We start from the raw sequence: 56,275 nt of genomic DNA on the forward strand, positions 1-56,275 counted from the left end.
CAGCCAGGCATCCCTTCCCGTCCACACAGAGCCCTGTCCTCACACACTCTTACCTTGAAGCTTTATGAGGAAAGACAAGTCATTCTCATTCCAAGGGTGCTTTTATAGAATCAAATATGGAAAACACGTAACCTCCTCCTCTTTCTTAAAACATATTTGGCAAAACTTGTTTTTGGCAATGAAGATCTCCAAGCCTAATTCCCCTCATATTAAAGATGTTTGGATATAATTAGAAATATTCCCTCTCACATTGGGTTAAGTATATGAACCAATCTCCTATAAATAATTTTGAGTTGTTGGTGATAGGAAAACGATCCGCCCTTGGAATAATGTAAGGTGTTGTTTTAAAGACTGCTGAGTTCTGGAATCCCTGGACTTTGTTGCCTGGAGCTCTTGTGTTTCACTGAGTGCCCCGTGTGAAGGCTCTTCAGCTGCCCGCACAATTGCAATATTATACCACGGAGGAAACTTACTACTGCTTACCGACTGTCACTAAAACATTGCTGCTTCTTCCCAAGACGACAGGATTTTTTTTTTTCCAATTCATTGTCCTTTTTGAAGGATGCTTCAAAGCTTAACTTTAAAATCTGGTTGATGAAGAACAGCCAAAGACAGACAGCTGCTTTTGTTTCCTGCAGTCACCTCTGACTCACTGTCAAATCATCCCCTTCCCACTTGAGACCTATCCCCAAACTGTTGCCAGCCACACACACACACATTCTCTTATTAAGAAAAAAAATATCAAGTTGCCTGTGAAACCCTATTTCCTCTATGAAGTAGATGTGAGGAAATATTAAAACCTGGGGATTTTTGTCTATATATGTACACCAGGGAGTTCGACTTCTCCAGCAACCACTTTAGTATATATTTAAAATTTTACTTACAAACAACACTTGAACATTGTTTCCTGTTTTAATGTGTGTTTGCTTGGCTGTCCAAATAGCCTTGCATCTGTCTCATAGCTACAGTTGCATGGCTGAAACTGAGCCCCCCAGGCTCTTGTTTTACACCCAGCTCTGTTCCACTGATGAGGTGAGACAAGTTGCCATGTGAAAGTAGATATCTAGAGATGCAGGTTGTGATGGTCATATGATTTTATTACTGCAAGGGACTATGCCATCCACATTTCTCATTTTCTAACAAAGCAACTAAGCTCAAAGAATAGAGGAGAGTCCCACAAGTCACACAGCAGTGTAGCCCTTGGGCAACTGATCTGACCTCAGCACATGGACTGGTGACACTCCTCTGTGGAGAGTGGATTAAAGGCACCAGGAAGAGTCTCGAAACGCTGTGCATCCACCAGGAGCTTTCCTAGCCAACTATTAGCTGCTTTGCTCCATCAGGTACATCAGTTTGCTTCTTTACGTATGTGTTTCATTTTTGGGTGCCTGGAAAATGTGGCTAACAGTTCTCAGAGTGAACACTGACATAATTCTCTGACTAGGGTTTGATGGAAATTTTAAGATGCACTTTAGTTCTACTCTGAGAAAAGTTCCCAGGGAGCAGAAAGTAAGGCCTGGTTTTGTTGTTGTTGTTACCACCAAGTTATAAGATGCTTAAGCATTGATGGAAGAAGTGGGGGGGGTGTGAAAGGTGGGCCAATACAGAGAGAAGAACAATCCTGAACTCTTCCTAAGACCACTGCAAACTGGCTTGCATGATGAATTGCCTCCACGTGTCTGATTGAACCAATCTCAGACTTGCCACCTAAGCCAAGACACTTGATTACAGCTCACATGGGAAGTTAGCATTTAGGTTTTACTGGGTGTTGTCTAGGAAGGCTGTTTTTTGGCATGCATCATGCATCAAAGCTATCTCCAGTTCTAAAATGTTAATCTTCTAGGGAAATGTCTCAGTAATCTAGATAGCTACTATGTCTGTTTCTATATGCATTTCAGTGGACTGCTTGGAGATTCCTGATCTGGTCCCTTAGCCATTGCTGTTAGACTATTCCTACAATTATAGAGGAGGCTACAAAGAATGTGAAAAATAGGCACATAGCTTACCAATACCTATTATAACATATGGGATAGTGTTTTCTATGTGTCCATATCTGATAGGTACCCTACAGCTTTCATAAGAGTTATTTATAACTGATGATAAAGAAGACCCAATGCAAACACTGTGGTATTAATTATATATCCATGGTATTAATGATGGAGTTTTTGGGAGCTACTGAAGAATATTTGGTGTTTGTTTTCTTTATGCATTTATTAAACTAGGAGATTTAATGAGATGGCTAGTGTGAATTATCTCTGTAGAAATATACTTAGCACCATTCTTTGTCTAGATCTGCAAAGTAGGGTTTCTGTTATGGGATGTAGAAGCTACCTGGGATTTGACAAGACCAAGATAGCAGGGACAATGAAGAAGAAATAGAAATGACTTCCAGGGTTCTGTTCATTGGAACAGACTTTCTTGTTAGGTGACACCTTTACCAACTTAAAGTGTCTCAAGGAACCAAAGGTACATGTGAATATGTGAGCATTTCTTAGTAGCATATTGGATGTGACTGTTAAACAGCCTGAGGTTTTTCAGACTTTGACATTACTTTAGGAAGGTGACAAAAGACAGGACCAGCCTAAGGATATCGCTTGCAAAAGAACTTGGGTTCTTTATTTCCTTGCAATAGGATGGAATAGAATCCCATAGGGACATGACCAAAGGCTTCACATTTTGTGCCTCCCTTCAGTCAAGCCACAACCTCAGGGATTGCTCACTCTTCACTTATGATTTTCGTGTGAACTTCGCGGCTCTTCACCCGCAGCTTGTTGACCTGGGACTCGGCGATGTCAGCCCGTTCCTCAGCCTCCTCCAGCTCATGCTGGATCTTTCGGAATTTGGATAGATTTGTGTTGGACTGTTCCTCCTGAGAACAAAAACAGAATATGATAAACCCATGTTGTGATCGTTCTAAGCTCTGTAGGCTGGCAGAAACAGGACTTGGCATCAACAGAAGACTACAATCTTACCCTTTCTGAGATCTTGCTTACCATTGAAATTAACTTTAAGACTTGAGATTGGTGTCTCAAAATTATCATTCTAATTTTTTGACAAAAATAACTTTCTGAAAGGATCGTGTGTGTGTGTGTGTGTGTGTGTGTGTGTGTGTATCTGTCTGTCTGTCTGTCCGTCCATCCATCTGTCTGTCTGTTTTCATGTGTGTACGCAGACACTTCATGACCAGAAGAGGGCGGTGGATCTCCTGAAGCTGGAGCTACAAGTTGCTGCTAACTGCCTGGTATGGGTGCTGGGAACCAAACTCAGATCCTCTGGTTGACCTCTCCTGCCCCACCAACTAAAATATCTGAATGGACATATGCCATGAATAAGGCAAGGAAAAAAAGAAGGTCAGGGAAGTCGAAAACATACAAGTCAGCTGGTTAATGCTAGCTGTTAGGTGATAAATTGTTAACTAAACTTAGTTATTCCTTATCATATTAAGGATGTCTTAACAGTCATTTAAAATGCTGAAATGTCCATTAAAATTTACTATGGATTATTTTGGCACAAAGTAGCTGTTTCCTCCTGATTTAACTGTTGTATTGCCAGAGTTCCAAAAAGAGACCACTTTACATTGTAGGATTTAAGCCTATTTATCCACTGATAGGCAATTCCTTCAGCTAAGTATGGGCTTTAGTGTTGAGTGGGTTTTAGGATTTAATAATGTGTTCGTGCTGTGATTGCAGTCAGGAATAAGGCTGCCTTCATTTCTTCCCCTGTCCTCCCTTGGACAGGTTTTGGTATGAGGGTTATGCGAGCTTTGTAATGTGAATTGGAAAGCTTTGCCTCTTTTTTTCATTGCTCTTGAACAGCTTACATAGCTGGGGATTATCTGTCCCTTGAAATTTTGAAAGACCTTTCCGGACCTGGGTCCTTTTCAACAGTAATTCTGAAGTAACTTCTTCACCCAACTTGGTAACTCATGTTCTCTAGAAAAAAATTGATCAGTTTCCTTGTGATCTGAGCTCTTTGAATGGGTTTCTATAAAACACTAAAAAACACTCCTCTATGCACAAGGCATGTCTCTCTTTTTATTAGTGGTGTGCTATTTGCATTTCCTCTAATTTTCTTCATTAAGCTAGCTATAAATGTATTTGCTTTATTAATTCTCCAGAAGTGAAAAGGAATTATTAAAATGTCAAATTAGAAAATAGCATACTAAAGTCAGTTAATTTTTACCTTTAACAGAATTTCTTGCTTCCATTGGATATTAATGTATTGTTTTTAGTTTTGATTAATGCTAAAAGCTCAGAAAGCAGTGAATTAACTGTCTAAGCAGCTTTAACTGTATTCCATATATTTGTAAACGTCACATCTTCCTTGTAATTTCATTTATAATGAATAATTAACTGGTAATCATGCTTTTTTAATGTTTGTTTTAGCTCTAGTTATCTTTACTTTTATTTTGCATTTTATGTTTACAGATATTTTGCCTATATGTAGGTCTGTGAACCACTTGTTTGCATGGTGCCTATGGAGGCCAGAAGAGGGTGTCAGATCCCCTGGAACTGGAGTTACAGGTCGTTAGGGGTGCTGGGAATTGAACACAGGTCTGCCGGAAGAGTAGCCAGTCCTCTTAACTGCTGAGCCATCTCTCCAGCCCCCAAGAATTACTGTTAAGTTTGCTTGTTAATGGCTAGGTGCCTGGGGATTTCTGCTTATCTTTCTTATCTCTGTATTTCTTTGTCCCCACCAGAGCCATGGAGAACAGTTTGTATTATATCTACTTTTAGGGTTTTTTTTTGGGGGGGGGGCATTCCTTTGGAAGCTGGAGTTTTCCCTTAAAATCAAGTTATTGACACTAGAAGCAATAAGCAAAAAGTACAAAGATGTACAAAGCCCTAAAGTACAGAGTCTGTATACAGCAAACGGCTTATTTAATAAGTAAGGTAGTAAATCGAGTTAATTTAGTAGCTTTTCTAAACCAAGGACTCACTATTCTCTGTGCTAAGGATACTCACAGCCTCCTCGGCTTGTCTCTTGTAAGATTTCACTTTTGCCTGGAGTTTATCCACCAAATCCTGAAGCCTGAGAATATTTTTTCTGTCTTCTTCTGTCTGCAAGATTGTTAAGAACCACAAGGCATTACTCCCAAACACTTGCTATTACTGTGAGTTTCACACACACACATGGAGGGGAAATAGTTAAGGACCACTGCCTACCTGGTAAGTGAGCTCCTTCACTCGCCTCTCGTGTTTTCGCAAACCTTTGACAGCCTCCACATTCCGCTTCTGTTCACTCTCAACCTCGCCCTCCAGTTCACGCACCTACAAAAGAGAAGGCTCTAAAGAATTGTGTTCCATCCAGGCATTGGAAACAGGCAGAAATGGACAAACACCAGGACCCACCCTGGCCTCCAGTTTCTGGATCTGCTTCTTGCCGCCCTTCAGCGCCAGCTGCTCAGCCTCGTCTAGACGCAGCTGCAGGTCCTTCACAGTCTGCTCCATGTTCTTCTTCATGCGCTCCAGGTGGGCACTGGTGTCCTGCTCCTTCTTCAGCTCCTCCGCCATCATGGCGGCCTGGTGAGTGAATAAACAGAGTTGGTTAATGGCTGACAAGGCCCAGCAGGATTCAGATTTGCCACCTCCATCTTGTCCTCTGCTCACATCAGTGATGGCTTTCTTGGCCTTCTCCTCTGCATTTCGGGCTTCCTGTACGATGTCCTCCATCTCTCCCTGGATTTGGGAAATGTCTGTCTCTAGCTTCTTCTTGGTGTTGATGAGGCTGGTGTTCTGGTTAAAAATAAATGTTACACTTTCTTACGTTATCAAAGTACTTAGTGTTGCTTATTTCTTGAAAACATCAGATAAAAATTTCTAAGTAAAAGAAATGCTCTTCAGCATTAAAGAAATATGTTACATAGCACAGTTATACATAAAAAAAAGATAGGAATGTTGCAGAATAGTAAGCATCTTCATGTGCATTAGAAGTAGATGAAACAGCTTTATGATTTTATAATTATCATCTACCAATCAGATTATCCATGCACATAAGTAACATTACAACAGATGTTTGTAACATGCCATTTCTTCACAATAAAAATGTCAATGTTGATAGGAAGGGTGAAGAGATATGAGGATACTGTAGAGCACAGATACCCTTAAAATGTTCTAGAGAGAGAATCAATAACAACTGCTAACATAAAACAGTGAGAGATTTCTCAGTAACAGTGAAATTTGGCAGAATTTAAAACCTGGCTGTTATATAAAAAGTTCAGGCATTTATGTTTGAGATGCTTAAGCCTTTACTGCTGGGAGCTCTTTGTACAAAACCCTACCTGGGTGTGGAGGAGCTGCACGCGCTCACTGGCATCCAGCAGCTCCTGCTCTGCAATCTTCCTGCTCCTCTCTGTCTGCTCCAGTGTGGCCCGCAGCTCCTCAATCTCAGCCTGCAGCAGGTTGGCTCTGCGCTCAACCATGGCCAGCTGCTCCTTCAGGTCCTCCTGGCCCCGGAGAGCATCATCCAGGTGCAGCTGGGTGTCCTGTGCAAAACACAATCAATGAGACACCATGTCCTCAGGTCAATTCACCCCCTCATCTGGGACCATCTCTTGGTGCCACCTACCTTGAGGATACCTTGTGTGTTCCTGTAGTTTCTCAGGGCCTCAGCAGCCATGCGGTTGGAGTGATTCAGCTGGATTTCCATCTCATTGAGGTCTCCCTCCATCTTCTTCTTGATCCTGATGGCGTCATTCCTGCTCCTGATCTCTGCGTCCAGCGTGCTCTGCATGGATTCCACGACTCTGATGTGGTTTCTCTTCAGCTGGTCGATCTCCTCATCCTTCTCAGCAATCTTCCTGTCGATCTCAGACTTGACTTGGTTCAGCTCCAGCTGGATGCGCAGGATCTTTCCTTCTTCATGCTCCAGAGATGCCTTAAGGACAGCAAGGGGGGACATGAGCAAACATCAAAGAAGCTTGCTGGAGTGTTGCCTCTGTTTACACACCCCATAAGGTGTGTCCCCCATAGGGGGACTCAATTCTTCCAGAATATGTTGCTTAAACAATACCTCTGCTTCTTCTAGAGCAGCCTGAAGTTCACATTTCTCTTGTTCTACTTGTTTCTTTATTTTCTCCAGTTCATGGATACGCTTCCCTCCTTCTGCAATCTGCTCCGTGAGGTCAGAAATCTCCTCTGTTAATGGGGTGGAAAACAGGTAAGGGTGTGGTCAAAGCATGACATAGAGGAGAGATTCCTCTGAGTCATGGGTACTGGTGAGAGACAAAGGGCCTCACGCTGTAAGTTCTTATTCTCTCGCTTCAGGGTTTCTAGCTGATCCAAAGACTCCTCGTAGGCATTCTTCATCTTGAAGAGCTCAGTGCCTAGGGAGCGGGCCTCCTTCTGGGATGCCTCCAGTTCAGCATGTGTTTCCTCATATTTCTGCTTCCACTCTGCCAGGATCTGGAAAACCAAGAGCAGTGAGCTACTACGAAGGAGAGGAAAGGGTATGCAGAGCAAGGAGAAGATGCTGCAGGAATACCTTGTCGAAGTTTCTCTGCTTCTTGTCCAGGGCGGCGCAGGCCGCGTTGGTCCTTTCCACATCCAGCATGAGATCCTCCACCTCATTCTGCAGCCTCTGCTTCGTCTTCTCCAGGGAAGCACACTTGGCGTTCACAGCTTCCACGTGCTCCTCAGCTGCCTGCAGACGCTGAGCCAGCTTCTTCCTTGAAGATTACATGAAGTTTTAGGGAGAATAAACAACATTAACAAACAAAGCATCGCCACACTGAAGAATACTGAAAATTTCATATCAATTCTATTCACTCATTTAACAAAAATCGCTGGGGTCCTCTTAGTGGACAAAACAAATGCCACCTGCTTTGTGACGCTCACAAACAAGTGAAGGAAATCAATAGCAGTCGAGTCCAAAGTTTCTTAATAACACCTTTAGGATGTAAGTGCAGTCAAGAGAAATAAAACATGCTGATCACTGGACAATACCCCTAGCGATTTAGGGAAGGTCTTCCTGAGAATGCAAAATGAACTAGTGAGAGGCCTATGAAGACTGTTGCATATGGAGAGACCAGTTAGTATAGCAGCAGCAATGAATTTGGGGTACTTGGCAAAGAGCAGCAAGCTCTGCAGTTAGCAATTATCTATTATTCTTTGTTACCTTAATTGGATTTTAAGTCAGTGGGGCACGGATGTGTTCATTCTATTCAGGTATTATTACGATAGTCGGGCAAACAGAAGCTACTCTGCAATGTTGTGGCATGAATGTATAAAGTTCCTTATACATTCTCTCCCAAATGTGCACATACTTGGCCTCCTCTAGTTCCTCCGTGCGCTGGATGGCGTCAGTCTCATATTTTGTTCTCCACTGGGCCACCTCACTGTTGGCCTTGGACAGTGCCCTCTGCAGCTCTGCCTTGGATTCCTGCTCCTCCTCATACTGTTCCCGCAGCAGGTCACAGTCATGGCGGGAGGACTGCAGGGCATGGGCCAGCGCGTTCTTGGCCTACACAGAGATGGTTACACGTTCATTATGCTAGATACTTAAGTACTCAGTTCCCTTAAAGCTGATTGAACTGGGCCTTTTAGGGTCAATGCTTGGAACAAAATGCAGCCATAGTCTTAGATCAAGAATCACCTTTACTTCCTCTTCAAGCTGCCTCTTTAACTCCTCAATCTGTTGGGTAAATGCTTGCTTCCCCCTTGATAACTGAGACACCATCGCTTCCTTCTCATCAAGCTGCCGTGAAAATTCACCTGGGAGACAGAAGAAACAGCACTGCTGTCCTCTAAGTGAAGAAAGAACCCTGAAGCCCAGGTTGAGAGTTTGGATAATCAAATTACCTACTGACACTTTCAGGCTCTGTGCAAAATCTCTAGGTTTTCTAGTGGAACTTGTGTAGCAATCCAGATGACTAAATGCAGTTTAAGTTCCTTTTCCCTCTCCATAGTGAAATCTTCCTTATACAATATTATGCACAATTTGGTACTGACTGTCCAAACAAGGTCTAAAATATCTACTTCTAGAGACTCACACATGCTCCACATGTTCTCGTGTGTGTGTGTGTGTGTGTGTGTGTGTGTGTGTGTGTGTGTGTGTGTGATCCACAGTATATGTGTGAAAGGGGACAACTTGGTAGAGTCAGTTCTTTCCTCCCATCTTCACGAGGGTTCAAGAGATTGAACTCAGCTCTCCAAGCTTGGGAGGTATCACCCACTGAGCCATCCTGAGGACATCCAGAGATGATTGAGAGATGGACATGTGCATTGCTCCATTCAGAGATTTAATTCATGCTGACATAAACCAAAGGACACATAGGGCTGGGGACATAACTCATGGTAGACTACTTGCTTAGCATGTGTGAGGCCGTGGGTTTGATCCCCTGAATTGCAAAATAGGAATAGCAACAAGGAAAATTATGGGCTGAGACAGAAGCCCTGGGCTCCTGCTAGAGTGGCTTCTGATCTTAGCAACTGCTCTGTAGATAAATACTCATGGCCTCTCTGGATCAAAGCTTGAACTAGTCATGACCTTGATGCAGGATGAGCCTGAGCCTTCCGGTGAATCACCCATATTCTCATTTGCTTATATCAGGTGCTCACATTACCAAGTCATTTATTCTTAACTACCTCATCTTTATGCTCAGATACCATCGAAGATGGAGAATTAATTACCAGATTCTGTCTGCAAGCGTCCCCTCTGGGTCGTCAGATCATTGATCAGCCGCTGCTGCTCCTCCTCCTTGGATTTGAGTTCACTCACCTGGTCCTCCAGAGTGCGGCACATCTTTTCTAGGTTTCCCTAAAAGAGAGACAGAGACAGAGAGAATGAGAGAGAGAGAGAGAGAGAGGAATCAGGATGCTCTAGGACAGTAACCACTGTTATAACTAACTTTTCTGCAAAGGAAAATATATTGGTTTAAACAACTAGTCAAATTATCTTATAAATTATATAACGTAGACAATGTCTTTCCTTTTATTGAAGTAAAATTATAACACTATGTGTAATAGTAATATAAAATTTGAAGATTAGGTTCTGATTTTATGATTCTATAAGAATTATATGGCCTGTTCTATAAGAGGATATAAAAACTACTTCACTGTTTTTACCTATACTGGACCATTGTTATATAATAAAAACATATAAGAGACCTGTTCTATCCAGCTGGAAAACCTGGAAAACACAGGTGACTTGTGCTCAAGTCACCTATTACCACTGTGATACTCTGATATGCTTGCCTTCTTTAAATCCCATGTCTTGATATGTAAAAAGTTGTGTCATTTCTCACATTTTTGTATTACTGCAAATAACAAGTGGCTTAATATATATGAAGTGTCCTGTGCAAACTGATGTATCCATATGGATTAGCATCATTAATATCAATTCCCAACCATATACCTTGGCCTTAGATACTGTCTCTACATTGCTGGCGAGGTCATCGATCTCCATCTTCATCTCGCTCTTCTCCTTCTCCAGCTTCTGCTTGACCCTCTGCAGGTTGTCAATCTGTTCCCCAAGCTCTGCCACACTGTCTGCATGCTTCTTCCTCAGGGTGGCTGCTGTGGCTTCATGCTGCAGGGTGGCCTCCTCCAGGTCCCTGCGCATCTTCTGGAACTCAGCCTCTCTCTTCTTGTTCATCTCGATCTGGGCAGATGTGGCCCCACCGGCTTCTTCCAGTCTCTCGCTGATCTCCTCCAGTTCCCGGGAGAGGTCAGAGCGCTGCTTCTCTGCTTTGGCCCTGGAGGCCCGCTCTGCCTCGATTTCCTCCTCCAGTTCCTCAATGCGGGCCTGGGGGTGGCAGAAAGTACAGACTCAGCTTCTTGGGTCAATCACATTTTTCTTGATGAGTTAGATTGATGGAAGCCATTTACTTACTTGCAACTCCTTGATCTTCTTCTGCAGTTGAATGCCAACCGCCTGCTCATCTTCAATCTTGCTCTGCAGATTGCTCATCTCAAACTCTTTCCTTAAAGAAGAAACACAAGATAGAAATCCTGTTCATCACCAACACTGGAAGTAAAACCCTAAGCAGTTCTTTTGTGCTTACTTTTTGAGTCTTTCATCAAGCTGCTGTTTCTCATTTTCAATATCCATTATGGACTCCTGGGCTAACTTCAAGTCACCCTCAAGTTTCCTCTTGGCTCTTTCCAGGTCCATGCGAAGTTTCTTTTCTTGTTCCAAGGATCCCTCAAGCTAAGTGAATATAGTGTTTTGTCAGAAGGAATACATAGTTTCCTTTAGAAGGAAATCGTTCCCTTGATAATACACAGCTTACATCATCTACTTGCTGCTCAAGCTTGATTTTGGCCTTGGTCAGGGTGTTGACTTTGTCCTCCTCTGCCTGCAGGTCATCCAGGGTCTGCTGGTGGGCCTCTTGGAGGGCCTTCTTCTCCTTGGTCAGCTTGGCGATGGTTTCGTCCAGGCCTGCCATCTCCTCCGTGAGGTTTTTCACCTTAGGAAGCAAACATGCTTTGCATTACATGTAATGTTTCAATAGGTTTGCTCTTATATTTTACTTCATAATTTTAAAGATTCATAAACTTTCCGTGTATATATCTCATACCTTATTCTCAGTGGCATGCTTCTCCTTCTCAACCTTGGCCAGTGTCAGCTCAAGGTCGTCGATGTCTTTCTTCAGCTCTGAGCACTCGTCCTCCAGCTTCCTCTTCTTGGCCGTCAGCTCAGCGTTGATTTCCTCTTCATCCTCAGCTCTCTCTGTCACCTCTTTGATTTTGGCCTCCAGCTGGATTTTGGTTTTGATCAGCTGGTCACATCTTTCCTCTGCATCAGCCAAGCCTTCAGCTTCCTGGAATTGGCAATACAATCAAAATTAGGAAGAAAAAATCAACTCTATTTCTATGCTAACACTTTAACTTCCTTGACTTGGCCTATTGGGTTTCTTATGTTCACTTATTTATGTTTTCAAGGACTTTTGCTTCATAAACCACTTACTGTGTGCAATGCATTTTACATTTTTGGAAAAACAAACTATGTTGTTTTCCTTTATGACAGTGTGTTTTACAATAGATGAGAACACCTATCTCTCAAAGGCCACATTAATTTAAAACATAATTCATAATAATAGACATCAAACACATTTGCTCCTTGATGCTTTCATGAAATTAGTTTTCAAGTTGGCCCTTGAGAGATCGATAGGTATGGAGTGTGTAGAAATCAGGTTATAGCAGAAACAGCAGGAGACAGGTGGGGAAACATTTGTGCAGGGAAAGTGCAAGTTGCTAGAGATGCTGATTTTTTTTTTCTTTGTGGTACTGGAGAATGGTCCCATTGAAGATGCCCTGAATCCAAGCTGCAATGTAAAGTATTAAAATTTCTCACAAGGAAATTAAGGAGAATTGGAATTAATGAGAAACATGGATTATATATAATATATATATGTGTGTATATATATATATTCACATGTATGTATATATATTCATTTATATGCTAATGATCCTCTGCCATCATCCTTTGATTGCCTAAGAGACTGTGATGTGCTCCATGTCATAAACTTAGCTGTGTAGACAGGATCTGAGAAACTATCTGGGGAGAATAAGAAGGAGTTGGATGCAGATTTGAAGTAAGCAGAGAGAAGGCCCCTTCTGTAAGCCTGCAGAAGTTATTACACTGCCCCAACTTAACAGAAGAGACCAATCTTAACAGAAAGCATGTATTCCCTGTGATGAGTAAAGTTTAACCCAAACAGTTTCATACATTACATTTTCAGTTCAATGGAGGTATTTCTAAAAATGGCTGACCCAGAAGTGAGTAGTTAGTAAATTTGGTGGAATAAAGGTTGGAAGAAGACACACCAGATTAGATGCTAAGATTGAATTGTAGGTGTGGTATAATAGGCCTCTGCCCATGGAGATGGAAATAATAACATGATGAGGGTTGTACTTCCATTCAACAATAACATGCATGAATTTTTCTTATATCAACAATAAACACTAATTCAGTATAGTCTGGTGTAGAACACTGTCACCCATCAGCTGATCAAATGGTAATGTGAGGCCAGTGGATGTCAAGATGTTGTTTATAGAAGATTTAAAGGAAAAAAATTTTTCTCCCTGTTATCTTCCCATTAATGTATTATTTGGGATTGGTTTATGTTAATCACTTTTGAGGACTGTTACAAGCTGAAAAGAAGCCACAATTTCTGTAGATTGATGAAATGGTGTAGACTGGTCATTGTCACAGCACTGGTTTGGCTGTGTTTATTGGCCTGTGAGAGAAATGTGGTCATTGGACTCTAACCATCTCTCTACAATGCGTGTCTCCCTGTCATTTATACATCTCATTTATCATAGCCAGCGCGCCAACACTTTATCCTGATTAGTGATACTAAGGCTAGAGCTCCAACTTACAGCCTGAACTTGGAGTTGCAAGTCATTTTTTTCTTTCAACAGTGACACCATCTTTTCTTCCAGTTCTTTCCTCTTTGCCTCCGACTTGGCAAGTTCATCTTTGGTTTTCTGGAACTCTTCCTTCATGGTGGCCATCTCCTTCTCAGTCTCTGCGCTCTTCAACAGGGGCTTGATCTTGAAGAAGAGCTTCATCCAGGGCCAGTGTTTAACATTCATGAAGGCACGAATGTTGTACTGGATGCAGAAGATAGACTCCCTGAAATGCAGTGGTAACTAATTAGATATTGTGTGGATGATGAAGTAAGTGAGAGTAAATCTCTGGAGTGATGGTTAAAGGTTTTATCCCCCTCCATCCCACCTCATTCTTCACTTGCATACAACCTTGCAGATTAGAAAAGTTATATTTTATGGTGATGGTCAAGAACTCATAGCTGTCTATTTCTCTACATGATTGCATCTCAAACTTGGACATGGTTAAGAATCACCAGCAGAGATTATTAAATATATTGACTCTTGAATTTGACTTCAAGAAATTCAGCCAGCCACCTTGAGTGTATTTTTGAAGACACAAGATGTAAATCAACTGTGCATTTTTATACCTTCTCTCCACCATCTTCTGGTACTCCACTCTTGCCAAGAACCCTCTGCACATGGCCTGGGTTCGTGTAATCAGCTGGGCCAACTTGTCATCTCTCATCTCCTCTAGGAGCCCCAGAAGACCAGCTTTGAAGAAGACCTTGGTGTGACCAAACTTATACTGAGTGTGGTCAATGTCGATGGAGCCAAGGAGCTTCTCAGAAGCCTTCTTGCTATCGATGAATTGTCCCTCAGGGATGGCACTTGCGTTTAACACCTTGTATCTGTTAATATAGTTGTAGCTTGTAAAGATTTGTTTCGCAAACAGTAGTCAAATTCCAGATGATTTATTTAAAAATCAAAGTTTTTAAAATTATTATTCTTTGTCCACAGACAGATGTTATTTGCATAGTTTTTCAACCTATTGACTATATATTTTTAATCCCTTGTGCCCCTGCCACCTCTCTATTCTAGCCAGAGTTTCTCTGCATATAGCCATGGCTGCCCTGGAACTCACTCTGTAGACTACATTGGTTCCAAAGACACAGAGATGCACACACCTCTGCCTCCTGGGTGCAGGGATTAAAGGTGTACACTGCCATACCTGTCAGTTCCTTCTTTTTTGTCTTTTTATTAGACTATATCCTCAAGGATCATATAATTTTGTTTACATTTAAAAGTAGGTGACCTATGCAATATAATGTGTTATCTTTGATAGATTTGCTTTAATGAAAGATCACAATTCCAAGAAGTCTGCTTTTTAATTAATAAATGTAGCAACACTATTAAGTAAAAAAAAATCCATGAATTTGAGAATGAAAAGGGAGGAGGAACATGGGAGGAGTTGGAGGGAGGAAAGGGGGGAAATGTAATTATATTTTAATAATAAAAAATAATGAGGAATATAGCAGATGATGTTTTAGGTTTCAGAAGTGATCCCATTGGCCTAAAGATCAAACCTTGGATACCCTTTGATCGTGAGCAATGCTAGTCTTTGTCAACCTGCTCTAGACTCAGAGGAGGCCCGTGCCTCCTTGCAGTTGCTACCCAGAACTCTGTATTGATTCTCAAGATCAGCTTATCAGGGAGGAGAAAAGAGATCCAGCTAAGGAGTTGTCACCATGACATGCCCCCTCTTATTCTGGTGGATACTGGGGAAGCTCATCTGTGAGAAAACTGAACTCAAACAAATCAAGAAGGTGACCTACTTGTAGCTAGCTCTCCATGTGACATCCCAACCCAGTGACTTTTAGCTTTGACTTCAAGTGAGTATTTTGATCTCTCTGAACCCTACTTCATTTGGCGATCATAGTAGTTCTTATTTCAACTGTGTGGTGGGGAGGGCTAAATGGGATTAAGTAATGAAAAGGGTAACTCTCCTAATTACTGAAGCCAGGGTACATTATCCATGAGCCTTAGTAAATCTAGTGAACATTTTACACAGTGCTTAACAATAGTATCTTTTTTTTCTTTTGGTTTTTCAAGATAAGCTTTCCTTGAGTAGCTCTGGCTATCCTGGAACTAGCTCTGTAGAGCTGGCCTGGAACTCAGAGATCTGTCTACCCATGCCTCCCAAGTGCTGGGATTAAAGGCATGTGCCAGCACTGCCAGGCTCACATAGTATCTTTGTAAAGTGTTGTAAAGTGGGTTGTTTTGTGGCAAATTAAAACAAAACAAACAAACAAAAAGCATTAAATAGAGGCACACTTTCACTAAATTGCTTTGCTTACATCAAACTTGTTTATACTAAACATCAAAGACACATCATAATGAGGAGAGCCTGACCTCTGCTTGAAGTCTGCATAGAGGATTCTGCTGGGGAACCCCTTCCGGCAGATGCGGATGCCTTCTAGTACACCGTTACACCTCAGCTGGTGCAGGACCAGTTCATGCTCCATGGCACCTGGAAATACATGCTTATTTCACACAGAACACAACAAAGGAGAGATTGCAGCCATGCTTTTTGCTTTCACTCTGGAGTTTCTTACCAGGAGTCTTGGTTTCATTGGGGATGATACACCTCACGAAATGGGGGTGGGTGCTCCTGAGGTTTGTCATCAACTTGTTCAAATTCTCCTGTAGGATCAGGAAACCATTGTCAGGCTATCAGCAAAGGGATGAGCAGTCGGTGATGTCTGTAAAATCAACCTGTGCCTTGGGTTGACTGACTACATAACATATTTAATATGTGATTGTTTTATATGTGTGTGTACATGCATGTATAGCACATTTTTGGAGCTTTAGGCCAACCTTGGATGTCACTTCATAGGTGCCTATGGGTGAGACAGGGTCTCTCGTTGGACTAGATCTTTGGTAGGATAGCAGGTGTACACCACCATACGGTTTTTTGTTGTTGTTTTGTTTTATTTTTTAAGGTGGGTTTTGGCAATCTGAACTCAGACCACCACACCTGCAAGACAAGTACTTCACTGACTAAGCTCCCTGCCATTGGCACAGGAAGACCAGGCTCCAATCAAAGAAGACTTTTATTGCTTCTGCTGAGATGTAATCTCGTCCTCAGTATTCTTGTTGGCAGAAGCCTGGCATGTGCTCTTTTTCACATCAGCATTATCCTGATTTCCTCCCTGATCTTCGGCCACTCAAACATGTATTTACCTATTAGACGGTACCTCTATCTTTTACTAAACTATGGTTCTTCAATAAGGAACGCAGTCCTGCACCATATTTGGACCTTGCACAATGTTTGCAGCTCCATAGACAAGGAAATAGCTTTATATAACTTGGTGTTGACAAGTGATTGGATCAATGGCAACAATATCATATTAGCTTCTTTGTAGATTAGCTGTTAAGTTGCATTAATCTTATTTGTTTTGATGTTGGTTTAGTTTGGTTTACTTTTGGGTTTGCTGTCTTTATTCTCACAATGTATCCTAGACTGTTTTCAAATTGTTAGTCTTCCTGATTCTGCCTCTCAAGTCCAGGATTACAGGAGCACAACACCACAATGGACAGTTTCCTTAGTCTTACTGATGTTTTCTCACTTTCCTTAGATGGCTTTGGTCCTTGTTACCCAACTAGATTATGAATGACGGATCATTAAGTTCTGTAATAAAATATCCTAAGAGATACCCTTCATTCTGTGATGGCTTGGCATGAAAGGGGAGATAAGATAATGTCTAAATGACTTAAATCTCTCCCATTTCATATTAACGGAAGCTGTACATGTCAGCCCTTTTCTAGTGTCTCCTGGAAAATGTGGTCTCATTTTCTGAAGCTAAATTCCTAAGGTAATTGGAAGTGTTAGAGTCAATTCTTACTCTGAACAGGGCAGACACAGTCTGGAAAGAAGATCCCTTCTTCTTAGCACCTTTCTTGGCAGCCCCACCGCCACTGGCCTCTGAAGAAGGAAAAGATAGCATCATTCAAATACAGGGGGCTCCATTCTGCTGATTTCTGTGCTTTCAGTGCTCAAGCGGACTTCCCCCAGCCTAAGAGCTTCTTCCCACTGCATAGACCCTCTTGGAACCTTGATTTTTCAACTAAGTTCACACCCACTTTTCTGAGATCCATTATCTATGTGGCAGTGATATGAACAGCAGCCACCTAACCATGAAGAGTTGGAACTTTTGATATTGATGCTGGGCACACAGTGACTTCAAAAATCATCAGTAGAAGCTAGCACTGAAAGGCAGAAGTTGGTCACTTTAATGTCCTCCATAGCCCCAGATGCTTCACATTCAATAGAGTAAGAAACGAGGAAAGAATTGCAGAAAACCAGGCTTTTCATTGCTTGAGAGCCTGGTAATTCTTTTCTGGCCATTGTGATAAGTTCCCTGTCATTAGGAATGGAAGCCACCAGTGTAGCCTACAACTCAAGGAACAAGGGTTTGGCATGCCACCCTTCTGCTGAGGCTTTCTTCGGCCTCAGGATAATAGTTCAGCTGTAATATTCACAGAAAGTTGAGGCTTGGATTCCTTCCTCACCTGCTTCAGCAGTTTGAGCTCCAGAGAAGAGGTAAGCTAGAGTTTTCACTGAAGACTTCTGGTACAGCCCCACTACTGTCTCATTCAGGGGGTCCTTGTTCTTGTCCAGCCAGCCGGTGATGTTGTAGTCCACAGTGCCCGCATAGTGAATGAGGGAGAAGTGGGCTTCAGCCTTGCCTTTGACCACCTTAGGCTTCTGGAAGTTGGCTGACTTCCCAAGATGCTGTTCATACAGCTTGTTCTTGAAGGAGGTGTCTGTTGCCTTGGGGAACATGCACTCCTCTTCCAGGATGGAGAAGATGCCCATTGGCTGGATTGAAGGTGAGGCAAAGGCATCTGGGTAAATAGAAACAGCAGAGCATATGGGAAGGGGGCTCAGAGCAGACGGAATAGGATACCTTCTCAATGAGCTCGATGCAGGCAGCCAGGTCCATCCCGAAGTCGATGAAGGTCCACTCGATGCCCTCCTTCTTGTACTCCTCCTGCTCTAGCACGAACATGTGGTGGTTGAAAAACTGTTGCAGTTTCTCATTGGTGAAGTTGATGCACAGCTGCTCCAGGCTGTTGAACTAAATAAGTAGATAAGCTTATTTCTCTCTGAAATTAACTGGGCATTTTTTTTTTTGCAATAATTTTTAGATAGTGTAATACAAAACAAAGAAGTATGGAAGGTTTGAGGCAAGTGGAAGTCACTATGTTACTATTATATACAAAGTCTTAAATCGGCATTAATACTCTTTTCTTGAATTTGCTTAAATTTATACATCTTTTCCTGAGTTTCTACTTAATCTCCCTGTGTTTATTCCAGTTACCCCCCTGTGTCTTCCAGAGGCCTCATATGAAAGCAGATTCTAAATCTATAAGAAGCTGGTTCAGAGCCTGATTTGCAGGAACGCCATAATGGTCACAATTTCAAGTGACTAACAATTGTTGTTTAGTGTGAAATAAAAACAACAAACAAGACACAAAGGATCACATATTGCATAATGGCATACTTTTATATCTTTCAAAACTCTACCAAATGTCAAATGAACTAGATATACTTAGTAGAATTGAATGCTTTTCCACATTTTCTGTTAAAGCCAAGTTTTATTGTAATAATCAGAAAAAGATAAACTTTTAAAAAGCTATGAGCAGGGAAATGTATTTCATGATCAAATAGAATTTTTTATTTCATGATATTATATTAACAAGCATTAACTTTTAATTGCATTTAATTAATGATGATTCTAAATTATTAAGCCTTTATCAGCCTTTATTATCTCCCTGAGTATTTCTCAGTGTTTTCTGCACTGTATACTCAGAGCGTATTATGGGTTACTAACTTTCACTGTGCTAGTTAATGTCAGATTTCTTTATATCTAGGGGTTCCTAGAGCCCCTCCCTATCGACATTCAAACTCCTTCCATCCTGCTATGAATTGATGCATCCTCATTAAATTCATTGTTTTTCATTTGCTACAGAAAATGACTAGTGGTTGGCAAGAAAATCTCCTTATAACAGAAGATGATAAGAAAGGGTTCTAATACTCAGAATTTCTTAGTAATATAGCCATTGCTCTAAAGGTGCTCTATTGATCAAGCAACTCACGTCAAAGATCTCAAAGCCAGCGATGTCCAGGACCCCGATAAAGTACTGCCTGGGCTGCTTGGTGTCCAGCTGCTGGTTGATGCGGGTAACCATCCACAGGAACATCTTCTCATACATGGCCTTAGCCAGGGCACCCACTGCATTGGTCACCTGGAAAGATGAAGACAGAATTCTTGAAGTTACATGCAGAATGTACAATTCTTTCATCCCTTGTGGTGGTTTTTAATTATAAGCTTACCTGCTCTACAGTCTGGCCCTTGGTGACATACTCGTTGCCAACCTTGACCCTGGGGTAGCAGAGGGCTTTGAGCAGGTCAGCAGAGTTCAGACCCTGAAGGTAGGCAGCCTTGTCAGCAACTAAAGGGAAAGGTGGTACAATGGTATTAAGGCCAAAAGAAGCCCATTTTCTTTAAAAAACAAAACAAAACAAAAAACATGTAGTTTTCATTCATGTTTTCAGTATTTTCAGTACACTTTTAATAGTCTTGCACATGTTCTCACTGAGTTCAAGACCTTGACTACCAAAAATTATGTTCATGCTTCACACAGTGTATTATTTAAGTGCTCTTAAAGCTCTGATCTAAAATGTGAGTTTGCCTTCTTAGGAAAATTCAGAATAGCACATCATAAGGACCCAAGTTTCAAATGAAGCACGAAGTGAGGTGGAAGACGCAGCTGTACCTTCGGTGCCATCTGGCTCAGCTTGCTCCTCACGCTGTTTCTGCTTGAACTTCATGTTCCCATAATGCATCACGGCTCCCGTGAGCTTATAGATGGAGACCTTTTCTTCATTAGTAAAGCCCAAAATGTCAATAGCACTCTGCCAACAATATCAAGATGATAACTGTTAGGATATGATCTGATATTCATAGTTCATGTTCCCATCCCTCACTAGCTGGCCACACTGAGGAAACCACACCAGCACTACTGGAGGGAAGGGCGTGGGGAGGGTGCTTACTGGGGCAATGATGTTACGGTGTGAGTCACCTCACGAGTCAAAAGGAAGCTTAAGAGAATACCTGGTTAAACCTCAGCACTTATTACTTCGAAGTTATTGCGGACTTTAGCAAAATCTGAGGTGATAAATTGTAAAAGCCTCTTCAGGGGCAGCATCTAACCCCAGGGGTCCTGTGTTTGCTTAGCACCCTTCACTCTTCCTTTGCTGTTTCTCCTGGGGACTATGCATAGTGAGCCACACCTCTGATGCTGCACAGCAAGCATTGCTCTGTGCTCTACTTACGTCTGTGGCCATCAATTCCTCCTGGTCATCAATGCTGGCCACACTGATCTCCCCTTGGCTGACAAATGGGTAATCATATGGGTTTGTGGTGATCAGTAACATTTCTAAGTACATGGAAGAGAGCAAAGATGAGCACAGTCACAGTCTTCATCAAATCAAGAGGTTTTCAGACAGACGAGGAGGCCACTACATGATAAGAGGGTGAAAGATGACTGATGGATACTAAAGACCTTGAAGGTGATGCCATGACATTCTCTGACACTGCCTACTGTTTAAACATTGCTACAATGTAACAAATGGTATGCATGTATGACATTTTCAAAGATTCCCTTATACTAGTGTAGTCTTTCTGGAGGTGAGTATTGAAAAATCAGAAATTAAAGCAAACTAAATCCTTAAAGGGGAAAGGACACTATTAAGTCAAAGTTTTGCCTATCACTAGTGTAGAGCACTATGAAACCATCCACAATGCTGTGGAGCAATATTAACATTATATGAAGAAAACTATAACAGTCAGTAAATATATATAAATTACAAAAGTGTAACCATAACTTCAACTGTGTAAACTGCATGCATTTATCTATACATAATTATAAGTATAGAAGGTGAATAGAATGTTTATCTAAGTGTTATTTCATAGTAAAATTGGAGATGGTTTTTCACTTTTCTTTTGCTTTTTAAAAAAATTTTATGATAAGCAAATACAAAATTTAACCAACTTACTAAGCTTCCTTTTTTTTTTTTTTGATACTAGGGGCTGAGCTTGAGCTCAGCTCTGAGCTATATAATCAATCCTGTAAAGCTATTTTTAATGAAATTTAAAAAAAAACTCAACAAAATTCAGACATGGTGTATCAGGGTGGGCACTGGCAGGCGTGGTATGGTGACTTTGGAAAGGAATTGGCTGACATTCCTTACCAATCAGCTCAGGCTTCTTGTTGGATGTGATCTGATAGAAAATATGGTAGCTTCTTTCCGCCTTGAGCTGGAAAGTGACTCGGGACTTCTCTAGCAGGTCTAGAAGAAAGCAGATCACAAGTAATAAAGCTGTAAAAGTTGACATGACATGCGGGTTTAATTTCCAGCAATGTTAGCAGTCCTGAGAACAGAATGGCACTACAGATGAGCACTCACATGTCTCAATGTCAGCGGATGCCAGTTTCCCCGTAGTGCCAAAGTGGATTCTGATGAATTTACCCTTGAAAGGAAAACCAACATGTCTACTTTGTTTTCAACAATATCGAATCATTGAAAAATGTTCAAAACACTTGCAACAATACTGCTTTAATTTTAAACCGTGCCAGAGACTATTGACAACAGAAATAAAATGCCTGTCTTCTGTCCTACAAGTAGAAGGATTTTTTTATCTTTGATTTAGGAATTTAAGAGGTGATGCTGTGTTTAGTTAGCTTGGATTAGTTATCCCACAGTGTATAAATATATTAAAATATCCCATTGTTTCCCCTAAATATATGCCATTATTGTCAATTAAAATTACAAATAAAGCAATTTACAGTGTAAATAATAATAATATGAAAAAATTCCAAAAATGTCACACGTCCTTTAGACCTCAGTTTTTTGATTTGTGAAATTGGCCCAGGAAAACTACAGTATAATATATAGTGAATGAAAGAGTCAAGGACTACATTACAGACATCCCACAGATTTCGGCCAATGGACAGTGCCCATCACAGTGTACAAGATACTCACAAAACGAGAGGAGTTGTCATTCCTCACAGTCTTGGCGTTGCCAAAGGCCTCCAGCAGGGGGTTGGCACTGATGATTTGATCTTCCAGGGTCCCCTGCAAGGGAAAGGCCAGTCCTCACATCTCAGGCTCAGGACTTTCTTGTCGGAGATCCCCCAACAGAGCCTGGACTGGACTCCGACTATGACAGTCAGGCCCACCTGCATTTTGCCAGAAGGCGCCTCCTCCTTTTTCTTGTCCCCAGTGACTGCAATTGTTGCAAAGTACTGGATGACACGCTTCGTGTTCACAGTCTTCCCGGCCCCGGATTCTCCACTGTCAAACAGAAACAATCAGAATAGACTCCACATCTAGCCACTTCCACAGCCATGAAAAGGAGCATGTAAACCTACTTACGTGATCAGGATTGACTGATTTTCTCGGTCTACAAAAAAATAATTGCAGGCACTTAATGTCGTTCCTAACCCCCATTGTAAATGGCTAGAATAGTCTAAGGGCACGAAATGTCTATGTCTCAGCTTAGCAGCCTTAGGGCCTGGTGTACACTTGCCTAACATCTTTCCAGTTTGTACCTTGTCTGCTCCCCTACTTAGCACACATGTACCCGTTTATATCAAATACCACCACTCTTACGTCTTCCCAGAACATTTCATGGGTGGAAGTGGGGGAGATTTTATTATGAAGAAAATGCTTAGAAAACTTGGTACAGGGGTGACTACATGGCAACATTGCTCTGAAGCACAAGGTTTTCTTTCCAATACTCTACCACTAAATCAGTACCTAAACTAGACCTGGCTTTTCCATCCCCTTTTGATGACAGTTATAGTTAGTGATGCATTCATGGTGAGCAAAAGGCCTAATGAGCCTCGGACATTGGAAATATTTTGATGTATGAGGAGTAATAAGGGGTGCAGGTGGAAGCTTTGACAATATAGAGGTTTCATCATAATTTTAAGGGGAAGCAAGAGCTTGTTTTGATGCTTTACTGTGCCCAATGAATTCTCCGGGCCATTCCCCAAGGGACCACAAGTACATAAGATCAACTTAGCTGAGCAAAACACCAGAAAGGTAGAGTCACAGCATAATATCCTAACAGCAGATACTCCTTGAAATCTGACCGGTTGTTTCTGTCAGAGGCAGTAGTACCCGGTGTACTGTTGGTTATAATCTATGATGCCAAGGAGACAACCGCAGAAGCAGTTTATTCTCCTACTTCTTGCTCTACTGGTAATAGAGAACCAGTCTGTATGCATGACTGTGTCTATGTGTGCATGTGCGAATATCTACATGAGGGTGTTTGTATTTTTTGTGTCCATATGTCTCACCACAAGTAACCTCTGTTGACATTTAAACATTAGAGAGCTCATAAGCCATGCTATAATATCTCACACGAGACTCTGAGAAAAAGGGTCATCTCAAGTGGTGTGATGTAATTGATTTGAAACTCTCTCTGCAGGGAAAAGATTAGACACATGCAAAATCGTCAAGCCACTCACCTGTCAGCATGAACTGGTAGGCATTGTCAGAGATGGAGAAGATGTGGGGCGGGGCCTCCTGGCGCTTTTTGCCTCGGTAGGCTGCCACCACCTCCGGGTTGTACACCGGCAGCCACTTGTAGGGGTTGACAGTGACGCAGAAGAGGCCCGAGTAGGTCTGTGTAAGGAATGAGAGAATGACTAGCAACTCACTTAGTTAGGTCCTAATGAAAAGAAGCACTTTCTATGAGTACATTTCATCCTGGAATCAGCATGGAAACCAATGGGTGATAGAGCAACATCTCTGAGGGGAATGACCAATCCAGAGTTCCTAGTATTTCCCTTGGTTTTCGCCAAAGTCATGTCTGTCCATTTGTTTTAAAGTGTGAACTTTTAAAATATGAAACATTTTTATTGTTTAAAAGAAATGGGAATATATTTCTTTTGCAGAATTGAGACAATTCAAATGTATAAGAACATAAATTTGAACATGAATGTATTCAACAATAAGGGCTGATTGGGGACTTTGGAACATTTTAAGACAACATGATGAAAGCCCTTCAAAAATAAATGGGACAGTATGTAGATGTAGCAGCATTGGGAAGCACTGTAAAATATTTCTGAGTTATAGAGTGACAGCGAACAAATAAATGCATCATGATTACAATGCAGAGATTTAAAAGATGACTATCAACTGGTTAAGGACTGGCACCAGCCAATTAAAGTGGCTGTGGAGCATAAACATCTGACCTGTGTGGATGTTGCCCAGCTGAATGTCAGTACCAGCTAAACTGTGTGAAAATATGAATATACAATATGTGATATTCAAATGTTTATTGGATATGTATTATGTGTCAGGACCCTGCAAGGAAGTCAGACTAAAACATAAATAAGATGGCATCCACTGAGAAATTCCCAGGCAACACAGGAGATGAGGAAGTTAATGAATGACCAGAATAAAACACAGTCAATGTGAATGCAGGAATAGGAACAGCAGGCCAGAGTATTCAAGGCTGCCTGGAGACCCTGGAAGGAGTTCAAGGATGACAGGACCTGAACAAATTGTTGATTCATGGGGAGAGTGAAATTTGATCCCTAAAAACTCCATTTTTAAATGTTATAGTATGTTTATCTTTTCCTTCATTGAGATAATTTGACAACAGCATTAAAGAGGGAAAAAGAAGGCATGAGCATGTGTCTGTGGGAAAGCCAGACAGCAAGGACTGTGGCTTTCCCTTGGGAAAGAAGGTCGTGTTGCATTCAGGATGTATCTTACAGTCTTACAGCCACAACAATAACTAATAATTCTACTAGTGACTTAAAGTGACACATCTGTGCATCAGTGTGAGTGATACTCTGCTAGGACACATGATGCTGACAGTAAAGACCCCCAGTGGAGGGACACTCACGTAGATCATCCAGGCTGCATAACGCTCTTTGAGGTTGTACAGCACAGCGGGCTCGTGCAGGTGAGTCATCATGGCCATGTCCTCGATCTTGTCATACTTGGGTGGATTCATGGGGAAAACTTGGTCTTCCTTCACTGTCAGGGTCTGGTAAACAGGAAATATAACTATTGGTGTCAAGCAAGTGAACAAACCTTCAAACGCAGCGGAATGAGACAGGTACAACATGGCAGGCTTTCTGCTTACCGCTCCCCCTTCGGTTTTCACGGTCACTTTCCCTGGCTCTTTGCTCTGAATGGTTCCTTTGACGAAGGATTCCTTGGGCTCCGCCACAAAGACAGATGTTTTAGCATCAAAAGGCCTATTTTGGGCCTCGATTCGCTCCTTTTCAGACTTTCGGAGGTAAGGAGCAGCCTCCCCGAAAACAGCCATCTCCGCGTCGGAACTCATGGCTGCTGAACTCACAAACGCTAAAGGAGATTAAAAACAAACAACAACAAAATACAGTCTGCACTGCCTGGTATACCAACAGATTTATTATTATTATTATTATTATTATTATTATTATTATTATTATATTATTTGACCTGCATGAGTAGCTTCCCTGTATTATGTATGTATGTACATATGCATGCATGCATGTAATTGTAATGCTCACTCTGTGTGTGCCTGGTACCTGCAGAAGCCAGAAGAGAGTGTCAGATCCCCTGGAATTGGAGTTACAGATGATTGTGAGGCACCATGTGGGTTCTGGGAACTGAACTCAGGTCTTCAACAAGAGTACCCACCGAGCCTTTCTCCAGCCCAACCAGCAGATCTTTATAGTGTCTATCACAGGGGTCCAGCTGCAAATTACACTAGGCGGTTCTACTGCTACCAGGCTGCAGTTACTGCAGCAAACATCACAAGAACAAAAAGGCATGTGGTTGCAGTGCTGTGTGCTCCGGGCTTGACATCTAGCATCTCCCATCCTCTGAGACAGGCATCCTAGTTAGGGAACTGGGTTATAGGTAGAGTGATGCTGTCAAAGACCCTGTGACCTTGGAGAAGTCTCTTGAACATTTTGAGCCTCAGTGACTCCCTCTTTAGAGCAGGGATTATAATGCCAGCTTCTTTTCACTTTGAAGCCCCAGGATAGGGTGATAACATGGGGGAAACCATATTAAAATAACTAAGTAAGTGGAAAGGATTCCAGCTATCGTTTGCATATAAAATGTCTTTTACTCTAACATCACACGTCTTTCTGGTCATATAAAGTAAGCAACTTTATTTCCTCTTATAGATACTCAGCCACTTACCCAAAGTAGTTTTGGGAGAATTTAAATTTTGCCCCCCCCTTTTTGTTGGATGCTAGGTAGAGCTATTCAAGCATGATGTCTTTGCACACTAAACCAAGTTAAACGCATGAAGGAGACAATCCACACCCACCCTCATCCTTGTGCTCCCATGTGGCAGGGCTCCCAGTGCTCTAAGTTTCCTTGTACAGAGCATGAGACCTGGAAGCTTGTCCCTTGCTGCTTCTAGGTACAGGTAGCAGAGCAACGCCAGGTGAGAAGGGAATCCTGCTACTGTCACTGCAGGACCAATGCTTGCCCCTCGGTTAAAGCTACTCCCCCAATCTCTCTCTTCAGAGATGCAGCATGCGGTAGTAATAGGGCTACCGAATACCTTGTCTCCACATTCAAAAATTACACAACATTTTGTTTTCATAGGTTTTACAGGCCTATAAAAGTTTTGCAGAACCACTGTTCTAAGTACTTCCATTCTTGTCTGTTAAAGATCATGTTTACTAAATGAATTCTAATGGCTACATAAATACATATATTTTTACAAAGTCTGAGCTTTTCTACTAAGAGGATTTTAGTGGGTTTTTGCTCTTGTTTGTTTGCTGCTTTTTCTTGCAGATACAAAAAAAATCTATTAGACTTGATTTTGCTCACATGTCACCCTACAAGTGCCAAGTCACCAATGCAAGGGTGAAAGTCCTCCCTCCCTCCCTCCCCAGCCCCTTTCCTTAAATGCAGTTGTTAGTTTTTCCTGAGACAAGCACTTTCTCAAAGGATGCTAAGTGACATGAAGCCAGAGGTTCTTCATCACTCCTCCAGGGACTGGTTAGTTCAAGCCTTACCTTATTGGTAAATGAGAAGATGTGACTAGAAAATAAGAGGGTCCTGTATGAGAAAAGAGGAAGGCACTTGATAAGTTGAGAAAGAAAATCCCACTGGCTATGGAAAGCCGAAGGCTCCAGAATTCACAGATGTGAAAGCCACGGAGCTGCTGCCCAGGCGGTGGCCAGTGTCCTGCTCCCACCTACCTTGGAGCTTTTTAAAGCAGGACGAGTCAGCCTTGTGCAGGACTCTTTTATATGGATAGCTATGGAAACAATGCAGCTGCCTCTTCTTTCTTAAGTCAAAAGGAATTGTCTGGCAAAAACCCTCCTGGCAATCTAGCGTCTCTGCATAATTCTCATTCATATTAAGAATGGTTGGATATAATTAGAAATATTTTTCTTATTGAGTATGTGGATAAATCTCCTATGGATAATTTGAGAAGATTCATGCTGGTGGATGAAGACAGTGGCCAGCAGGGTACCTGGCTGCCCTTCCCACTTCTTTTTGGCCCTGCCAGGCATGCCATCCGTAGCCTTGCCTCACTTTTGCATATTTCACATATTAAATGATAAAAATAAAATACACTTATTTTAAATTTACAAGGCTTAATTTTCACCTCTTAATCCTCTCTCTCCAGTCCAGCAAAATTAAGCTGCATGCTTTCAACAATTGAAACAGAGAGAAAAATCTCTTTGTTTTCCCAACATTCTGGGTGTTTCCTGGCTCTTGTTAAAATAATAGTAAGAAAAGTAACAATTGTTTTAGCCAAACGGTTCCTCTGTATAGCAGCATGCCACTCGCTGCCCCCTCCTCGCTGGAGTGTATGCAAGAAAGAAAAGTGACTGTTCCCTAGTAGGGAAGGGTGGCTTTGGAGAGTACTTCCCAACGTTTTTTTTTTTTTTCTATCATAGCACATCAAGGGAAAGTGACAATATGAATGCAATACCCTGGAGAAGTGTGGGAGAGATTTGGCTGTATCTCTGTAAATGACTTGGGAAGGCTGTTTCTTCATATCTTCTTACCTTCTTTCGTTAATGAAATAAAGCAAATATATTATCTACCACATTAAGGAAAATACCAAATACAGAATATGTATTAAATTTCCAAATAATATCTTTTTTAAACTTTTAAAGTAAACATGAGCTAGATATCTCTGTCTCTCTCTCTCTCTCTCTCTCTCACACACACACACACACACACACACATGCATGCAAATGTCCATACCTTCATATATACTCAAATATGACATTTTTCTAATCAAAAGTTTTTATTTGGGGCAATAGTGGCACACACCTCTAATCCCAGCACTCAGAAAGGAGGCAGAGGCAGGCAAATCTCTGAGTCTGAGATCAGCCTGGTCTACAGAATGAGTTCCAGGATAGCCAGGGCTACACAGAGAAACCCTGTTTTGAAAAAAAAAAAGAAGGAAAAAGAACTTTTTAAAGTGATGCAGACAGTCTCTGCTTTCTTGATAATCAGCATCATGGAGGTCTTTGCACCCCATTTTTTTCATATTTGTTTAAATGATGTATGAAAACTTTGTCCAGGCTCTTTTTCTTCCTGCACTAACAAAATATAATGTTGAATTGTTTGGGATAATGGAAGGAGAATGTTAACCCATCTGAACTTCTTTACATATCAAATACTTCAAAAGTTGATGAAGACATGCTAAAATGGTCCTTAGTTGCTAAGTTGGTTAAAGGGCACATTAGTCACAGACACAGAGAAGGGCATGATGCAGTCAAAGCACAAGCTTTGAAGCCTGAAGCCTTCACTCTGAGCTATCACCCAGGACTGCAATTCTCCCTTCCAGCACCTTGCCTTCCGCTAGCTGCCTTCTGGGCATGGTGCCCTGCCCCAGGCATCCTGGAACACCAGCTTCCCAGCAATTACAGGGGTCTCTTGACAACAGCAAGACCCATCACACTTTCAGCTAGCTGCTGAATCCTGGTTCCACTGAACACATGGGCAAAGACGCCATTCATTGTGTTTACCTCCTGTGGGGATAGTGGAAATGCAGCCAAGCTCTAGCACAGCCCAGGCTACTCTCAAGGGACCCTTGTCTAGTTATCTCACAGCTAAAGGCAGCCCCAAGGTCACATCGCAACTGCTCCTCTAACACCGAGTGGATCAACATTCCATGGCGCATCTGTAGCTTTTCTGAGGCTGGGACACACTGGCTGGGCAGTCCTGCTTTGGTGAGCCATGCTGCTGGTTTCCACTAAACAGACATTATTAGTGGATATTCTCTTATTCCTCTTCTGCTCCCCATTAACTTAAGCATTCAGTGTTTCCCATTCTGTGTTGTTTCTGAACAGATGTTCCTTTTCAAATCATTTTTCATAGTGACTTGCACATTTAAGAATGTATATATTGTTTCCTCCGTTTGTGAGCTCTTCCCTCAAATGTTCTGTAATTCTGCATTACACGGGTAAAAACTACTTGATGTAGCACTTTTTAGTGTAAAGAAAATGCAAAGCCTCATTTCTCAATGTTTGAGAGACAAGCCTTATTTTTTTTCCCTATGTCTTTTGGTTCATGGCTTGTGACTGGTAAAAAGTCTCTGATGTTCTCTGACCAGCATTTTAGATACAGATCAGTCGTTGGGTTAGTGTACTTCCCACTCTGAAAACAAGTCAAGATTAACACCCCCTCTGTGCCTCCTGGATTTAAGCACTTCTCAAATGAGTCTTATGCTTTCCATGGGTCACCCCCTGGGTCATGGGTCATATTCAAGTCTGGTGGCTACTTCAGAAATAGGGGAGACTCAAAAGTGAGCACTGGTCTATACTGTTCCGGGAGGTTCCAAGGGAACAACAGCCACTGGCCTTGTCTACAGGAGGACTGAGTTTAAAGTATCAAAAAGACACTGATAAAGTGGCTCAAGTCACCTTTAAAGCACAGGGTCCAAGTTCTTTGCTGTGAAGGAGCTGTGTCTTACTCTTGAAAACAAAAACAAAAACAAAAAAACCAAGGGTGGAGCTAAAGTTTAGAAAGCACCCCAAACCCTAGTGTAGACATTCAAGATGTTCCACGTGTCCTTGTCTTAACATTCTTGTCCTTCACAGCTGACCTGAGTTAATTCTTGACTATATGTAATCTGTATGCCCTTAGAAACTTAGGATGCCTTCCCAAGACTTCATTTCCTCGTACATAAAAGGATTAGGAAGTGCTGCCACATATCAGTATTTGAGGACTAAGTAATAAAATCCCTGGAAACTTAGAACAGTGTGTGGCATCCCTTGCTCACTCAGTTGATCATATTTGTAATTACAATGGCCCTGATGCTTATGCTGAACTTTCTGCTACAGCTAAGACTTGCTTCCTTGTGGTCTGTTACCCAGGAAGCACCAGGCTCCATATAAGCCCCCACTGCACTAATGAAATGTCCGCCTCCCTTCCTTATCACTCCATTCATCACAGTCCAGCTCAGATCCCCTCACCTTCTTCTTGGCTATTCCATCTTATGAAGGAAATGTAGTTCAGTGCAGAAAGAGACACAAAGCTGGCATATTATGATAAATGTGAAGAAATGATAGCTTAGGCTAGATGCCTAGTGGGAGTAGATGAAGAAATGAGCTAACTGCTGGACTCTGGGGAGGAACTGGATGCTTGTTAACACTGGAAGGCTTACTCTTTTTGTGCCTTTTGAGTTTTGTGCTTGCAGAACTAGAAAAAACAGGATATAAGAGGAAGAAAGGCTTCAAGTCCCCATAGGAAGAACCAGATTCTACTATTGTTTTTAAAATAAAAGCTGATTATTTCTCAAAAGACTGTCTCACTTATGAATTGAAAAGAACAAATTACAATTGAAAAAGTTAAGAGCACAGAGTTAGAGACAGCAGGCAAAGGCCTGGAGGAGTCAGGACTGAATATGTGAATTTTCAGAAGGTCAGTTCTCTCTCTCTCTCTCTCTCTCTCTCTCTCTCTCTCTCTCTCTCTCTCTCTCTCTCTCTCTCTCCCCTGTAGACCAAACTTCTGGTCCATGGCTATTTCTAGCATTGGCTGTTGACACGGTTTTCTAGAAATTTGCTGTTTGGCTGGTCCAAACTTGGTAACTATGCACCAGCAATCCACCTGGACGAAATATGTCTGAATATCCAGATATCGCATTTTCTAAGAAATTACTTTATAAGGAAAAAATGAGGTTTTTGAGATAGCTCAGCAGGTAAAGGATCTTGCCTCCATGCCTGGTGACCTGAGTTCAATCCCCAAGACCCACATGAAGGAGAGATCAAACCCTCCAAGTATCAGAGAAAGAGCCAGATGGAGAGAAAGAGAGAGAGAGAGCACGTAAACAACTATAGCAACAACAGCAAAAAGGACAAAATGACAGGCAGAAAAAAGGCCTAAGAACACCATGTAATAGATGATATTATCATTCAAAAGCCATTTTACATTTTGATTTTCTGTATATGAAGTGACTTTGTAGTTGTCCCAGATTTATCCTTAAATGATTGTGACATTGTTTAGTGCTATATTGAAATAGGTATAGAAAAATGGAAGTTTGTATCTGTGTTGTCCAGGAAATTACTGAAAGTGTGCTTTATTCAAATCCAGCAAAATCCAGGTTTGTGTGTAAAGAATTCTATTTGTTGCTTAGGACAGAACAAGGTGAGCCACATCCTGCCTCCCTCACCCATAAGTCCCACAGCAAAAAGCATAACATCTGGAGATGAGAGTGCTTGGTGACAATGGAAAACTCCAGAAGAAGAGATTAACTGCCTTGAGACTAAACCGTTACTTTCTTTCTTCTAATTAAAAAAGTATGTAGGTATATGAACATGCCAGAAATTTGAGGGAAAAAAACAACAAAAGAATGAAAAGGATCGATTATCTTGTTTGCTTGTTTTGAGGTAGGAGCTCACTATATACATAGCCCAGGCTAGCCCCAAGCTCAGGATTCTCTTTCTCGAGTGCTGGAATGATAGGCACGTGTCACTACACCCATCCAGAGAAACGGCTTGGTGAAAGTAAGAAAAAAAACTGCACTCACTTGTGCACATGTCAGCATCCAGTTACTAGCTTGTGTCAAGTTAATATTATGCAACTGAGAGGTATGGTCAGTGTGCATACATGGCTTCTATTGTCCCCACCCCTATAACGACAGGGGCCAATGCACACTGCTTGAATGGCACCCATTATTTCAGTAATTCCACACTTTACATGATGTTCTGAACCTGTAAATATCTTCTGGGAGGTGCTTTTTTCTTTAACAGCTCCGAGAGATCATGATCCAGAAAAGAGTGAAGTGTCGTGTGTGTTCACGCTGGAATTCAAATAAAGAGGTCCTGCCTGCTTTACTGCTTCTGATGCCTAATGCATACACCTCTGAGTGTTGTTCCCTCCAGGCTGTTCTAACTCCCTTGGGCTACCAGCCTACAATCCACACCTCCAGAGAAACTAGGAAACAAGAAGGACCCTAAGAGAGAAATACATGGATCCCTGAAGAAGGGGAAAGGAACAAGAACTCCTGAGCAAACTGGGAGCATGAAGGGAGGGGGAGGGAGGGAGGAAAAAGAGAAGGGGAGAAGAGGAGAGGGGAGGAAGACTGAATCAGGGGAGGAATGGACAGCAAGAAAAGAGATACCTTAATAGAGGGAGCCAGTATAGGTTTAAAGAGAAATCTGGCACTGGAAATGTTCAGAGATCCACAAAGATGACCCCCAACTAAGAATCTAGGCAGTAGTGGAGAGGCCACTTTTGATGCCCTTCTCCTATAATGAGATTGATGACTACCTTAATTGCCATTCTAGAACCTTCATCCAGTAGCTGATGGGAGCAGAAGCGAACACCCCTAGCTAAGTACTGAAGCATACTCCTGAAATCCCAGTTGTTGTGGGTGGGGGACGAGCAAAGCAGTCAAGACCATGCTGGAGAAACCTACAGAACCAGCTGACCTGACCTAGTGAGAGCATATGGAACTGAGTTATAAAGCTGGGGAACCAGCATTGGACCAAAACAAGCCCTCTGACAGTGAGTGCCAGTCAGGAGGTCTGGGGTGTTCATGGGACCTCTGACAGTGAAACCAGTATTTATCCCTAGTGCACAAACGGACTTTGGGAACCCATCTATATGAAAGGATACTATTTCAGCCCAGATACATAAAGGAGGGCCTAGGCCTTCCCCCAAATAATGTGACAGACTTTGATGATCCCTATGGAAGACCTCACTAACCTTGGAGAGTGAGTGGGGAGTGGTTTGGAGGGGTCAGTGGGGGGCATGGAAGGATGGGAGGGAGAAGGAATGTGGAGGTGATATGTAAAATTAAGATTGCTTCTAAATAAAAAATTGCATATAATAAAAAAAGAAAGAGTGAAGTTAGGAAGAGGGAAAATCAAAGTCTATCTGGGGAAGTCATGTGTGAGGGCGGAGTCTAGGGAAGCAGACTGGGATGGGATGAGTCAGGAGCCACTGCTCTGACTAACTCATTAAAAACGATTGTCCTGTTCCAGAATTCCACAAGGCTTACCAGAATGTTTCCTTTTGCCTTTGTCCTCAGACCATTGACCTCCCTTCACTCCCAGCAAACCTGCTTGTTTCATGGTTGGTTGTTCCCCTTGCTGTTTTGAGACTGAGTCTTGCTAGGGGCCTGGCTTTGAGCTCACAGTCCTTTTCCCTCAGACTCCATTGCTCCTGCCTCCCTCTACCATGCTGTTTCCCTCGTGTTTCCACACAGTTCTGTACTCTCAGCTTGGGGGTTTTCCATCATCTACATGTGTACCAGCTACCCTGACCTCCCCCTATCTGACTCCTCCCCTGTTCTCTCCCCAACCCCAGAACACATTCAGGGATTCTGTCAGGGCTCCTAATATTTTCACCTTTCCTCCTTAACCAGCGTCTTCACCCATGTGGATGCTTCTTGAAATTGGAAACAGCTATGCTTTACTTCTGCCCAGGTTCCTGGGCTAGCCCATCAGCCCTACTTACAACCTGTGACAACAAAAGATTTTACAGGGCTATTAGCCAAAAGGGATAGAGGCCTTTCTTAGTAGGTGTGAAGCGCACACACACACACACACACACACACACACACACACACACAGGCAATATTGGCATGAATCTAGAATAGTCCACCAATGAACTCTTCAAATGGCCTCATACAGGACTTAAAGTCTACCCAACATTTCTTTGAGAAGTTTTACTTTGTTTGACTACAGTGAGATTTCTAAAGTTAAAATAGAGCTGGAAAAAAGTCACCGAGGAACCTAATTCTGTTTTATTTCACTTGCAAGAAGGAAAAGTCAAGATACTTTTGATCTTATCTTGCTAAGTCATCTCCCCCCCCCAAAAAAAAATCAAGCTAAAAACATACTACATCCATGCCCTCCCCAAAGAAAAGCAAGAGTGTGGGCTGGGCTGGAATCTCATGGTGGAGGAAAGATGTTTGTTCTTTCTGTGGATTGAACATTTCAAGGAGACCCACATGTGGGCTGCGTTCCACGGGACAGCTTCCTTCTCTTCCTGGTCTTGGCTTGCTCCAGGTCAAGCAACTGTAATGATGAGGAGCTGTTGAAAAGAAGGTTGTGTTCCAAGGCCGAGGGGTATTTTTAGGGCTTGAGGAGGAAGGGTTTTTTTTTATGTGAAGGGAAGGATGGGTATGTCATCCAAAGCTCTGGTCCTGTGGAGAAGCTGAAACTTGGCACAGTACAAGAAGCTGACCGCGAGAGGACCAAAGCCAAAGAGAGAGGCCTGCCTTGTAGAAGCCAAGTGCTGGTGACCTGCTTGTTTTGGTCTAGCTAGAAAATTGGACACAGAAATTTTCATAGATCTCATTATTTTGCCCCTTTTCATTATAAATCACCCCCAAATGCATACATTTGTTTGTTTTGATTGGTTTGTTGGAAGGTAGTGCATTCTTTTTCCCTTGAGCAAATAAGGAAAACAAACTAAAAATCACTGAGATAGCCATGATATGGTATAGCCTGTGAGAAAACATTGGCTAGCTAATTCTGAAGACTCCTCAAAGTAAACAGCCTGTAGATATCTGATGGGCTGAACTCCAACTGCCTATGTGCATGTGAGTGAGGAGTGTGCTTCGTAGTCATGCTACTGTACTTGAATCTGAAATGTCCCCCAACCACCCATGGACTAGGTCCCAGATTTGTAGTGGGATCTTTAGTTAGAAGTCTTTGGGGGCACTGTGAGTGTGTTCTTGGCCTTTGGGGCTGGTAACACTCTGACCTTTCCTATTCTTTCTTTTGTTACCTCTCACCATGAGAATGGCTTGATGTATTTTCTCTCTGTAGGCCCAAACCAATGGGGTCAATCAGTCATAGAACATCCAAAACTGAGCTCAAGTAAACCTTTCTGTTTACAAGTTGACTGTCTCAGGTGTTTGTTACAGTAACAGGGAGCTGACTCACAAATGTGTTCAACACATACTTAACATAAAGTAGATTGCAGGTTGGAAGAGAAGGTGGGAACTGCAGAGTTCCATCCTTCCCGGATGACTGACAATTAGTATGGGGTGCCTGACTGTTAGATAGACACTCTCTACTGGGTAAATGATTCTAAGTTGGCATTTATTTAAAGGCCATAGGATGGATGTGATGATACACACCTTGAGTCCCAGCATCTAGGAGGCAGAGACAGACAGATGTCTATGAGTTCAAGACTAGCCTGATCCACATAGTGAGATTCATTCCATCCAGGAATACACAGTGAGGTGTTGTCTCCAAAAAGGGGTGCAGGGTCAATAATTAATGATTTAGGGGAAATGCAGGAACTATCCTGTTCAACCTTGTGGTCTCAGTTTTACAGCTCAGAAAGTTTTACCTTTCCATCTACCAATCCGCCATACAGCTTTTGCTCTCTGGAGATCCCCAGCTGACATGGTGACAAACACCGCCTCTTATGCTTGAATTTGCTGCCCATAACACATTGGAAGGAAATGGACCTCAAGTTAGTTTTCCCTGGATAACTTCCTGTTTTTTTCCCCTATGAGTCCAAAGATTACTCATTTCTAAAAATGTACAGGTTTCTCCAACCATTCCCATCTCTACTGAGGCCCCAACCATGTAACACCTATTCAGCAAGGTAACTGAACTGTCTATAGGAACCTAAACTGTATTATGTCTCTCCTGTCACAATGTAGGTTTCTTGGACATAAGGGTAACGTCTGCACTTATCTCAATATTCCCTACCCCCACTGCAATCTGTACCTAATGAGTACGTAGCTCTTTGGTGATATTTAGCCTTGGGCATACTTAAGAACTACTGAATTCTGTGTCCCAGATACCAGCTCCCAAAATGTCCCCACACCAACAGCTTCAGCTTCACTTGGGAATTTGGTAACTTTACACATCATTAGTCCCCATTCCTGACCTACTATATCAGAATCTTCAAGGCTGAGGCCCATACTCTATGAGTCAAAAGGTAGGGAGAATATGGGAAATCTGGGGAAAGCACTACTATTTTAAAAAAATTAGGAGGTCAAAGGTAAAGCCGTCTTAGCTTACTGTTACATCTCCATCTCCAGGGCCTATCTTGGTGCCAGGAACATGGTCTGGACCCCCAAATGTGTTGAATTAAAAAAGAGAGAAATACAGGGCTTTTGTTTGTTTGTTTGTTTGTTTGTTTTTTGAGGCTCATAAGCTAGTAATGAGTGACCATATTTCTCACATCTGCTGGCTTTTATGACAGGCCCTTGGAAGATGAATATTCCCTCTGAAGGTGCTACTTATTACCAAGCATCAGTTACTTCACAAACTGTACACTTGTGGCTTCTCAGGGGGTTCAAGCTAGAGACCTAGCTACAGAGAATTCTGAAAACAAACAAATGAATAAACAAACAAAAAACCTAAAGGTCACACTTTAAAAGTTCAAATTCTTCAACAAATTAAATTTTGGATTTTTTTCCTATGAGAAGTTGTTCTGGTGAGCTCTCTTCACTCTTCTGAACTTCTGAATTGTGGTGAGGACAGAGCTCATACTGCAGAATAAAAGAAGGGCATCCTTCTGCATAACAGGTAGACCAGATGTAGGAGCAACTAAAGCTGCAAGGGACCACTGTCTCCAAAAGGTGTGGTTTACATGTTCTTTACACAGTCAGTTGCCATATGCAAAATCATTTGAGAAAAAATAAGGAATATGTCAAGGCATTTAAGAGCTCACAACCCAGAAGAGAAATTAGATTCTCAGACAGCTACAACCCTTCCTCATCCTCCACAGCACTGCAAAGTGTTTACCAAATATATGTTCTTTAATGTATCTATTTGCTTCCATACAAATTTACTGTCTTCACACCTCATAGAACTCAAGTGAGAGTTCTCATTCATACGTAGGTCTGACCACAGAAGCATCTCCCATGCATAGTGAAGACAGTCAGCATATCTTGAGTGAGAAACTGATGAAGAAAATACAAACATAATATGCACGTTACTATTCAAAACATGGATCTAGCCTCAGGTGTCTGTTCCCTATTGTCTGATGATGAACCATGCCCTAAGATCCCGAGAATAGACACAGTTCCCATCCTGATGATGAAATTTACTCCTGGGTGGCCTGAACCATATTGCTTAACTTTTAAAAAATTCTTTTCTTTAGGTTAACTATTCTTTGATTATATCATAGATAGATAGATAGTGTGTGTGTGTGTGTGTGTGTGTGTGTGTGTGTGTGTGTGTGTATACTACCTCTCTCTCTGTGTGTGTGTGTGTGTGTGTGATACATCCTGGTCACCCTCTCCTCATTGACACCAATCCCCTCCTTTCTCCAATCAAGTCCTCACCCCACTTTCACATCCTTTTGGTTTTTTTGTTTTTGTTTTGTTTTCATGACCCATTGTGTTTAACAGTGGTCACTCAGGGCCACCCACAGAACACAGGTGTAACACTATTCCCTGGTACATGAGTAACTCACCAGTGGCACCATCAATGAAGACAATGACTTCCACTTCCTTGACAGCCCTTGACTACTATTAGCTTCCCTGGGTGAGACATGGCCCCATAAGCTCTCCCCAAAACATGACCGAATGTTTACTGATTCAGAATTGTGCAGGCCGTGCTGTGGGATATCCATTTGCAGTGTGTGAAGATATGTTGGTTTAATAAAGAGGTAAATGGCCATTAGCTAGACAGGAAGAGGATAGGTGGAACTTCTGGGGACAGAGAGCTCTGAGAAGAAGAAAGGAGGAGTCACCAGTCAGATGTGGAATGAGCAGGATGGGCAAAATAGAGTGAGGTAATGAGCATGTGGAAGAATGTAGTTTTAAAAATATGAGTTAATTTAAGTTATAAGAGCTAGTTAGAAACAAGCCTAAGCTAAGGCTGAACTTTCATACTTAATAATAAGTCTCTGTGTCATTATTTGTGAGCTAGTGGCCCAAAGAAAAAGCCTGCTACAAAGCCATAGGCAGGCAGCTGTGGCTACTGTGAGTTCATGAGAGTCACAATATTTACCAGCCCTCCTTCCTATGGTGTGGTTCTTACATTCACCTCTTCTTCAAAGCTCATCTTACTGAGTCATTTGTTCTCAGCATCTCGACAAGCCCTGAGTCCCTGCCTTAACCACTTTCTGCTGCAAAGGAAAAATTTTTGGCAGCTTCTGCTCCCTCCTGGTTGTAATAGTGTGGTGACCAGAGAAAATGGCAGACAGGACGTGTTTGACCCTGAGTGCTGGTGTTAACTGTAGTGGAGCTAGAACATTTTAACCTCATCTTCTTCAATCCTATCAACTCACTCCAGTTAGAAATAATCATTCAAGATGGAAATTTCAGGCTGTCTTGGAAGCTTGAAAGGAAGTCATGAAGGACTCAAGGTGCTTTAGGTAGATGTTAGACTTCCTCAGACACTTTTGAAATGGTGGGAGATCTTAATCTGGCCCTCATATCTTCTTGGAAGAAAATAGAAAGTTTATTGACATAAACTGGAATAATCTGGAGTTGTCCTGCACCATCTCACTTGCTACTCTTAGCAGCAATTCTCAACCTTCCTAATGCTGAGACCCTTTAATACAGTTCCTCATGCTGTGGTGACCCCAACCATAGAATTATTTTCTTGCGTAAGACCCAAAAGTTAATCTGTATGCCCCACCTACTCAAGGGTGACATAATTTTCTAAAATGCTGGGAGTTGTAGTTCTTGGAAAATAACAGCCAAGCCACATGGGAAAATATTGTGACTATATGAGTGTTTGTCCATAAAAGTCCCTACAACATGTGTCTCAATGCTACTCAGCTGCAAATTCTGGGGACTGGTCCTGACCAAAGTCTATCTTGTCAGTATTTAACTAAAATTTACTTTAAATTTTACTCAAAATTGTGGAACTTGCATCTCTTTCATGAATTTCAGAATTAACAGTTGCTACTTCATAACTGTAATTTTGCTACTGTTATTAATCATAATGTAAATATCTTATATGCAGGATATCTAGTATGAGACACTCAAAGGGGGTTGCAACTCACAGATTGAGAACCACAATCATAGAGTCTTTGTTACATAAACAAATCAGTTTCCTGCAATGTTGAAAAGTGACTTTTAATGGTTTCAAGAACTGTAACTCATAACCTTGAAGCTATAAATGCCATTATGGACAATGATATATATATATATATATATATACATATAAATATAAAACATTGTTCTTACTGTGGGAAGCTGTGTCTACCTAAAGTAGTAAGGACAGGTTTGTCCTAAGGAAAATTTTAAAAGCAACCTTGTGATAATTAACTCAGTATGACTTCCCCATATAGCTCCCAAGCATTATTAAAGGACTTTTAAAATTAGGGGCGCAACTCGAGGAATTTCTTCCCTGAGGCAGTATATTTCACAAATAAAATTATAAACACAGAAAATAACTTTAAAACATGACACAGGACTTGATTTATCCTGACAAAATTGTCGTTTATTCTATTAAAGTCATTTTAAATTCTATGCTTATTACTAGAGGCATCAGTAATTTTAACAAAAGGGGTTTTATGTGTAGAAATAAATATACCTAATATATTCTGAGAATCACTAAACATTTTTCAGAACTGTGTTTCTAACTCTTCCTCTGCTGAGATGAGATGGACTTTTCTATGTATCTTGTCTTTTGTGTCTTCTGAGAGGAGCATCTTCTGATGGAGAGAGGCCTGGGCAATGGATAGCTGTAGTAGATCATGTGACTACCTAAGTAAGCCTCTAGCATCCTAAAGCCAGGAGGGGATTACTTGGTCCTGGGTTCCATGTATAGATGGTTTCTCCAATGGAAACATTCCCCATTTCCTTGTCTCTCCCCTTCTTTCTCCTCTTTCCCTTTTTCCTCCCTCCCTCCTCCAGTCTCTTTCTTATCTAACACCATCTTGTTTCTATAAAACCCACAGAGAAAAGTTGTCAAGGCATCTCAAAGGACCCGGGCATTAGATCTTCACTTTTAAACTATGCTAATACAGACTGGTCATCAGAATTTAAGTTCACAGGATAGAGCATTCTTGGTTTTAAGATTTATTTACTCTATATGCTTAATTGTTTTGCCTGCATGTATACATGTGAACTGAATACATGCCTGGTACCCATGAAGGTCAGAGGGGGTACTAGATCCCCTGAAACAGAAGTTGTGGGTGGTTGTGAGCCACCATGTGGGTGCTGGAACTGAACCCAGCTACATTACAAGAGCAGTCAGTGATCTTCACCACTGAGCAATCCCTCCAGCTCCAGGATGTAGTGTTCTTCTCACACTTTAACACTTGCTTCAACTTTGCTTTTCTCCCTCATACAAAAACAAACAAACAAAAACATTGCAAATACAAATGGGGGAACACAAACTAGATCAGAAGGCCTCTCTTTTCCTCAACAACTACTTCTTGTTGGTGAACTGGGTTTAGAGTAGCAAAACCATAGGTCTGGCCTGAATGAGAAGCCCTTCTAGCCAAGAGGGATCTGGCATGGCCTAGCATTGATCCTTCTCTTACGAAAGGCTCTCCTGGACTTCCTTGACAATGTGTTTCTCCACCCCCTAGAGGCTCTTCTTTAAAACCCCTTTCCTCAGGGTGATTGATTGGTGGTGAGGCTAGTTCATGTTTTACAGTCAATAATACACTGTTGTGTACATCAGTGATCTCTTAAACATTAGGTGGGTGGAGTTTACACATAAGTGCTCTCCATTCCCCAATCCCTTCCATCTCACTGTGAGTAGTGTAGTACATGGCCCTCTAGACTGTTTATATGCACTTTTAATAGGCACATATGAAATTTTTCAGTTAAAAAAAATATTGGACTAGCATAGTGGAACATGTTTGTCATCCCACTACTCAGGAGGAAGAGGAAGAAGGATCAGGAGTTCAAGGTCACCTCAGTTAAATAGCAAGTTTAAGGCCAATCTGAGCTACATGGCATCCTGTCCTAAAACAAAGAAAGGACGAAGCATAAAAATAAAGATGAAAAAAGACAAATTGTGTTCTACATTTTTAAAAAAAGTCTTTTCATGTGGGCAAATATAACATGCTCTATGTCATTTCTGATGGGCTGCCTATCTTTCTCTCTCTCCTTTAGAAACTGTACTGCCTTAAATTTTCTCATTCTTTCTGAAGGATGCTTCAATAATCCTGTTTTATACAATTAGTTCTTTCTATTGCAGCTATAATTTAATTCTGTGTAACATGAAAATTTTAAAGTTGACTTTAAAGATTATTATATGTATTTATTTAGCAGTAGGGAGGGCAGCAGGTGCATCACATATGTGCTTAGCAACCAGAGAACAACTTACAGGAAACAGTTCCCATGCTCTATAGTATGTGGCTTGGGGATCAAATTTGGGTCATCAAGCTCCTGCTAAGCCATCTCTACTTAAACTTAACTTATAAATGATAACTATATATTACTTTCCAATTAATTAATGAATCTAGTTGTTCCTTGGCATTCAAGATGGACTGAGTCTGGGAACCCCACTGGGTGTTACAACCCACCAATTGTCAAGTCTCCTATATAAGATGACATGGGGTTACCCTGGTTCCTTCTCACATTCTCTCATGTATTTTACATCATCTCTAGCCTGTTTATAATACTTAATGCAGTATAAAGAACATAAAATATCTTCTGTACTCTATTTGGAAAATAGCAAAGTTCAAGCATCTGCACATCCCCCTCTGATTGGCTGAGTCCGCTTCTAAGGAACTTTTTAGATAGGGTGGGTTGACTGAAGTCGACCTGTGTATGATTGAAAGTACTAAGTTTATCGTGAACTGGGTTTATCAAAGCTGTCTATGCTGGCTTCAACTTCTCCCATCCATTTGTGTTTTCTGCCCACAGCTCTGGGTTTTTACCAGTCCCACACTTCAGCCAGGATAATCTCAAAAAAGGTTGCAACTGGAAGAACAGGTCTTCCAACATGCTTACCTATTGGCTTGTTTAAACATCTTTGTTCACCTTATGTGCTTTCTCTTCTAGCTGAATTTCAGTCTTCCCATCCCGACTTCAACTTCAAAATTACATTTGCAACTTTACTGAGCATACAACTAACTTTGGACGGAGATACTCAGGTCTGTGGGTTTGGAAGCATGCATAAAGTAGTGTGAACACAGCCACTATCAAGACACAGAACAGTTTTATCAATCAAAAAAAAAAATCTCCCTGCTTACCACCTCTTCATCATCATACTTTCCTCCAGCTATGAAACTTTGTCCTGATGACCCCTATGTGTTCACTGCCACCATATTCCCGTCTTTTTAAGAACGGTATATAAATGGAACCATGGAGTTACATAACCCCCTGAGGCTGCCCTTTGACTCAGTACCCCTGAGATTCTCCAAGTTCTTACCTTGTCAGCTTCTTCTTCGTTGCTGAGATGCACCATTGCATAGATGTACCACAGTTTACCCATGCTCACAGTGTTTGCAGTTTGGGGACTGTTATCATTAGCATTGTCTTAGGCATCCATGTACATGATTTTGTGTGCATGTATGTGGTTTTTTTGTTTTGTTTTTGTTTTTGTTTACCTGCAATTAAATTCAAGAGTTGATAAGCAAGTGTAGATTCAGCTTTAGGTAAAACTGTTAAAAGCAGCAGTGTGAATTGTAGCTCCTCTGTATTATTTCTGGTAGTTGATATTGTCATTTTTGGTTTTCTTGGTTTGATTGAGACAGGGTTTCTCTTCTCAGCTCTGTAAAGTTGCAGTGGTTTGAATAAGAATGGCCCCCATAGGCTCAGAGATTTGAGTGCATGGTCACCAGGGAGTGGCACTGTTAGGAGGTGTGACCTTGCTGGAGGGAAGGCTTTGGGATTTCAAATGCTCAAGCCAGTCCCAGACTCTCTCTCTCTCTCTCTCTCTCTCTCTCTCTCTCTCTCTCTCTCTCTCTCTCTCTCTCTCTGAGTATGTGTGTGTATACACTGTCTATATGCATGTATGTGTGTTCACATGTCTACACACAGTTGCGGGCAGGTGCACATGTATGTGTGTGCCTGTGTGTGTGTGTAGAAGCATGAAATTGATGTTAGGAATCTTCCTCCATGTTCTTCCACTTTTAGAGTAAGACTCTATCAGTGAAATTCAGAACAGGTTCCCATGCCCAGCTGGCAATTACGTGAGTTCTGGAGACACAAATGATGGTCTCTTGAATACACAGCAAGTACCATAACCTTTTGTCCATCTCCCTACATCTTGCCATCCTTAATAATGTCACAATGAGGGTCCCATGTTTACATTTCCTACTGGGCTCCAGAACCAGGTAGCTGCTCACATTTGTTAGATGTGATATGTGATTGCTTTTGGCCTCACCATTTCATGTCTTTTTATTCTCTTAACATAGTCTTTCCAGGAGCAAAGTTTTAAGCTTTTTTAGACAAAACCTAATTTATCAACTTCATCCTTTCTGGCTGGTGCTTTGGGAGTCATTTCCAGGAACTCTTGGATAGTGGAAGGCTTCTTGCCTGTTATCTTGTAAGTGTGTTACAGCTATGTTTTTTTTTTTCATTGAGATATATGGGCCATTTTAGTTCATTTTATACAACTTATGAGACTTGGCTTTTACACCCAAATTTTGATTGACAATGTTTTGACTTGCAGATTAATTTAGGACAAAGGCCACTTTGCAGCACAGCATCTTTCCATCAGGGAACACGATGACACTGCTTCCACTCAGGCCCTTCTGTCATCTCCAGTAAAGTTTTGTGCTTCTATCCATACTTGTCTCACACATTTTACCACTTTATTTGTGGGTATTGTGTGTTTTCGTTGCTGTGGCATGAACTCCGCTCTCCATTGCACCTCTGATTCATTGTACCTGAAAACCTGAAGTGGCACAGCATTGGCAATGAGGACTGGAAGTAAAAAAGAAAGTTCTTGCATGCCCCTTGCCCTTACAGCACAAGGGCTACTCATTGTTTGCTCCAGGCAGGCTCTAAGAGAGACACTCAGCCCTTCCTCTTCATGCCCTGGTTCCCTTATGAGCACTGGGGATGGGGGTGGAGTGAAGTTGGCATGCCAGTCCTGCTGGAATGATGCCCGTGGCCAGCACTGTGGGCAGGGAACTGGCTACTTGAGCTCTGCCTCTCAATTGCTGCAAGGTACTAAGGGCTCTTGTTCTTAGCTGTGGGTTCTAACAGCTAACTGCTCCAGGCAAATAAGCAATCTTATCAATTCATGTGTAGTCGACTCCTAGTAACACACTAGCTAACTTTGCCATTGAATTTTATTTTGCTTTTGTTTTGTTTGGTTTGGTTTGGTTTGGTTTGGAATGACTTTAGTCACAGGAAAATCAGTAAAGAGGGTATAAGTCCATTTTACCCAGTTTCCTGTCACATTAAGATATTAGTCCAAAGTAAGACATTTGAATTGATACTGTTAATTAAACACAGCTTCTCATTGGCTTTTTGTCAGTTTGTACTTATGTAGTTCATAATCCAGCCTGTGCCTCACTGCCTCTAGTTTCCAGCATTTCTCAGCTGTCAATGTCTCAGGTTTTCACTTGTTTTTCACAGTTTGGGCATTTCTGGAAGAATGCTGGTCAGGTATTTTATAGGATGTTCCTCAATTTGATTTGTCTAATGATTTCTCTAACTATACTGAGATGACTTGGGGAAGATCACCATAGACACGGAATGGCTTCTCACTACATCATATCAAGGGATACGAGATTGCAACATGACAAACAACAGTGATGTGAATCTCTCAATTGTTGACTTCTGTGGTGATTTATCTTCAGTGACAACTGACTGAATTTGGAGTCACCTAGGAGACACACCTCTGGATATGTCTGTGGGGTTGTTTTCAGAGGGGTTTAACTGAGGAGAGAGAGTCAGCCAAGCCTGGTAGACTGTGTATGATTCAGGCACTTTCAAGGCTGGGGAGAAAAGACCACTATGAATACAGGCGATGTCATTCCATGGGCTGGGGGCCAGGACTGAATAAAAGGCATGGGAAGGAGGATGCAGATGAGTTAACAACAGTCCTTGTTTTCTGCTTCCTGGACTGCTCATGTGTGAGGTGTCCCAGCCACTCACTATTGCCTCTATAAACTCCCAGATCTTGCCTGTCCTCTTATACTAGGAGCCAAAACAAAACCTTCCTCCTTGAGCTTTCTTCTTGTTAGATGTTTGGCCGCACTAAATAAAAAGTACCCGCTTCCAGCTGGTGATGTTAAACTTGATGACTGAGGTAGTCTCAGCCAGATGTTTTAGTCATTTTATTATGAAGGATGTAAACCTTACATGAAAATAGAGTTGGCCCGGGTGTATGCTTATCCAGTTTCCACAACTGTTGGTGTTCTATCATTTACCTACAGATTTATTCTTTCCATCAGCTTCCACTGGGCAACTTGGAAGCAAGTTCTAGACACCATATTTAACCTATCAATATTTCAGTGCGAGTCACTATTAGCTAAGGATTTCTAGAAAAATGGTCATTGGCGGTTTCATTAAAACTGTATCTATAGTTTGTTTCAATGCTGTTTCTGTTTTCCCTCTCCACTTTCTTGGCATAGAGTTCCCCATTCTTGCCGCTTAACAGCTACCAGAAAGCATCCCTGTATTCAGCCATCACTTCTTAGTTCAAGGTAAGACACAGTGAGCTGGAGTAACAAGACATCAAAGCATCTCCCATGGCAGTATATTCATTGGCCAGGTCAGGTCACATGGCTACCACAAGCAACCAGGGAAGCTAGAAAACCCGAGCACTTGGCTTTTCGACCTCTCTAATTGAGGACAGCATGGGATGATGAGGTTGGGAATAGATGTTAAGTGAACCAACACAGAGTTATCTTTCACACTAATTTGAGGGAATGGAAAAGACTTGGCTGACAGTTACCACCATTCTGTGAAACTAGTCATTAGGACTGGACAGGGATTGAGCAGAATTGGCAGCTGGAGCCATGGCAACGCTCAAGTTACTACGGCCTTTGGTTTAGCGAGGCCTTAAGACTGCGGCCTAGCTGAACCTATTAATGGAAGCTGAAGCCCCAGCTGTGGAGCTGTAGAGAGTGGGGCTGGAGTCTGGCAGCCAGGTTAATTTGTCTTCAATGATTCCAAGGTGCAGTTGTTAGATAAAGTCATTCTGTGGGGCATGAATCAGAGCGATGCTAGATTGCCGAATACCTAAGTTATTAGTAGGTGTTAGAAGCGATATCAAAGCAGGAACTACAGAAGACGTACTCAGTTGAGATGACTAGAGCAAGAATTCTGTAAAATTTTTAAAAATACTTGGAAGGCACCTGCTTTCAATATTCTGTTATTTAACATACTTCTAAGAATGGAAAATATTAAACTTTGACATACCATTGACTCCGAGGCACATCTCGACCCCAGAAACCTTCAAAATGCCAGGGGATGTGTCTTAACATTGATGGAATGGATTTTCCTGATTTGGATTCTATGCCATTATCTTTTTTTAAAAGTTGCTTTATTGAACTCTAATTGATATCACTGCATTATATGTGTATACCTTTATAGCACCACCAGCCAGTGCTTACCAAGAAAGGCCAAGCTATCAAATCTTTTCACCATAAATTGCTTTGTTCAGATTTTTTATTCAGTGGGCCATTTTGTTTGTCCTTCTGTAAGTCACCATAGTGTTTTTGAATTTACCAACTTTATGATACCTCAGTGCTTAAACCCTTTTCAAAAATTCCCTAGTCCAGCTAGTTATAAAAATGTTTGTTCATCCATTCAACTGCCAATGGGTATTTGAGTCATTTCTAGTTTTTTACTATAATACTAAAGACTCTAGGAGTGCATGTGTAAACATTTTTTCACAGACGTACATGTAATTTCTTTGGGTAAGTATCTAGACTAGAGTTTCTGGATTGTAGAGCAATTTAACTTTATAATAAATTTAACTTTATAATAAATTACCAAGTAGCTTTTAATACTGGTTTTTACCATTTGGCACTCCCACCTGCAAGGTATGAGACTTCGGTTTCTGTGTCCTTACTTCCTAACACTGAATACTGTTCACCTGTTCACCTGTTGATTTTACCTTTAGCACTATCTGCTAGACTTAAACAGACATCTTGCTACAGTTTTAATCTGCTTTTGCTTAATGACATGATGCTGAGTATCTTTTAGTGTGTTGTTAGGCATCCATAGAGCTTCTCTTGAGAAGTTCTCTCTGCTTTTAAAAATTAGGCTACTTAGGACTGAAGTGTGGCTTATGTGCATTTGCAAAGCCCTGGCTTAAGTACAAAGAATAAGAAGGAGAAAAATGAGGAGGAGGAGAGAGATGAGGAGGAAAAGAAAGCTAGGATCTTTCCCTCTTTCTTGTTGAGAGGTAGACACTCCGCATACTCTCAGTGTCACTTTCTGTCTGCTGTGTGTTTTGTAAGGAATAGGAAGAAAGGAAGAGATACCTACACAAAGAAACACCATCAGCACCAAAGCAGCCTGAACCTGAAGTCAACCCACCTGCTACCAGGTTCAATGGGTTCCTTATTTGCCCCAGTTCTCCTTCTGAGGTGCTTTGTGCTCTTTGGTGTCTTTCTCTAGAATGCTGGAGCCCAGAGAGGATTCACCAAGTTGTTTAATGATTGTAACTCCACAGCAAGCTGAGAAGTGAGCCTGGGTATGGAGTGATGAGACAGAGGTCAAGAGAGAAGGACCAGTCAAAGCCATAACTTCAGTCAAAGCCATTGCTGGCTACGGTCAAAAGCTGGCAGCCTAGGTAGACCAGGGCTGTTCCTTGGGATGGAGGACAGATGCCACCTTTAAAAGTAATTCCAAGTCATTTTCCCCGACTTGCTTTTGGCAGTTAAAATAAATAAAATCAAGGCACAAGAAGACACTGGCTCCCATCACTTCCCTTTGAGGTCTTAGATTTATGTTTAGGTTAACTAAGATAAAGGAATTTGAAGCTTCATGTTAGTTTATAAGTATATGCTTTGACAGAAAAAAAAACTCCAAACCAAACACACTAGTGACAAAAATGGAAGGTAAAATAGGCCAGCATCAAGTTCTGAGATCAGGGAACAAGGCCCCTGTCTGTGTTCCAGGAATGTGAGAAAATGACACATTTCAAATCTGAACTAATTCTTTCCTCTTAGCTAAATTGCTCATGATTGAACAGTTCTTTTATGCGTCAAGAAAATGATCCTTTCCCTCCCTGGTCTTCCATTAAAAGCAATGGGACAATTAATTCTTCCTACCGAGTAATCTGATAATACAAATTCTTAAATGTGTGGAACCCAAATTTAGAGCTTCATCTAAAGATCGTGAATTCAAAAGAAATTCAATCCATTAAAGACCAGCTTCAGAAAGCCTTGCTTGAAAGCTCAGACAGCTCTAGCAGGAAAAAGTAAAAGTGTTTGATTAGGACAAAAAAAGTTTTAAAAGGGGTGGAAATTTTGAGAGGTGCTAACACCAGATTCATGCACAAAGAAACGGACAGCATACTAATGGCAGAAATAACTCAAGACAAATATTTTGAGCCAGTCGATCTTAAATGACAGAGTCCTTTTGCAAGTGGTGGCTAAGGTATTTTGCTTTACTAGAGAGAGGGTTCTGTAGAGGAGATTGATCTAGAAGCTTGCATAGGTAAGAGACACCCTCTCAGTTAGACTATGGGTTCCCAAGAAAACTCTTTGGCCTTGGGTCAGAAAGCAATGAAACAGAATGGTCTAAGAAGGAAAGAGAGAGGACATGAATGCAGTTATGATGGAGAGGTCAGTCTGCAGAAGCAGTATAGACCAGCGTGGGAGAGCAAAGAGGTCAGAGACAGGAGAGGCAGGCCAAGGTGAGGTGATCTGAGCAGACTCTGAAACAGTCTCACTAAGAGAGCATGGGTGTGCCGAGTGCTGTCTTTTGAGTTTATTTGCTCCCACCTATCAAATACAACCTACCTAAATTTAACAAGCACATCTTGGGATGGTTCTTATTCTACTCAGGGGATGGCTGGTTTCTCCAGCTCCCATTTGAGAAGAGCAGCACTCTCTCAAACATAGGATTTATTTCATTGCTTCTCTTTGCATCTGTTTCCTCCAAACAGTTTCTTGTCAATATCATGAATTGTCCTGCCAGCTTCACCCCAAGCAACCACTTCCACTTAAAACTTGGAGCTATGAATCCCTCACTAGCCAACAGTCTCTTGCTTGTTATGAGATGGACCAGGAATCGGGGTGTGCTCCTTTTTACTCTACCATTGGACACTGTCTTTCTCCCAGTCCCCTCAAAACCAACATACTTGTCTTCGTCTATGAAAACTTCTTTATTGGAGACTTACAAAAGAGATTTATGATGGTGCATATGAGGCTAATAGTGACTACCTTTATTTGAGCAGTATACTCTTACCACAGTACTGAGTACCTGACTTGGATGGCTTTGTTTAATTGGTAGGTCTATAGGACAGATTTTACAATGACCTCCAGCTTGTAACAGAGGAGTGCGAGCATGGAGAGATCCCATAAGTTCCTCACCCTCACATGTCCTCCATCTAGTGAGTGGTTTTGATATCTGCATCTCCAACTACCATGCTACCTTAGACTCTCAAGGGAGAGTCCACTTTTCCCACTCCTCGAGTCATGGGTCGTTTCTTCTCAAGCTCCTTCATGTACAATGTCCATCCATTTTCCTTTGGAAAATTATACCCACCTTCAACACAAAAGTCATCTCTCCATATATCTGTTTCTGTTTCCTTACACTCCCCCCCCCACACACACACACCAGAGTGATTCCTGGGAGCTTGAATATCATCCAGATGACCAGGCAAAGAAAACGGGGTGCTCACTAACAGGCAGACATTGTGAGGGAGGACTTTAGCTACATGGATAAAAGTAACTGTATCTCCATTCCGTTCCATCAAATACATTTCCTGTTACAGAGGGCCTGCCAGTATACTTACTGGATGATTCATTAAAAGTAGGCCAACTTTCCCAATACACATTTATTTCTTTTTCTTTTTTAAATTATACATCTAGTTTTATTATACTTGTTCTCAAATTATCTCAAACATACAATATAATGTATTTCAGAAAAAAATTGAAATTACAGATTATTGAAAACCTTATCAGTTTGCTATTTCTTCTTGTATACCAACATTCTGAACTGTCACAGCAATTGATGCAGAAAAGCCGCGTGTCATGTGTTAGTAAGTGATGCCAGATACAAATGGTTTGCCCTGTGGGTTTACATGGAGCTTCACTATGGCTGCAGTGAGAGATACTAATATGTAATCTGTTTAATAACATCACTATGTCATCATTAGATGAAAGCCAAAGTCATATAGCCATCATTGTAGTATTGCAGAGTCACTGACTGCTTTTCCAGAGATGGTGTAGATTAAGACAATGATGAGGTCATTTTCTTCAAAGACTCTGAAGGCACCAGCTCCTGCATGCAAGTCGGTGGATCCACTAGTAGACTAAAGAGCTAGAGTATTCTTGATTGGAAATGGGTTTCTTTCTAAAGAATACCATATAATATTCATAGCAAAACAATGTATATTGTATGTGATACAAACACCACCCCCGCCAACCCCAAAAATATTGGATTCCTGCCATCTGTCGCCCAGAGGTTACGAGCCTGGGGTTGTAGACTTATCTCACATAACATCCCTTTAAGTTTTGCAACAATATCTCAAAGTTAGACACCTTCATACCCCTGTATTGTAATAGTCACATAAACAGTAGAGAGAAATGCCTCTACATCATTTCTAAATCAAGATTGTCCCCCAAATGCAAAGTTTCTAAAAAGGAAAAAAAAAAAGCTTTGGTCTTTTCAGTTCATCTTGAACTTCAGAATTGCTGCCAAGGGATGATGGGCCCAGACAATATATGACAAAACAGAATAAATGCTTTTGTGAAAAAAACAGTGCACACACAGGGGCAATTGATTCCTGCCTGGCATGTCAAGAGGGAAAGATAAGGCAGCAGAGCTAGTGAGTACTGACAGTTGATATAAGAAATGCCTTCCAGAGCTGGGGTGTAGCTTAGCGGTAGAGCACTTGCTCAGCATGCACAAGACCTTGTCTTCAAGGTCCAGCATCACCAAGGGAAAAAAATCAAGTGTATCAGATTGTTTAATACCAATTCCAAGTGGAAGGTGAAACAATAAACTTGCCTATCACTTTCCTGAAAAGGCAGAGAAATCACCTTTAGGCAAAGCTCTATCTGGAGACTCAGTCATAACTCTCAGATGATCACTGCTTTCCATGTTTCTGCCATACTTTGTATATTATATATTCTGTATTGTAGATGTGTGTGAGGAAAACAAAGGGTAAGGGCTGTGTCCCTGGTGCCAGAAAGAGGAAAGTCACTTTCCCCTAGCCTGTGTGGGTGCCCAACCAGAAATCCCAAATAACTGGAAAGGGGAAGTGAGGTTGGTCGGTGCAGGGGTAAGCAATCCACAAAGGCAATGTCTACTTGGGGGCAATAGGGAGGGACCCAGGGTGAAATGGAGTATAGACCCCCAGTTGAGATGTCCTGGTGGGAATACAGGGGAGAGAGAACGATAGATCGTGGCTGTTTGACTTCTATTAGTAGGTTGTGTCAAGAGGCTCTAACATCCCAAATTGAAGTGCCTGAGAGATCGACAGGCACAGCTGGTGACCTCAGCAGAGTCTCCTGGGGACTGCTGTGGTCACAGAGCAGTTTTTTTTTTTTCCTATCGTGCCTAGCCACAGCCCAACCCCCAATATGACCTGAACCTGAAATCATCTGAAATCATTTCTACAGAGATTCGGCTGTTGGTTGTGCTCAGACATACACCCATAAGTAAAATGCACTTCCAAGGCACAGGACTACGTTCCTGTACTTACCTTTTTTGTGGTTCAAGAAGCAAGCATTCCAGGGTTTTAACCACTTGATAAAGTATATTCACAGACATTTCCAGGTCTTCTGTATTTATATGTGAAGATAGCACATGCATTTTGAAACCCTTTATTGAAACCTGCACAAATACCCAAAAAGTAAGCACATCATAAAACAATAAGGGTGAATTTTTCACCCAACTGAAAATATCCAAGTTATCAGCAACCAGCTCAAAACCAGAACACCACTCTCTCTCCAGCAGCCCCTCAATTATGTTTAAGCTTAATGCATTTTAGGAACAAGGCTACCAAAAAAAAAAAAAACCCTGCCATATTTCTCTGATATAACATGATGGTAATTTTAGAGTGAGCTGTTAACTTGGTCCTGTATTCCACCAATTGGCAGGCTTCTTTTTTCCTTTTTGCTCCCAAAAGCCAAATCTTAAGCAAAAATCTGAACCACCCATGGAAATTATTAGCATCTTTCGGTCCATCAGCAGATTCTGTTAAATGAACTGGCAGAGGATATGAATCTTTATTAAGCAGCAGAGTGGGCAGAGGAGCCGAATATCATGTAGCAAATACGTGGGGCCGTCCCTCAGTAATTTGATTCAGGATCCTAAGCACACACTCTGGGCAGTGCTCGTCTGTTAACATTTTCCTAGGGGTTTTGCTTTGTAAAGGTGATTATCACGGAAGATATCAGTGTGTTCTTTTTTTAAAAAGTGAATAAATAAACTCCATTTATACTAATAGTGCCAGAGCATCTGTATTTTATTGCACATTGGTAGGTTAGGGCCATTATTCTAATTATACTTACATAGCAAAGCAGATATAATATCTACCTATGTGCATATACATACATAGATTCAAATGGTATATGCATATTTATTTGAACTAAGAATGAGCCATGTGGCCATGGGAGTAGCAAGTGTGCCTTTAAACATGGATGTAGAGCTGTGGTTTTCCAGTTTGATTTGGTTTTCTTTTCTTCTGGAACAGGCATGAAACAGTTCTCCAACTGGGAGAACTGGGAATAGATGAGAACGGGGCTAGGAAGGGGATACCAGGGCAAAAGGATGGGAGATGAAAGGATGGCATGGTAGTTGCTCCTGCTGGCTGGTGTTGCTCATTAAATAAGAGGCAGAGGTCCAGCATGAGGTAGTGGGAGCATTCTTCTGGCAGCCCTTGGCTTCTTACTTATTCTCCACCCTTGCTGGGAGAAATGACTAAAGAAGTGATTGCCATTGGCTTGCCTGTTTCCAGGTGATCCAGAATTTCAGTTCTGCTTCCTGCTACCTGTGACCATGCATTGTCTCCTGGGGTCAGGGGTGTGTCCCTACCAGTGACAATGCTCACTCTAACATGTGTCGATCAGAAACAGCAAATACTGCTTTGCTGTTTTCTTAGGTGTTGCCAGCAGCCAAGATGTCTGCTGAAAGTCAACCTTTGTGGGCTTTGACTTGTGGTGAGAACGTGTAAGAGCTATATTTGAATGCACAGGGCGTCATTATTAACTGCAGATACAATGCCAAAGAGCACACTTCCAGGGTCTACTTGTTATATAACTCCACTCTTATAGTCTGTATCTCTATGGATTTGACATATAAGTAAGATTTCACTCAATATGTCCTTTTGCAACTAGTTTGCTTCGCCCTTCACACATCACAGACTACCTTCTTGCTAGAACTGAAGAATACCCGTGTGTACAGTGGACCTATTGTTTCTATGTCTTGGTTATTGTGAACAGTGCTGCGGTGAGCTATGTGAATGCAAAGATCTCTTCAAGGTCTTGATTTCAATTCTCTTGGATAAACACTCAGAAACAAGGTTGTTTGTTCAGGTAGTAGTCCTGTAGGGCTTCTTATTTGCTTTGTTGTTGAGACAAGGTCTCATGTAGTCCAGGCTATCCTTCGATTCTCTAGAAGCTGAGGATGGCCTTGAACTTTTGATCTTCCTGCTTCTACCACCCAAGTGCTGGGATTACAGGTATGTACCAGCACACCCAGTTTATGTGGTGCTGGGAATTGAATCCAGAACTCCCTGAATGGTGAAGGAACACTACTGCCTAAGCTATTCCTCCAGCCTCGGGTAGTTCTATTATTTATTTGCTGTGAAAAACCTCCCCTTTTTCCAAAATGGGTTGTACAGTTTGCAAATAAATTACTTTCTTTCTCCTTACAACCTCACCATCATCATGAATGGGGTCTATATCTCCAAGAAAGGACTATGCCAACAGCAATGACAGCTTAAGGTTTTAAATTTTGATAGAAAAAAAATTGCACAAGGAAACACTTTAAATATAGAAATGGTCTTGCTTTTGATTCTTAAAAATTAGTGTTTCTCTTTTTTCTCAATTGTACTGAGAATCAAACCCAGGGCCTTGAACCTGCCAGTTAAGCACTCTCCCACTAAGTTATGTCCCAAGCCCTCAAAAGAAGTTTTTTGTTGTTGTTGTTGTTTTTGGTTTTTTGTTTTTTTTTTTTTTGTTTGTTTTTTTAAACTATTAAAGATGGTTCTAATATAGTTCCTTTCCTTCCCTTATAAGATATAAACCCAATATGTTAAATATTGCTTTCCCCTGCAGTATTGAAGTCTACATCCAAGCCCTTGCACCTGCTAGGTAAGGGCTCAGTACCCCTACCTCAAATCTAATATACTTTTGTCTTCATTTAAATTTTTATTCCAGATAGCTGAAATGTTACAGATGGCCTTTGACCATTTGTTTCTCTTTGCCCCAAAGGACTATTGGAAAGGAAGCCTTTCATTGGGGAAAGCCTGTGGCTGCAGCAATGGTCAAATTACATTAGTCTGCACTTGGGAAACACAGAGATCTGGAAGCCCCACATTGGAGGTCACTGACAGGTGGAGGCCAAGGAAAGTTGCAAATGTGCTTCTCTTAGTGGAAAAGTGTGAGAGTGCCTGGTGATTGGAGACCGAGTAAATGATGGAGGAGGAGTTAAGGCTGAAGAAGTCAGAGGGAGGAGGCCAGTGGGCAGGGAGAACAGTTCAGGCTTTAGGAGGGAGGATGCCTGGGAAGTCAGCAGAGAGAATGAATCTGATGAGAGGTGATCTTTGGGATATGACAGGAAAGAACCTGGGATACCGTAAATGGTTGAAAAGAGCGCTAAGGTCAAGGGAAGCAGGATGGACAGAAGGGGGGAAGGGAGCAGAGAAACTAGCTTCCAGAGGACCTGCCTGCCCTCTCCTTGCCTGTAGAGTTTTGACTGTCAAATAGCTACCATGGGAACTGAAAGAGGTGGCTGAGTACTGGGCATGTCCTGTCTGTTTACTGAGCCACACAGCAGCCAAGAACTTGGTTCCTGACTTGTGAATAGGCCACTCTGCCAAGAAAAATTAGGCCTTTGTCTCGCCCACTTAAGTCTGAGTCTGAGAACTGAAGGGAGAACGCTCCTCACACCAAAGTGAGTCCGTGTGTTTGACCAATTTCAAGAAATAGTCTCTTGTGTCGGGTTGTCCCAGAAATAGCACATAAGAATGCTAGTGTCGCCTATTTTGTTATTAACTGGTGATGAGTCCCTTAAATTGTCATTTTGCTAGGAATAAACCTAGTTATTCTTTATCAATAAATTCATTAAAACATAAAGGCCAAGGACTTAAAATAGTCCAGGTAAAATGACACTGTCCCAGTGTTACCCTGGTTCATATAAAAGAGAAGCCAGGCAGCTTGAGAAATGAAAGGTTTCTGCTAAAAACAAGAGAAAAATGTCTTTACTGTCTTTACTCCTGAACTTTCT

At 41.7% G+C, this 56,275-nt stretch overlaps 1 protein-coding gene across 1 annotated transcript; it reads right to left on the reverse strand.

Annotated features, from left to right (window-relative positions):
• Positions 1–2,590: 2,590 nt before the first annotated feature.
• LOC127219125 (myosin-2) lies at positions 2,591–25,749 on the reverse strand. Its single transcript, XM_051180372.1, has 37 exons — positions 25,508–25,749; positions 25,265–25,408; positions 23,877–24,033; positions 22,777–22,804; positions 22,581–22,695; positions 22,384–22,476; positions 21,808–21,871; positions 21,592–21,690; positions 20,674–20,777; positions 20,115–20,253; positions 19,673–19,790; positions 19,434–19,620; positions 18,242–18,412; positions 17,844–18,153; positions 17,177–17,256; positions 15,887–15,974; positions 15,684–15,801; positions 13,922–14,182; positions 13,323–13,578; positions 11,519–11,761; positions 11,231–11,407; positions 11,003–11,148; positions 10,831–10,921; positions 10,354–10,743; positions 9,630–9,756; positions 8,593–8,711; positions 8,264–8,460; positions 7,483–7,666; positions 7,238–7,403; positions 7,012–7,136; positions 6,568–6,876; positions 6,281–6,484; positions 5,610–5,735; positions 5,352–5,522; positions 5,166–5,270; positions 4,965–5,060; positions 2,591–2,869 (listed from the first exon to the last, which is right to left on the reverse strand). The coding sequence occupies exons 1-37, from the start codon at positions 25,709–25,711 to the stop codon at positions 2,717–2,719; spliced, it is 5,865 nt and encodes a 1,954-aa protein (XP_051036329.1). The 5' UTR covers positions 25,712–25,749; the 3' UTR covers positions 2,591–2,716.
• Positions 25,750–56,275: the final 30,526 nt, after the last annotated feature.

Source organism: Phodopus roborovskii, unplaced genomic scaffold, assembly GCF_943737965.1.
Source record: "Phodopus roborovskii unplaced genomic scaffold, PHOROB, whole genome shotgun sequence".
NCBI lineage: Eukaryota > Metazoa > Chordata > Mammalia > Rodentia > Cricetidae > Phodopus > Phodopus roborovskii.

Bases quoted from the DNA above. Each gene is read 5' to 3' on its own strand.
- LOC127219125 (XM_051180372.1), bottom strand. From the start codon at position 25,711: ATGAGTTCCGACGCGGAGATGGCTGTTTTCGGGGAGGCTGCTCCTTAC. The intron at 19,791-20,114 runs GTACAGCTGCGT...CTTTCCCTTTAG, and splicing joins TGAGCCAGATGGCACCGAAG to TTGCTGACAAGGCTGCCTAC. The intron at 11,149-11,230 runs GTAAGCTGTGTA...ATATTCACTTAG, and splicing joins TTGAGCAGCAAGTAGATGAT to CTTGAGGGATCCTTGGAACA.